Source organism: Apium graveolens, chromosome 11 (genome assembly GCF_009905375.1).
Source record: "Apium graveolens cultivar Ventura chromosome 11, ASM990537v1, whole genome shotgun sequence".
Taxonomy (NCBI): domain Eukaryota; kingdom Viridiplantae; phylum Streptophyta; class Magnoliopsida; order Apiales; family Apiaceae; genus Apium; species Apium graveolens.
Window position 1 is genome coordinate 129569817 of NC_133657.1, and position 72089 is coordinate 129641905.

The 72089-nt window shown below is 32.8% G+C and overlaps 2 protein-coding genes across 2 annotated transcripts; both read right to left on the reverse strand.

The window, feature by feature from the left end:
- Positions 1-18634: 18634 nt before the first annotated feature.
- LOC141698383 (uncharacterized) lies at positions 18635-23302 on the reverse strand. Its single transcript, XM_074503069.1, has 3 exons — positions 23152-23302; positions 20459-21018; positions 18635-19602 (listed from the first exon to the last, which is right to left on the reverse strand). Exons 2-3 carry the CDS (start codon positions 21002-21004, stop codon positions 18796-18798), a joined length of 1353 nt encoding a protein of 450 aa, XP_074359170.1. The 5' UTR covers positions 21005-21018; positions 23152-23302; the 3' UTR covers positions 18635-18795.
- Positions 23303-32002: 8700 nt separating this feature from the next.
- On the reverse strand, positions 32003-36669 carry LOC141698380 (uncharacterized). Its single transcript, XM_074503066.1, has 3 exons — positions 36519-36669; positions 33827-34386; positions 32003-32970 (listed from the first exon to the last, which is right to left on the reverse strand). The coding sequence occupies exons 2-3, from the start codon at positions 34370-34372 to the stop codon at positions 32164-32166; spliced, it is 1353 nt and encodes a 450-aa protein (XP_074359167.1). The 5' UTR covers positions 34373-34386; positions 36519-36669; the 3' UTR covers positions 32003-32163.
- Between the last annotated feature and the right edge of the window lie 35420 nt (positions 36670-72089).

The window sequence follows — 72089 nt, forward strand, 5'->3', positions numbered from 1 at the left end:
AGTTGATACTAAGTGTCAGGTTCTTTATGGGAAATAACTGGAAAAAGAAAATGTACGGGTCTCAGTCACTCGTGTACTCCAAGGATCTGAAAAGATTCCCTTCCCAATCCAAGATGCGATCGTGACGGTGGAACAAGCTGTGGGAACATATATTGCATGGCCGAGAAACCTCATAATGGAAGTGAAGACAAGCGCCGCTACAGTGAAAGGAAGTCCAAAGGTTAAATTTTCTCTATATATATGCAAGTATATTTTTGGACTTAGTAATCTAATTTTTACAATATCGGGTCTATATATAGGTAAGTTTTTGCGATATTGTTTCTCATGTTTAGGTTGAATAATTGTTTGGTTCAATTTTATATATAATATTTTTTTTCCTTTATTTCAGTGTTGATTTTGTGGTGGTTGTCATATATTTATTTTTGTTAAAATGTTGGAAATAGGTTTGATAATTAAATTAATAATGATGCAATTTTTAATTTATTACGTATTAATGAATTAAATATGTCTATATTATGATTCTTTTAAAACTTATGTTGTTTTTTAAAAGTAAAGAATAAAAATATAATTTAGATTTTCAATTACTTAACATGTCAACTTTCTTTAACTTTGCATTCTCTATTTTCTTTTTATATTTTCAATTCAGGGAGGCAAGAAAACTACTGGGAAAAAAGGGAAGGTAAAAGATTGTGTCCCGGAACCAGAGTATGTATTGGACATAGGTGTGAATTACCCCCTATTTTGAAACGTCTATGGCTTTGGCAAAAAATGCCCTGACTGATGGACAAGTAAACTCTTTTTATCTATGCCAAGAAGCTTTTGGAGTAACCGCTAAGAAGGCACTGTTTTTATAGGATGTGCATGCTTTGTGCTCTGGGGGTGAGATATCAGGGTCCACCATTTGCATTTTTATCAAGTAAGCGTAGTTCTAAAGTTTTGTTTCCGTTATGAATATTTATTGAGTTTTTTTTTTGAATTTGTCATAATCTGTATCTCCAATTTTTAACAGTTTATTGCAAGAAAATTTGAAAAAGCGCAAGATGGTTGACATGATAACGTTTGTTGATCCTGGGACGATAGGCGCACTTGGTTGTGGTAGTCCAAGAGAGAGGTCAAAATCCTTATCTATCAGATTCAGGAAAATCCTTATCTATCAGATTCAGGAACGCTAAACCAGGACAAATTTTCCTTCTACCATATAATGCTGTGTTAGTACCTGTTATAATAAATAATATATTCCTTACTTAAAGATTATTTTTTGTTTATCATCATCTATGTATTTTATTGTAAATTTTGTTGTTCATAAATTATCAGGAATCATTGGACGCTCACGGCTGTAAATCCAGATTCACAAACTGTTTACCACATGGACCCATTGAAGCGCAGGATTGCAACTGAAGAATGGACAGAAGTGATTGACAAGTGAGTACAATATTAAAATTTAATTTCAACTACAATCACTTTAATAATTAAATATAAATATGACTTACAATTGATCTATATTATATTGTCGTAGTGCCTTCAAACTCTACCAGGAAAAAGCAAAGAAGTTTTTAAAGAAAAAAATATCTTGGGAGAATCTGGGGGTAAATATAGTATATTTTATCGATTTCTCTATTTTACAAGGATAGTGTAGCTAGACATATATGAAGTTTTTAATGTTCTCCAGGGAGTTCCTGTCCAAACTGGGAGCAAAGATTGTGGTGTGTTTATAATGGGTTACATGAAAGAGATTTGTGCCGATATGGAATTAAAATTTCATGATAAGGTAATGTTATAGTTATCTTTCTTTTTTCTATATCCAAGTGTAATGTGATAAATAAATTTGATTTTTACATCCATGTTTCAGTGGTTACGCAGAAGTAACCTAAGTTATGGCATGAAAGAGCTGAACGAGATAAGGACTGAATGGGCAAAGTACTTCATGAAGAAGCATGCCACTTGAACTTGCATACAGTGCTGATGGGTATTTTGAGTTGTGAACATATTTTGTGTTGAAATTTGGGAGCTCTAGTCATGGCAGTTAACTCTATTTAAACGTTGTTTCTAATTACTGGCGTTTTTGTGGATATGTTCACTGAAAATATTTTTCTTTATACTTGAATGGTCTTGTTTTGTTTAGATAAAACATGGTTATAAGTTGGTTCTTGGTTGCAATGGATAAATATTGGTTTAGTGGATTCATGTAATGGAGGGTTGGTTGATTGTTGGTGTAATGGAAGGATTGATGGTTGATTGTTGGTGTAATGGTGACAATTTGCTTGTAATCTGAATGATGGTTTGGGTTTTAATTTTTATGGCATGTTCATTTTATAATGTTGTTGTGTTTAATTTTAATTTTAAAAACCATTGTTTGAGGAGATTTTAGCCAATAAAGTTGTACAATAATCATATTATAGTGTGTCTCACACAACACTTATAAAGATCAAGCTCATCATATTTTATAACATATAACAATGCTATTTAAAACTAAACCTTGTTAAAAGAAGATTCACACAATAAAAAACCATTGTCTGAACAAAACTAACTATTATCCATTATGTCAAGACAATGCTATTAAGAATAAAAAGAATTATGCCTTGAAGACCACAACAACACTTTCTATAGTAAAACATAAGTGCAAAACAAAATCATACAATACCAAGTAATAGAAAAATGTTGTATAAAGCAATTCCAACAACACAAATTTAAAACAAAGGGGTTCTCTGTATGGTTGTAAGTCAATAAAATTTTATCATTTGAAAATTGTGTGTTAAGGTGGAGGACAATAAATATATCAGAATAAGGGTTGTGTGTTATGTTCTACTCCTAAACTTTTAGTAAGAACATACACAACGTTTTTAAGAGAACTTGTCTAAGTATACTTGTTACAACAGAATATATAGAAAATACTTGTTTGTTATGGTTGTAATACAATGGTGGTTATCGTTTGAATTTTGTTTAAGGTGGAGGACAATATATATATATATATATGAATAAGGGTTGTGTGTTATGTTCTATTCTAAAACTCTTAGTGACCACATACACAACCTTTTTAACATTACTTATCTAATTAATCTTGTTACAACAAAATTTATGGAAAGACGTTGTTTGTTCTGGTTGTAATATAACGGGGATTGATAGTTGGTCGTTGTCTGCGATGACTCACACAACTGTTTCTAATCGTTGTTTGATCCATGTAAGATACGGCCGCTCATAGACAACGGGTTTTCAGGGAATCAGATAACGGGTTGAAACACTTGTCTGAGCCAGTTTTCCTTGTAGTGGACACGCTGTCAACATATGTGTTTTTATTATGTTTGGAAGGCTTGCATTGTCTCATTAGGAAATCAGTTGAGGAAGGTAAGGTTAATGGTTGTTGTATTCATGTACAAGCCCCATCGATTACTCACCTCTTATTCGCGGATGATAGCTTTATGTTCTGTGAAGCAAGTAGGAGAGATTAAATTGGTATTGTATAAGTATGAGTTGCATTCAGCCAAGCAATTAATTTCCAAAAATCAGGTATTTTCTTTCGTGCTAATGTGAGTATGGATAAGTTAGTTGAGTTAAAAAAATCTTATGGGGGTACATGGCGATTTAGATGAAGGCAAGTACCTAGGACTGCCCTCACTTATAGCCAGATCAAAGTAAAAGGTATTTAGTTTTTTGAAAGATCGTCTTTGGAATAAAATACAAGGCTGGAGTGTGAAGTGTCTCTTCAGAGCAGCGAAAGCTCTACTCCTCCGTAATGTAGCTCAAGTGGTTTCGTCTTATGCTATGTTGTGTTTCTTATTACTCAAGTCGTTATGTCCAGATATGGAGAGAATGATGAATAGTCTTTGGTGGTTTTGAAAGGCAATAGCATCAAAGGAATAAAATGACTGTCATGGACTAACATGAGTTCATCAAAAAGTACAGGGGGGTTGGGTTTCAGGGAACAATATGAATTTAATTTGGATTATTACGAAAACATGGCTAGAACTTTATAAATAATCCGGATTCCTTAGTTTATGGGATGTGCAAGGAGAGGTATTTTGCTAATACTAGCCTATTTGAAGCATCATGTGGTGGAGGAGTGAGTTTTATATGGTCTGGACTATGGCAAGCTAAAGAGATATTAAAGAAAGGCTACAGATGGGTTCTTGGAGAAGGGAAGACTATCAAAGTTTTTGAAGACGCCTGGTTAAAAGGAAAAGAAGGTCATATATGGTTGATAACATACCTGTTAATATAATAAATGGATTAAAAGTTGCAAGTTGTTGGCTCTTGGTAAAAAACAATGGGATATTCAGAAGGTTAACAATTTGTTTTCATATTGTGACGCTAAATTTTAACAATACATATCCCAAGGTATCAAGTCTTAGATCGTATTTCTTGGACTCCTGCCATTGATGGCGAGTACAGTATGAAGTCTGGATATAGTTTTTGGCATAAATATTTTAGTGAATGTCAACAGAGTTCGTATGATCAAGGTTGGGCGAAAGTTTGGAAGGTGGATGTGCCCCATAAAGTGAGAGTCTTTCTATATATGACGCATGTGTACGAATAATGTGCATGTTCGTACCTTGTGTTTGTTCCTTGTTGAGAGAAAGAGGAGTTCCGATTATGTGTCCTATGTGCGTTAGAGACGTAGAACACCTCACCCCTGTATTCCTTGATTGTGTTTTTGCAAAAACATGCTGGAATTTACTAAGACCGGAGCTTGATACAACGAGTATTGAATATTATCTGGTATAGTTGTTACAAAGAATGGCGTCAGAAACCAATGATAAACTTGTGCAAATTGCTACTGTGCTCTGGGGATTTGGTCAACAATAAATATGAAAGCCCGGGAACAAAAATCAATCACGCCAGAGTTAGCAATGCAATGGGGTGTGTAGCAAATTTTAAATTAGGGAGAAGAACAGGACTTTAAATTCAACAGTGGGTGAGGCGCAGCCAGGCGCAGCGCAGAGATGTCATAGTTTTGTTGATCACTGGATAGCTCCAGCTGCAGGACGGATTAAAATTAATGTTGATTCTTTTTTCTTTGCAGGGACTTCAACTTTCACCGTTGGTATGGTTGTGTGACCACCTGGGAGGGTTCTGTAATGCAAGGAATCTTCGACAAGATGGGGAGGTTACCGTGGTTGAAGAAAAAGCTTGGGGTGTTTTGGTGGTGTTAAGGTGGATCATAAAATTAGGTATATCAAATGTGGATGTCGAGGGAGACTCATTGCTTACAGCAGTGATGACCTACTTGGAAGTGAGAATTCTATTCGAGGAGAGCTGCATAATGGAGTGTACATTTAGATATTGAAGTAAGCCAACAAGATTGTCCACTTGTTAGCTAGGATGGCTTGCAAGATTAATTGCTTCAATAACTTTTTATCTCCTCCAAATATTGTGTTGGAAACTCTTACGTATGATATTTCGGTAATCTAATGCAAAAGTTTTGAGTTCAAAAGAAATCTTTCAAATATTGATGTAGAAAACTTGTAATATTTTCAGGTTTAGAAAAAACTAAGGCATAACTATAAAATTAATTTTTGAAAGTTTTCACTTCTCATATCTTAACTCCACTCTTTCGAAAACTATTAAGCACTACCACTCAAGTTTACCTGAGTTTGTCTACATATCAGTCTTTTTTTATCTAAACGTATCAGTTAATTTAATTTCTCAATTACCAAAACCAAACATTTTCTTTTGTATACGCAGTTATGCCGATTAATCAATGAAGTCAAAGACCCGAAGGCGGATGGATCTATCTCCTATGTCCCCGTGAGATTCCAGTAATTAGAAGAGTAGTATGTTAGGGTCGTTAGAAATTAATTACACTAACTATTAATGCCTTAGGAAGAAAAGCCTTATATTTTTAGTCATGGAAACTGATCAGCTGGTTCCCTCTTCATACTGTTCTTGGGTTTTGATATCTCGATTATATATTATTCAACTATTCAGTTTTATCTTGAACGGTACTAGTCCGTGTTCTTAAGGTTTTATCGAATTATTCGGTTAAAAATTATGCATAATATCATATTTTCAACAATATTTAGCTTCAGTTGCCTATTTCAAATAGTACAAGGGGTTGATCGAATCATTAATTATTGTGTCTGGTGTTAATTGTAATTAAGAGAAAAGGTTGTGGCTCAGCAAGTTTTTGCCCGAAGACATTAAGAATTAAGAAGGAAGATGGTTCTTACTGCATAGATAAGTCCCATGTGAAACAAATCATGGGTCAGGGTATTGTCCCGCCTAATTTTACTACATTTTATGTATCATTATTTATCACTTTATACCTATAACACACATATCGGTGCACACACAAGACGGGTTTTTTTTGAGAAAATAGTCTATTCATTTCTTGGAACGATGGTAAAGCAGGTATACCCTCTCCGGACACTGTCTTAAATGGTTGATTGATTGATTGAAATACTACAAGAAATTCGGCTAAATTCGACCAAATTTTTTGGGTCGAATTTAGCTAAATTCGACCGATTTTGGTCTAAAATAGCTATTTTTGACCAAACAGTTGTTGGTCAAACAAAAACTAGTCAAAAATAAGGGGTGTGGTCGAATTTAGCTAAATTCAACCTTACTAAATTGATCGAAATTGGTTGCAAAAACTCATTCCTAACTTTTTTTTTGGAAAAATTTCAAATTTTTCGGGCAAAATTTCAAATTTTTCGTAAAAATTCAAAATCCCCCCATGAATATTAAATTCGACCAAATCTGGTCGAAAATAACTACGCTAAATTCAACCAAATCTGGACGAAATAATTATGCTAAATTCGACCAAATTTGGTAGATATTATAAGCATCAGATTCAGATTGCATTTTGTTTCTCAACAAAATTTTTAGAACTGTTTACTAGATTTTCCATAATGTAATTTCATAAAATAATACACAATAATATTTTTATTTACTAATATTAAAATTAAATAGATATGTAATATAGATTTTAGAATACAACAATTTTTATCCTTTAGTAACACATTGAAAATCAAATATTATAAAGATTAACTCACCCAAATGATAAACAAATATAAAAAAAATTAAAAATAAATTTAAATTAGTTTATATACATTAACTAATTAATACAAATCTTATTTTACTTCTAAGTTTCCCGAAATGAATTTGCTGAGGTGATGGCATAGACTCTCGTCGGAGGTGATGGAGATGAACTCGTCGGAATTGTTGTGAAATAGTAAACTCGCCGGAATTGGTGTAAATCGGATGAATTCACCGGAATCAGTTTAAATTAATTTTCCATTTGGAGAAATATAATTAGATGAGGTTTAATATATGAGATATGGGTATATATATACGTGTATGTGTGTGTGTATTAGTGTGTATGTATTGAGAAGAGTAAGATTAAGTATGAGTGTAATTTTTTTTATAAGAGAATGAAATTGAATGAGGAATATAAAGAGAAAGAGATGAGGGTGAAAGATTGAATGGTTTAGATGAAATGATTGAGAAATAAATGAATAATTCAAGTTGGCAATCCATCCATGTGCCTCCTTCTCATCCAATAGAAGCGTGACAAATGGCAATTCTGAAATATGTTAAATTCGACCAGTAATAGTCAAATTTACTAGTTTCAACTAGATTTAGTCGAAAATAAAATAAGGGTAAATTATACCATTTTTGATCGAACTTAGCAGTTGAATTTGACTAATTTTGGTCGAATTTAGCATCTAAATTTGACCAATTCTGGTAGAATTTAGTAGCTAAATTGAACAACTACAATTTGTGGTAATATTTAGTGTATATGACACATACATTTGTTAAGATATTTAAGATCTTAATATTTAAATAGATTGACTTTTCACATACACTCTTTATTTAAATATATTTTTTTGTGATATGACAAAATATTAATAAAAAAGAAATTTATTTATTTTGCTAATTTAATTGTCAACGAGTAGTTTGATCAGTATTTGTTACTAGTGTCTATCCCTATATTGATATTTCAATTTTTTAAAAAAATATTTATGAATGATCCAAACATATGGATGTCAAGATCTATATATTTTGGTGATATGACAAAAATTTTAGAAAAAAATAAATTAATTTTATTTGTTATTTTAACAATCAACTAATTGTTTAAATATTACTTCTAACTAGTGTTTAGTCCCTTATTGATGTTTCGATTTTTTAAAAACTATATATGAATAATCCAACAGTACGGATGTTAACATCTATATATTTTAATGATATCACAAAAGTTTTAGAAAAATATAAATTTATTTGGTTTGTCATTTTAACAGTCAACCAGTGGTTTGACTAGTATTTTTTACTAGTGTTTAATCCTATATTGATATTTCAATTTATTTTTTAAATATTTATGAATGATCTAACCGTACGGATGTCAAGATCTATATATTTTTGTGATATGACAAAAATTTTAGAAAAAAAAAATTTTGGTTTGCTATATTAACAGTCAAACAGTCGGTTGACTATTAATTCTAACAAGTGTTTAGTCTCATATTCATGTTTTAAGTTTTTTTAAATATTTATGAATGATCCAACCATACGGATGTTAAGATCTAAATATTCTGGTGATATGACAAAATTTTCAGATAACAAATAAATTTATTTTGTTTGTTAATTTAACAATCAACCAATAGTTTGAATAATAATTCCAAATAGTGTTTACTCCCATATTGATGTTAAGAATTTTTTTTAAAATATTTACGAATAATCCAACCATATGGATATTAAAATCTATATATGTTAATGATATCATAAAATTTTAGAAAAATATAAATTTATTTAGTTTGCTATTTTAATAGTTAACAAGTAGTCTCACCAGTATTCCTTACTAGTGTTTAATCCTATATTGGTATTTCGATTTTTTTAAACATATTTATGAATGACCCAACCATACGGATGTCAAGTTATAAATATTTTGGTGATGTGCAGAAGTTTTGGAAAAAAATAAATTATTTTTTTTTGTTATTTTAACAATCAACTAATAGTTTGAATAGTATTCTAACTAGTGTTTAGTCACATATTGATGTTTCAATTTTTAAAAAATATATATGAAAAATCCAATCATACGGATGTTAAGATTTATATATTTTAGTGATATAACAAAAATTTCAGAAAAATATAAATTTATTTGGTTTGCTACTTTAACAGTCAACAAGTAATTTCACCCGTATTGCTTACTAGTGTTTAATCTTATATTGATGTTTCAAATTTTTTTAAAAAAATATTAATGAGTAATCCAACCGTACGGATTTCAAGATCTATATATTTTGGTGATAAGACAAAAAAATTTGAAAAGATTAAATTGATTTTATTGTTATTTTAACGATCAACCTATAGTTTAAATATTACTTCTAACTAATGTGTAGTCTCATATTAATGTTTCAATTTTTTTTAAAAATACATATGAATAATCCAGCTATACGGGTGTCAAGATCTATATATTTTAGTGATATCACAAGATTCCATAATAATATAAATTTATTTGGTTTTCTATCTTAACAGTCAACTAGTAGTTTGACCAGTATTTCTTACCGGTGTTTAATCCTATATTGATATTTTTTTTTAATATTTATGAATGATTCAACCGTACGGATGTTAAGATCTATATATTTTGGTAATATGACAAAAAAAATTAGAAAAAAATTATTTGGTTTGCTATTTTAACAGCCAAACACTAGTTTGATTAGTACTTATTACTAGTGTTTAGTCCCCTATTCATGTTTTGATTTTTTTTTCAAATATTTATGAATGATCCAACCGTACGGATGTCAAGATATAAATATTCCGGAGATATGGCAAATTTTTCAGAAAAAAATAAATTTATTTTGTTTGTTATTTTAACAATCAACCAATAATTTGAATAATACTTTCAACTAGTGTTTACTCTCATATTGATGTTAAGATTTTTTTAAAATATTTATGAATAATCCAACGGTACGGATTTTATGATCTACATATTTTAGTGGTATGATAAATTTTTAGAAAAAATAAATATTTTTAGTTTCCTATTTTAACAATTAATAGTTTGACCAGTATTTTCACTAATGTTTAATATATAAGTATATTATTTTTTATGTACACTCGTCATTTTTGACAATCTTCTCATTCGTATGGTTAATTTACTTAAAACAAATTTTTAAAAAAAATAAATAATATTACCCTAATTCATACCCTACACATCATGTTTAATTATGAAAACTTGTTCTTCATATATAATTATTTAATTAGAAAATTGTTTTATCACCTTGATTAAGGGCTGACACTTCCGGACTTTTAATTCTAAAACTAATAAAAAAATACAATACTAATCCAAAACGTCTAACACAACGATAACTATTATAAAAGCGCAGTTAACGTGAGTCCAAAAGTCAATCCAATCCTAAGTCCTCGAAACTTCATTGCTATTTGGCTCGAATTTTAGGTCAAACCTGAAATTATAAGTAATGAGTTATACAACTCAGCAACAAAATAATCGATCTAACTAGCCGACCAAGTAACACATACACATATAACAAAATACGATAACTTATACAATAGGATATATGAAACAAACACTTTCAATAATATTCTTATTCTTATTCGATACGCACAATACACATACCACAAAAATAACAATAATTCAAAATCCATAATTCATGCCACGACCATTACAACCCGGTGATAACGATCCTAAATTTTCGAAAAACTATCACTATAATTCGGTGACTACGGTCCTAAATTCTTATTCGATATTTTCACAAACCATGGTATAAATTAGAGATCTAAAATTATCGTCTCGACACCACACATATACAACAATACATATATTATAACACATAATAATTTCAAATATATCATCACGCTCAATTTTTGATAATCAAATATATACGCATAACACATAATTTGAAAACTCTAGTAAGATCGATCAAAAACTTACCTCAAAACCTGACCAGATCTGAATTTATCCTTTTTTCCCTTCTAAACAAGGTTTTCTTGGAAAATACGAAACACGAAAGTTGTAAAGAACGAAAAGATCTTTCCAAAAAGTCCAGAATCAACGAATTCTAACTTACGTTAATCTTTTTACGAATTTTACAAGACTTCTGATTTTTATGAGAAAAAGACCTACGAATTTTATGAATAAAACGAGAAAGACGAATAAGATGTATTTATAACGATACAAAACCTATGTCTTAACCTACAAGTTATCCATATTAGAATATGATCTAAATTCTAGGCCCATATATCTAATTCAATTTTAAATCCTAATTTTAATCAAATTTTAATCCCTTTTTTTCAATATCCTATTATTATTATTATTTTAAAAATTACTGGATATTACATTTTTAAATTTATATTTAAGCATATGTATTCTTGATATAACTATTTTTTGTATTTGTTCGAACTAAATATTTTTTTAACTTTTATCAAATATAACACAAATAAAAATTCAACATACAGTAAATATCTATATATATTCCTAAATAATATATACTAACCATTTAAAAAATAAAATAATTTTTTTAAAAAAATGAAAAAAATTCAACTGGTTTCGGTCGTATTTAGCTAAATTCTACCATTTTTGGTCGAATTTAGTAAAAAACTTTTGGAGCATTTTCTTTAGCGGCAAATTTGTTATTTCCATTCATTTGAAAAAAGGCGGAATATTTTCAAGTCCAAACCATTTACTGAATTTGACCAAAAATGGTCGAATTTATTTTTCAAAATTCAAGTTATTAGCGGGAAGTTTCTCCCCTTTTTTTTGGCGGAGTACTAAATTCGACCAAATAAAAAATCGGTCGAATTTAACTGTTAAATTCGACCGAATAAAAAATCCGTTGAATTTAGCTGTCAAATTCGATAGATTAAAAATGGTTGCTCCTTAATTCGACCGTAAATGGTCGAATTTATCCGTGCCCCTTAAATTCGACGAAATATGATTGAATTTATTTGTGCCCCTTAAATTCGACCAAATACGATAAAATTTAGCTGCAGTCATTTTTAGTTGGTCGAAAATTTCCTTACTTTCTTGTAGTAAAACATTTCAAATAGTTCCCAAGTTAGTAAACAATGGCTAATTTGAATTTTCGACAAATATGTTAATATATGCATATATTATTATTATTGTTAATGTAAAATTTAAATTTATGAAAAAAAAATATTTAGAACCTAAATTATTTATATAAAAAAATTGAATATAGTAATGAGTATAATTATTATTAACTTCTCACAAATATGTCAAAAGTTACAATATTAATTATTTGAGAAACGGGGGAGTATGATATAAAATTTTCTTTTACGCGTATTTATTATTAACATTTTATTTTAGAAACTTAAATTAATTATTCATCTATTATGCACTCTTAAAATTCTTTAAAAAGTTTATCCAAACAGAAAAATTCTTTAATATTAGAATATATATAATTGTATATTCCTGAATTCTAAGAAAGCAGGGAGAGAAGTCACATACTAAAAAATATATGTAGTTGTCCGGTTTATTCATAACTAGGTTATTTGAATTTAAACTTTTAGCCATGTAAAAGAGTTTCGAATATAAGAATTGTTGTGATTTGAATATAGGTGTTTGTTATATAAATAACTTTTTACAAAATTATTATCATTTTTAATTAATATTTACGAAAGTGTGTTTTGCAACTTTGAAATTATTTACAATCACGTTTACAACTATAATTTAAAAAAATTGCATAATGCATATTATACAGAATTGAAACAACCTAAAATAAAATATAGAATGCAAAGCTAAAATAGTTGTACATCACATCTTATAGTATTTTTGCAAATCTTACCTAGTAAAATAGTAAATTATTGAAAAAATGATAAAAATAGCCAGTTTTTAAAAAAAATTAACCAAAATAACCATTGTACAACACATCTTATAGTATTTTTGCAAATCTTACCTAGTAAAATAGTAAATTATTAAAAAAATGACAAAAATAGTCAATTTTTGAAAAAAAATTAACCAAAATAACCCTTCTACAAAAAGTGGGCAATTTTAGCCGATTAAATACTCCACAGTCAACTTTTTAGAAATTAATTATTTTTGTTAATTTTGTATAAAAATGAGCTGAATTTGTCTTCACCCTAAATTATCGGGGGAACTCCCGCATCTTAAGATAATAACTGAAATTCTACAATTGTTAAAGTTATTATGACTCTCCACACAAAATTAACCAAAACCTGAGTCGAGGGGGTAATGAGTCGAGGGGGCAATACAAAAACATGGAACATACGCAGAGATATCCTGCATACCACGAGGCTAAATGCATGTCTAACATATAACTAAGCCCAAGGAAAAACATATTAAGTTCTACTTTCTTTAAGTCTCGAAGACGAAGTTAATGACACTCACTACTGTTGGACCGTCGGTGAGTTCTGAGCTTTTCTCGTTTCCTTTGGACCAAGAAAATCAAGAGCAATAGCTTCCAATGCTTTTGTTGTCATTTGCCGAGTCCTGCTACTTTGCTTTTGACGTGTTTCGGCAGGCTTCACTTCAGTCACAATTAACGAAATGAACTTGTTATATCAAGAATTGTACTGGATCAGACTTTGAATTATAAGAACATCCATTACTCAGCTCAATGATTACAAGAAACTACAGACTATAAACTGTATGTACAAGTTATGAACTAATTCTCTACCATCAAACAGTAAATCAAAGAGATAGAGAATTGAGAGAGATGCTTGTGGTGAGGAGAGAGATTAGAGAGAGATTTGATTCATTCATCTGTCTAACTAACTAATTCTCTAGATGTTTCTTTTCTATATGTAGTAGTGACTCTCTTAGCTGACTTGTAACTAATTATTGAGTTTTTATTCTCTACTTGTGAGTTGTATCATAGCTGCCCTGTATCTTTATTACTTTTATCAGCCTCCCTCAAACTAGGCTCTCCATCTGTCATGCCTAGTTTGGATAATAGTTCCTGGAACTTAGTTGATGGCAGAATTTTTGTAAGCGTGTCAGCAATCTGCAACTCTGTTGGCAAGTATGAGATTTTCAAAAGACCTTCCATCACTTTGTCTCTAGTAAAATGCACATCAATTTCAATGTGCTTAGTTCTCTCATGTTGAACCGGATTTTTAGCTATGTGTATAGCACTTTGATTGTCACAATGCAGTGTGACTGGTTTCAAATTTCTGACTCCTAACTCCTCCAATAGTCTCACTGTCCATGTGACTTCTGCTACTGCATTGGACATTGCTCTATACTCAGCTTCAGATGAGCTTTTAGATACCGTGCTCTGCTTTTTAGACTTCCAGCTGATAGGTGAATTGCCAAGCAACAACACATATCCAGTAATTGATCTCCTAGTATTCAAGCATGCCCCCCAGTCAGAATCTGAATATGCTTGTAACGTGAGCTGATCATTTGCTCTAAGCAAAATTCCTTGTCCTACGATTGATGCTACATATCTCAGCATATGTATTAAAGCTTTATAATGAGGTTCTCTAGGCTTTTGAAGAAATTGACTGAGGTGCTGGACTGTGAAAGCTAAATCTGGTCTTGTATGAGTCAAGAAGTTCAACTTTCCTACTAAGCACCTATAGAAGGTTGGATCTTCAAATACTTCTCCCTCATCAGCATCCAACTTGAGATTAATAGGAAGAGAAGTTGCTACAGATTTGCAAATTTCAATCCCAGCTTCAGACAATAAGTCTTTTGTGAACTTTCGTTGAGCTAATGTGATTCCATCATTCACATACCCCACTTCAATGCCAAGAAAATAGCTTAGAGATCCTAGATCCTTCTGCTAAATATATCGTTTAGATGCATCTTGATATCCTGAATTCCTTTATCATCATCTCCTGTCAGAATAATATCGTCCACGTACATCGTAAGTATTATCATTTTTCCATTTTTGGTGTGCTTTATGAACAATGAATAATCATTTTTTGATTGTACAAATCCCTTATGTCTCAGCGCCCCCATCAACTTGGCAAACCATTCTCGAGAAGCTTGTTTCAAGCCATAAAGGGATTTGACGAGTTGACAGACTAATTTATCGGGATTTGGAACACCTTCAGGGATTGTCATATAGACTTCCTCACACAAATCTCCATGTAAGAAAGCATTGTTGACATCTAGTTGTGATAAGGACCATTTCCTATGAGCAGCCACAGCAATTAGGCATCTAATGGTATTTATTTTTACAACTGGTGAGAATGTTTCTAAGAAATTAATACCCCATTTCTGATTGAATCCTTTTGCCACTAATCTGGCCTTGAATCTTTCTATAGTACCATCTGCCTTCATTTTTATTTTATAAACCCATTTGCAGCCTATGGCCTTCTTGCCAGGAGGTAATTAAACCAAATTCCAAGTATGATTAGCATGCAAAGCTTCGAGTTCTTTATCCATTGCTGCAACCCATCTTGGATCTTGAGATGCTTCGGTATAGGTTCTGGGCTCAACTAGTACATCTGCCTTTGAAATAAAACAGTGGACTGTAGCAGGTAGTTGACTAAATTCTACTATATTACACCAATGACTTGTGGTTGGAGTTGTTATTTGAGTTGTACCACATACAAAGTCATTGTATATAGTAGGTGGTTTAGTGAATCTAGTACTTTTTCTGGTTGGTGGAGGGGGTGATATAGAATGACCAGAAGAATTAGATGATGTGTGGTTGTGAGGTTCTATATTTGAGCTATGCATATCAAATATATAAGGTAAAGATTCATGATAGAAGGGTACATAGTCAGTAGAAATAGGTAAGAAAATCGCAGGTGGTGATTGAGATGTTGTAGCAGATAAATGATATGGAAAATGTTGTTCATGGAAAGTAACATCTCTAGAGATATGTATAGAAAGAGTAGTGGGATTGAGTACTTTGTAACCCTTTTGTCCTATAGAATATCCAACAAAGACATGAGGCTGGGCTCTTTTATCAAATTTACTTTTATGTTGATTAGAATTTGATACATAGCACAAACACCCAAAAACTCTGAGATAATTCACATCTGGTGCTAATTGATGAAGCATTTCGAAAGGACTGATGTTATGAAGGACTTGCAATGGCATTCTGTTGATCAAATGAGTTGCGCAAAGGACACATTCCCCCCAAAATTGAGGTGGGAGTCTTGACTGAAAGAATAGAGCCCTGGCAGTTTCCAGGAGGTGCCTGTGTTTTCTCTCCATAACATCATTTTGTTGTGGAGTATAGACACAGGTTTTCTGATGCAAAATCCCTTGTTTCTGATAAAAAAATCTTTAACTCTCCTTCACACAGTTCCATTGCATTGTCGGTTCTAACAGATTGAACTTCTGCATGAAATTGTTTTGTAACATATGCAATGAAATTTTTGAATATCTGCACTACATCATATTTAGATACCATCAAAAAAATCCAAGTCATACGGGTAAAATCATCCACTATAGTCATAAAGTATTTACAATCATTATGAGCAATGACTCGATTAGGACCCCAAGTATCTATATGAATAAGCTGAAAAGCTTTTGAGGTCTTACTAGTACTAGAATGAAATAGACTTCATGTCTGTCTTGAGATAGGACATATCTGACATATGCTATCTAAATTGCACTTTTCTTGACCAAAAACAGATGTAACATGGCTAAGCATGGAAACTGGCAAGTGGCCAAATCTTAAGTGCCAAAGTTTGGTCTTATTTACAATGGCGACATATGTGTTGCAAACCATGTTTGTTGATGCTGTATACTCTTCTGTAACTGCTGTTGAAGTATTATCACCCCTCCTGTGATGTTGATCATCTTCAAGATAGTACAATCCATTCTTAAAGCTACCAAGATGCTGTGGCCTCATTGAAGGGCCCTGTAAAAAACAACCATTATCAATAAACGTCACACTACATGCCATATCCTTGCATACTTTAGGAATACACACCAGATTAAACTTAAAATCCGGAACATACAGAACATTCTTCAAAACGATATCGTTACTAAGATTGACTGTTCCTGTGTGAGCAATTTGAACTTGTTTTCCATTGGGTATCGTTATGTAACTACTTGGTGTATGGACCATATCATGTGATGTGAAGAGAAATATGTCACAACACATGTGGTCAGTTGCACCATTATCCATAATCCAATTAGTACCTGAAGATGATTTGAAGCAAAACTGTCCTGCCATATTACAGAATTTACCTGCCATATCTGTAGATCCAGTGTTGTTAGAATCATTAGTAATACTTTCCTTTCCAATCAGCTGGAAATTTGCTGGTACTGCGCAGCAGTGAAAGAGACAACGTCATCATTAGTAGTGTTTGTTGTTTCTTCTCCACCCAACTGTGCAGTATGACCTTGCTTCCTCTCTGTCCTTGAATTTGCAGGATAACCATGAATTTTATAGCATCTCTGTATAGTATGACCAGACATCTTACAGTGATCATAAAAATAGTTGTTTTGTCTTTTTGGGTCACCAAAGATTTGTTTATTCTGTGAATTCTGAGGCCTAAATCTGTCCTGGAAATTTCTTCTGGCACCAAAAGCCATCATTTCTTCATTAGATGCTTGTGGAGTTGAAACATTCTGAAAAATCTTTTTATGGTTCTCCTCTTGCAACAACAACCTATATGCCTGAGAAATAGGTGGGAGAGGACTCATGACCAGAATATTTCCTCTTATCATTTCAAAGCCTTCACTCAACTTCATCAAGAATTCAACCAATCTTCTATCTTCTTGAGATTTCATCAACTTCTGAGAGATTTCACAAGTACAATTTGTACATCCACAAACTGGTAAGGGATCCACAGAGTCCAATTGATCCCAAAGCATCTTTATCTTAGTGTAGTAATTTGCAATAGTATCTGCACCTTCCCTGAGATCGACAAGTGATTGTTGCAAAGCAAATAACATTGTTCCTAAAGCTTGCCCATACCTTTCTTCAAGATTTAGCCAAATTTCTCTAGCCGACTTAAAATACAACACACTCCTAGCAATATTCTGATCTAGGACACCTAGTAACCAAGAAATCATCATAGAATTGCATCTATCCCAAGCCTTTGCTGTAGCATCAGTTGTGTTTGGTTTTGTGATAGATCCATCAACAAAACCAGTTTTATTTTTCGCAGAGAGACTAATTAACATCAAGCGTTTCCAATCAGTATAACTATTTCCATCAAATTTCATTGATACAAGCTTCATACCAGGATTATCAGATGGATGTAAATAGTAGGGAGAAGTAGGATCTTGAGAAGGATCAATCGGATTATCATTCATATTTACCGATTCCGATTTCAAGAAGAAAAAAAATGATGATGATCTTTGATAAGAATTTGATTTTGAGAAATAATATGTGATGAAATTTCGAATCAATTCGAGAATCAACGCTAGTGAAACTTCAAGGTCTTAACAATCAACAAGAATACCAGAAAATTTCAAACAAATAAAACCTCAAGAAATTCACGATTGAAATAAAGCTAACAAGCTCATTCATGGCGGAATGGATCACAAGAAAACTTACAAACGAAATCCAGAACCGCAACGAGGTGCTCTGATACCATGTCACAATTAACGAAATGAACTTGTTATATCAAGAACTGTACTGGATCAGACTTTGAATTATAAGAACATCCATTACTCAGCTCAATGATTATAAGAAACTACAGACTATAAACTGTATGTACAAGTTATGAACTAATTCTCTACCATCAAACAGTAAATCAAAGAGATAGAGAATTGAGAGAGATGCTTGTGGTGAGGAGAGAGATTAGAGAGAGATTTGATTCATTCATCTGTCTAACTAACTAATTCTCTAGATGTTTCTTTTCTATATGTAGTAGTGGCTCTCTTAGCTGAGCTGGCATAGTCTGTTACTTGTAACTAATTATTGGGCTTTTATTCTCTACTTGTGAGTTGCATCATAGCTGCCCTGTATCTTTATTACTCTTATCAACTTCTCCACTAGCGTCATTAGAATTCAGCTCAAGATGATGGCTTGTTTCACTCAAATGGGAGGAACAATTGACTGCTGAATGGACATTATCAGTCGTTGGTGATAAAGAGTTCATACTCTTTCTCCTTTTCTTGGGACCAAGTAAATTAAGAGCAATAGCTTCCAATGCTTTTGTTGTCAGTTCCCTAGTTCTGCTACTTTGTCTTGGACCTTTTACGACAGCCTGCTCTTCTACAGTTGCATCAATAGATGAATTTAACAACTCAAATTGATTGTTTGTTTCAGTCAAGAAAGAGGAACCAAGACTGGATGAATTTACATCATCAGTCGGTGGTTCAAGGGTACCACATCCTGGAGATGGGTAAGGTTGGATAAGGTCTGTTAGAGGCTTCTCAGTTGATGGCTCTTTATCTTTACACAATGTACTCAGCACCGCCTTTTCAGTACCATCGTCAGCCTGTCCTTCTGATTTAGAAAAGGTTAGGCCTACTTCAGTAGTACCTTGTTGAGTTTCCCCACTAAGAGCAGATGAAATTGGTTGAATAGTTGTGTCAACTTCTGGATCTTTCACGTCTTCTGTCTGTGAGTTCCATGCTTCGGCAGTAGGTTTCTTACGAGCTTTTTTAGCACGATAAATGGTAGGTCTGGTGAGGTCTTCTTTTTCATTGCCTATGGCTACTGCTCCCACAAGCAAACTAACACCAGCAATCTCTTTTAGATTGAACAAATAATCCTCCAGTGAAACTTGTCCTTTCGCAAATCTCCTAGAAACCTGTAACAGATCGTTAGGATCACCATAAGATGATATCCTTGATGATAAAAATCGGTGAAAAACATTCTTTTTCCCAATGCTGTAGGATATGAGGATAGAGTTTACAGAAAGTACAAATTCCAAGAACTTAAATGTTTTACAAGTTCTTTTGTAGAACATCTTAATGTTTATTATCATATGAACTAATCAAGGATATCCTATCAATAGATTTTACTAAGAACAAAATTACGAAAGCAAAGAAAGCTTCTTAGGACAGCCAGTCTTTCGTCTGCTACATCCGCTGATCAGGATAGAAGGTCACGTGAATTCCAACTCAATCACTGAGTGAGTCGACTCAATTCTTTGAATAAGGTTGAAATACTTACACCTTTTTGGAAATTATATGAATAATACTTATTTTTAAAGATCTATATATATATCCTGCAATTTTGCAACTTTATAGTGCTGATCACCTAATATTAAATATGTAAACCAATTTCCATATAATAATATATGTCTTGCATGAGAACTGAAGAAAACTGTGCCTGCTTCCGTGGTTAAAATCATACTTTACAATAATCCTAATGTCGTTGCTTTTCGGGTTCTAGAAATTTTAGTGTGATGCAAATTGGTATATAAATAAGCATTAGTTGATGCAAACAGCAAAATTATACTGTTGCAGAAGAAGCACCAGAAGGGATTAGGAACCAATTTAACACAAATTCTACAGTAGGAATATTATGCTTCAAATTTGTAGTAGAAGACAAGTAGGTATCTTCTCTAGGCATGATGACATATCTATAATTCTTTTGCGCCAAATCAAACTAGTGTCCTGGTTTTTAAAGCTTTGGAATCAAATAAAATTTCGATGCATTACCTTCTCCAATGATTTTTTACGGTCAGAAGGCACGTGGGGAGAGATTCGTGACAATAGCTCATGCTGCCTCCATCCTATGTAAATCTTTTCTTCCTTTGCTGTCTTCCTACTGTTATTTTTCCTGCACTGTGACCATCTGATGTATTCCTCAGTTCCATAGAACTTTCCGTGGTAGTAGTTGAGCACATCTGTCATGTTTTTAGTCTCAACAAACTCCTTCACACGATGAAATTTTTTGCCAAAGCTATATAGGCCAAGTAGAAAACTCCTACATTCAATGTCCTTCCACTTGTTAGCTCTTGGAAAACAAGAGGAAATGCAACTGTTATTTTTACAGTCCATTTCAGCATCATTTTTCAGTGATGAAAATGAGTCTTCATCGATTTTAAGTCCGATCCTTTGGTTGAAAGAGACATAATTATCGCTTCTCATCAGCTCGGGAACTTCCACCTGGTACTCATCTCCAATTCGAGGACAATGTTCATCTTTAACATCATTATTGGAGGTGCTTTCACAATCAACCAAGTCATCCTGATTAGTATCCATTTAACTAAATCCGCCTGCAGCCAAATGTGAAAAGATGTAGCCATGTAGTATATATTAATGACTATAAGTTCTCTTAAAGACTATAAAATCATGTTTGGGCATTCCTCTATATCACCTTAAGGTTTTAGAGCGACTCTTTACTTAACATGTTATCAGAGCTCCACCTCAAAGTTTTAGGGCGAACGATTATTTAAGAGGTTGTCACCAAGAAATTATAGCATCATATAAATTAAGAAAAAAATTGGAATTTAAATGACAAGTCATGGACTAAGCCAAGTCTTCTCTATTATCAAGTAAGGTATAGGTTAAGATAATATGGCATTCTTCCACACACAGAGGGATTCAAAATTGTGTAGTTTAAACTCATATATCATCCCAATTCTCCCAGAAGTCTGTCTAGAAAGGATACCGTCACTCCTACCTCTGCATTCACAAAGATAAAGGGACGTTTAAAAAGGATATCGTTCCCTGCATGCCATTATCATTCCAACTAGGATTCCAAATGGGCGGTGAGAGGTGTCAATTTCAAATTCATTTATTTATATATCCCACATAAATAAAAGGTTGCCCCAAATAGCACTGTTCTGAGCTGAGATTTATTTTCAATGCTTACAAAAAATTTAACAAAAACTTATAATCTATTATAATAATTATGTTTTCTATTTGAAATTTGGACAATAAAAGTATCCACTAAAATATGTGTTTAGTTAAAATAACATCTAGATATTTGAACAAAATGAATATTGAGTAAATAGTATTGTTATAGCCATATTTTATATTAATTTTCAAAACATTGCTAAAAAATTCGAATTGTCAAACAAAAAGTCAGTTCTTATTCTCTCCTTTTGAAAGAGTTGTTTCTCAGATTTATGGTGCCTTATTAACTATTAATTGTATAAAAGTAAATAGCATAATTGTGGCCCTACTTTACATTAATTTTAAAAAATATATGTAAAGTACCGACAACGATATAAAAAGTAATGGAAAGATTTAATATCTGAGTGGTAAAGATGAATAATTTACCCATGTGAAATGGGAATGAAATTCATGTTCTCAACTATCAAATGGCTAATTCAAGCTTTAGCTCATGGGAGTGAAGTTTTTATTACCGTAAATCGAGATCATCAAAAAACAACCAATTGCATGTTAGTATAATAAATAGTCTAAAGATGTTCTCACAAAATCTTAAGAATTAATCTTCATCGATGAAAGGTTGTATTACATTGATTACACACATACGCTAAGTAATTGAGGCGGAAAATTGATAAAAATCACAAGTTACCGATCATAGTGATACACACAATCTATGTCTATAAGTGACTAAACGGCAGAATAATACAAATATTTAACAAAACAAGTTACCACATTTCACATGTCAAACTTCAAGAAAAATTATTTCTTAAAAATTTAAATAACATGAAAAACATTGAAGAAAAGAAAATTTGACTATTTTTATACTTGTGAATGAAAAAGGATATAATAACATTCACGAAGAAAAAGAACATGCGGAACGAAGAGATCTCAAAATTACCAATTCATATGCACAAACCAAAATAAAATGAAAACGCAACATAAAAAGTGGGAACATATTAGTCACGAAATGATTTTTTTCATTAAAACACTATTTAGGTTTCAATGGATAGTAGACGATGGTTTAATTCCAAATTTATCTAAAATAATGATCAATAATATTTAAGATATAAAGTTACACGCTTGGGCGGAGAAATCTAAGAGGTACACTAAATCATCTATTTGATAGAAATCAATAAAACCTACATATAATGGTAATAAAAAAATATTGACACTTAAATCTATTTCGGTTGCAATTTAGGTAGTCACTGCGTGCTAGAATATCATCGAAGCATCCATAACCAAATATTTTAAGCGCTCAACTCATAGTCGATTAAATTGTAACTTCAATTTATATTGAATACAAGACAATGGTACCCGACAATAAGTCTGGTGAAACTTGCCCCGTTCAATAAAATCTCATCATCCATATATGACGAATTGTTTTGAAATTTTCAGATCACACTTTACTAAAAAGAAGAAATAGCACTCTTACTCAAACTAGAACTTAAAAGGAAAAAAGGGGAACATTATATATATGTAATGATAAAAAATTTCTTAGAAAAGAAGGAAAATACCTTATATATAGGCAAAATCAAGATATCACGGTGACAAATAAATTTCAGCACTTCCGATTTGATAGACTATCGAACATGTATCTCAATGAACACGATTCGTTGACACCCTCTCTAATGTACTGCTGCAAAAGAGAATACATGACCTCGTACGTAAAACAGTCAAGCCGTGGGGATAGAGTGACAAGCGTTCTGAAAACGTCAATTAAAATATTGGGGTAAATTTGTCTTTTCACACAAAATAGAATAGGACAAATTTTTTGGCCTATTATATATGTCATAGATAGATTATGATAATTCTTATCTTGTTGAGTATTATACAATGAACATCTTCAAACTTTAGCATTCCCAACCTTGAATAAAAAATATATATAATGTAGACAAAAGTTATATGAAAATAACATGTTTATCGGAAACCACCTATATTCTGCAATCAAAACACTATGAAATATATTATTTTGAGAAGTGTGTTTTACGAATATCACTAATTCATTAAAATTGTTGAAGATCATTTAAGTTTAATAAATATAATGTGTATGTTCTTTAATTTGAACAAATGTTGTGCAAACTAAACAAGTTTTGTAGAATAAAATATTTTGTAATGTTTTACATGCACTAATGTATGATATTCAAGATTTTGAAAAAAATAATGACCTTTGTAGAACATAATTCACAAAATAATATATTTTGTAATGTTTTATGCAAGATTTTAATTGCAGAACATAAGTGGTTTCCGTGGTATTCAAAAAAAACGTGGTGTCCATAGAACTTGACTCTTGTATATGTTTATATATATATATATATATTGAAAATCTCGCTCAAATCTTTTATGTTGGAAACTTCCGTATACAATTGGATGAACTAATTGATAACATTTTGGTGCTAAAAATTAATTACTATTAAAATTACAATAATAACTACCAGCCTACATTTACTACGGATACGCTTTAAAAGTGTGGACTGACATAATGAATTCTCAAGAAAATAGTCTTGCTACTACCAATATCTCAACTTAACACCTAACAACAATATTGTGTCAAGCATTTATCATCTTTACATAAACATCACCCGGTACGAAAAAGCTTATGAACTTTAGTCAATAAAATGATTAAAACGGTATTTCGTATTTATTATTTAAATAGTTATTCAACAAACATACTAAACTAGCATTGGAATAGAGTAAGATTTTAACATGGCTTTTGACATTGCTGGAATGTACTAAAAGTTAATAAGTGCCTCTTGCATTTGATACTTTTTCATGCCTCATTGGTATTCGGTTTGAGTTTTTGTATTATACTTGCATTTGATATCTTAAACCAGAATAAATTATGATTTATTTATTTGATTCTTTTTAAATTTTAACTTGTTAGATTACACTATATTCTTTATGCATTCATCCAAATACTATACTTCGAGTCCTAAAAGAGTGAACCATTAACTAATATTTAACTAATATGTTTTTTGTAATGTGGTTGAGTAACATTTACTATTTTAACATTTATAACATAATAAATATAATTTAATAAATTTAAGTTTAATAATCCATGAAACACAATCCATAATTAAAATATTTTCCTAAATCATCAAAATATTGTTTTTGGGAACCAATACTAACAATCTCCTACTTGTATTAAAGTTAATCTCCAAAGGATCCAATACTCATGGAACTAATTCGGCATTCACACTTTTGTTATGAAAAAATTTTAGTTGTCCGGGCTACAATTTTATCATTTTTATGCACTTTATATATATATATATGATCATTAACCTCATTAATAAGGTGATATTACCTAAGTACATGCCCAAATAGTCTCCTTGGTTGTTTTAAAAATATCAATATATTCTGCTTCTATTAAAGGTAGAAAGTGGTATCACTATTTTAAAATTTACATTATCAACATCATGCACCACTAACATATACCTAAACAGACGTGGAGAAGGTTAGTTGGTGGGATGTGGACTTGTGGTTGTGGTTGACGAGTAGGGAGTAGACCCGACTTGGGTGAGGACCATCGTTGTTGCTTTCCCTTGGTAGTTATTGTTAGGGTCCTATTATGCAGTAGCTAAGAAGGTAGGAGAATTTGGGACATATTTGATAAAAATTAATGTTGATCTCATGTATTTCTCATAAGAAAATAGATCTGCTCAATCATTAGTTGCATAAATGGTCGTTTTTAGTATTCATAATCAAGTTTATACTGAACCTTGTCAAGGACATCCTGGCGATCAATTGATTTTTCCCTGTAATTAAGACTTTGGTAGATTTCTTAGTAGCCTCTGTATATTTCAAAATTGTTTGATCAGTATGGGTAATTATGAAAATGTGGTTTTTAAATTTGCTTCAAATGTTTCTGATAACGGTTGACATAAGTAGAAATGATAGTAACTCAAGCCTCCATGACAGTAGTATTTGGGAACAAAAGGCACGATTTCAATTTTCCAAAAACAAGACTAACACATATTTAAAATCTAAAATTAATTTCTTGCAGGAAAGTAAAAGAAATAAGAGTTACCAATTTATATTATTTTATTCGACCATTTCTTCAAACAAAAATTTGATGAACACAATAATAAGCACTTGTCTAATGTGACTCATTATAAACCATTTTTATGTCGTATGTAATATAGAGTAAATAGAGTATCGTTCTAGCCAAGGATCAAGGGTTCACATTTATTCTACTTTGCTAATAATATTAAAGAAAGTTTTAGTTTGTGTTATAAGAATTACTATCTCGTTATCTTCGTGTCGGCTGTTGATTCACCCAAATTCGATATACGGTACTCAAAATACATCCCAAATAATGAGCATTGCGTATGTAGCCTAATAAATCCGAATTTTCTTTTAATTTAGCTCCAAGCCTTTCCAATTCGGAATTCTTTCTTCCTGCAATAAATTGTAAAATCTAATTAATAAATATCCATTAAATGAACAATATATTTAACATTTAAAATATACATAAGTATATATATCATCAAATATCCCACACTAAGCATTTTGCATGTCATCAGCCAAATAATAGAAAAAAAATCTAACTAACTCCATTTTCATAGATGATACGTTTGTGTTGAGCATATGCAACAAGCCATTAAATCCCTAGGAAGCTCTAGTAGGACGGGTTGTGTTTCGTGAGGGTTTATAATAGATATACCCACAAAATCTATCTAACTCATACAATAATTATACTGTTAGGTCCTTGATACAACTGTAGAGGGGTTCAATACAGTTTATGCAGACAAATCGAATTAAGTACTCAACAGTATAAACAGTTTTTTATTGATTGATAAAAACTGATTACAAAACTAATCTCTCAAAGGATGAACAGATATCCTTGAGAGCTGCTAGGTTACATAAAAAAATATTTCAATTCGCGACGATATAAAATGTAAACCTAATATGTGTTTATACACTCCACAGCTACACAATCAATAAGGAATCATATTCTATTTCAATAAGGAATCCTAAAACATATCCATATATTGATTTCTACAAGAAGTAAAGTCCTATATTGATATGTATTCTACAAATTCTTTCATTTTTCGATATCTCCTGACTTTCAGCTGAAGTGCCCAAATACTGATGTTAAATATTGATCAGCAAATGTTGATGACAAATATTGATGACGTCACCTTCTGCTAAACTCTGATATCAAATACTGATAATAAACTATGATAGTGTATAAGCTGATATCATCAATTTTTTCTAACAATCTTCCCCAACTTGTGCATTATGAGTATATTGACAAGTTCTAAATTGATAATGTCAAAACTATCTAAATTCAGAAAATACAAATGAATATACTTTTACAATCAATGTTTCTCAGACTTTATCTTTAATCTTAAACTTCATTACAGTCAGTAGATTCATCAAGGAATTTCTTGAGTAGTTGACCTTCAAGAACACTCACATACATTTTTATTCTCTGTTTGATATCCTTGAGCTCCTTTGTTGATTCATCATTCTGATAAATAGCAGCTCTGAGATCATGCAGATTTGATTCTCCAAGTGATATATTATCTGGTTCCAGAAATCCAACTATCTTACCATCAGGACTGAAAGTTAGAACTTCTCTTCCTAAATACTTAACCACTTTGGCTCCTCCAATAGGCATATCAACAGAATGTCCAGATTCATGAATATACTTTGGAATGTAATTAGACTTGTATGTCATTCCTCTCTGCTTCATGTGTACTATGTTCTTCAAAAATTCAGACCATCTAGCAGTAGTAGATTTGGTTACCTTGTGTAAAGTGGTGACAAATTCCAACTCCTGTCATGGTTTATTCTTCAACTGCTCTTGAGTAAGCCTCAACCTTCTTCCAAACTCCAGAAAATAAATCAGTTGTTCTCCAACTAGATCATTCACAATCTATACTGATAAGATTTTCTGCAAATCTTCAAGCTTTGTATTATCCCCAATTCATGTCAGATTTCCAGGTTCTCTAAGAATTAAAGCATCAACAACATAAGTATCAGTATTTGATCTCCTAGTATTCAAGCATGCCCCCCAGTCAGAATCTGAATATGCTTGTAACGTGAGCTGATCATTTGCTCTAAGCAAAATTCCTTGTCCTACGATTGATGCTACATATCTCAGCATATGTATTAAAGCTTTATAATGAGGTTCTCTAGGCTTTTGAAGAAATTGACTGAGGTGCTGGACTGTGAAAGCTAAATCTGGTCTTGTATGAGTCAAGAAGTTCAACTTTCCTACTAAGCACCTATAGAAGGTTGGATCTTCAAATACTTCTCCCTCATCAGCATCCAACTTGAGATTAATAGGAAGAGAAGTTGCTACAGATTTGCAAATTTCAATCCCAGCTTCAGACAATAAGTCTTTTGTGAACTTTCGTTGAGCTAATGTGATTCCATCATTCACATACCCCACTTCAATGCCAAGAAAATAGCTTAGAGATCCTAGATCCTTCTGCTAAATATATCGTTTAGATGCATCTTGATATCCTGAATTCCTTTATCATCATCTCCTGTCAGAATAATATCGTCCACGTACATCGTAAGTATTATCATTTTTCCATTTTTGGTGTGCTTTATGAACAATGAATAATCATTTTTTGATTGTACAAATCCCTTATGTCTCAGCGCCCCCATCAACTTGGCAAACCATTCTCGAGAAGCTTGTTTCAAGCCATAAAGGGATTTGACGAGTTGACAGACTAATTTATCGGGATTTGGAACACCTTCAGGGATTGTCATATAGACTTCCTCACACAAATCTCCATGTAAGAAAGCATTGTTGACATCTAGTTGTGATAAGGACCATTTCCTATGAGCAGCCACAGCAATTAGGCATCTAATGGTATTCATTTTTACAACTGGTGAGAATGTTTCTAAGAAATTAATACCCCATTTCTGATTGAATCCTTTTACCACTAATCTGGCCTTGAATCTTTCTATAGTACCATCTGCCTTCATTTTTATTTTATAAACCCATTTGCAGCCTATGGCCTTCTTGCCAGGAGGTAATTAAACCAAATTCCAAGTATGATTAGCATGCAAAGCTTCGAGTTCTTTATCCATTGCTGCAACCCATCTTGGATCTTGAGATGCTTCGGTATAGGTTCTGGGCTCAACTAGTACATCTGCCTTTGAAATAAAACAGTGGACTGTAGCAGGTAGTTGACTAAATTCTACTATATTACACCAATGACTTGTGGTTGGAGTTGTTATTTGAGTTGTACCACATACAAAGTCATTGTATATAGTAGGTGGTTTAGTGAATCTAGTACTTTTTCTGGTTGGTGGAGGGGGTGATATAGAATGACCAGAAGAATTAGATGATGTGTGGTTGTGAGGTTCTATATTTGAGCTATGCATATCAAATATATAAGGTAAAGATTCATGATAGAAGGGTACATAGTCAGTAGAAATAGGTAAGAAAATCGCAGGTGGTGATTGAGATGTTGTAGCAGATAAATGATATGGAAAATGTTGTTCATGGAAAGTAACATCTCTAGAGATATGTATAGAAAGAGTAGTGGGATTGAGTACTTTGTAACCCTTTTGTCCTATAGAATATCCAACAAAGACATGAGGCTGGGCTCTTTTATCAAATTTACTTCTATGTTGATTAGAATTTGATACATAGCACAAACACCCAAAAACTCTGAGATAATTCACATCTGGTGCTAATTGATGAAGCATTTCGAAAGGACTGATGTTATGAAGGACTTGCAATGGCATTCTGTTGATCAAATGAGTTGCGCAAAGGACACATTCCCCCCAAAATTGAGGTGGGAGTCTTGACTGAAAGAATAGAGCCCTGGCAGTTTCCAGGAGGTGCCTGTGTTTTCTCTCCATAACATCATTTTGTTGTGGAGTATAGACACAGGTTTTCTGATGCAAAATCCCTTGTTTCTGATAAAAAAATCTTTAACTCTCCTTCACACAGTTCCATTGCATTGTCGGTTCTAACAGATTGAACTTCTGCATGAAATTGTTTTGTAACATATGCAATGAAATTTTTGAATATCTGCACTACATCATATTTAGATACCATCAAAAAAATCCAAGTCATACGGGTAAAATCATCCACTATAGTCATAAAGTATTTACAATCATTATGAGCAATGACTCGATTAGGACCCCAAGTATCTATATGAATAAGCTGAAAAGCTTTTGAGGTCTTACTAGTACTAGAATGAAATAGACTTCATGTCTGTCTTGAGATAGGACATATCTGACATATGCTATCTAAATTGCACTTTTCTTGACCAAAAACAGATGTAACATGGCTAAGCATGGAAACTGGCAAGTGGCCAAATCTTAAGTGCCAAAGTTTGGTCTTATTTACAATGGCGACATATGTGTTGCAAACCATGTTTGTTGATGCTGTATACTCTTCTGTAACTGCTGTTGAAGTATTATCACCCCTCCTGTGATGTTGATCATCTTCAAGATAGTACAATCCATTCTTAAAGCTACCAAGATGCTGTGGCATCATTGAAGGGCCCTGTAAAAAACAACCATTATCAATAAACGTCACACTACATGCCATATCCTTGCATACTTTAGGAATACACACCAGATTAAACTTAAAATCCGGAACATACAGAACATTCTTCAAAACGATATCGTTACTAAGATTGACTGTTCCTGTGTGAGCAATTTGAACTTGTTTTCCATTGGGTATCGTTATGTAACTACTTGGTGTATGGACCATATCATGTGATGTGAAGAGAAATATGTCACAACACATGTGGTCAGTTGCACCATTATCCACAATCCAATTAGTACATGAAGATGATTTGAAGCAAAACGGTCCTGCCATATTACAGAATTTACCTGCCATATCTGTAGATCCAGTGTTGTTAGAATCATTAGTAATACTTTCCTTTCCAATCAGCTGGAAATTTGCTGGTACTGCGCAGCAGTGAAAGAGACAACGTCATCATTAGTAGTGTTTGTTGTTTCTTCTCCACCCAACTGTGCAGTATGACCTTGCTTCCTCTCTGTCCTTGAATTTGCAGGATAACCATGAATTTTATAGCATCTCTGTATAGTATGACCAGACATCTTACAGTGATCACAAAAATAGTTGTTTTGTCTTTTTGGGTCACCAAAGATTTGTTTATTCTGTGAATTCTGAGGCCTAAATCTGTCCTGGAAATTTCTTCTGGCACCAAAAGCCATCATTTCTTCATTAGATGCTTGTGGAGTTGAAACATTCTGAAAAATCTTTTTATGGTTCTCCTCTTGCAACAACAACCTATATGCCTGAGAAATAGGTGGGAGAGGACTCATGACCAGAATATTTCCTCTTATCATTTCAAAGCCTTCACTCAACTTCATCAAGAATTCAACCAATCTTCTATCTTCTTGAGATTTCATCAACTTCTGAGAGATTTCACAAGTACAATTTGTACATCCACAAACTGGTAAGGGATCCACAGAGTCCAATTGATCCCAAAGCATCTTTATCTTAGTGTAGTAATTTGCAATAGTATCTGCACCTTCCCTGAGATCGACAAGTGATTGTTGCAAAGCAAATAACATTGTTCCTAAAGCTTGCCCATACCTTTCTTCAAGATTTAGCCAAATTTCTCTAGCCGACTTAAAATACAACACACTCCTAGCAATATTCTGATCTAGGACACCTAGTAACCAAGAAATCATCATAGAATTGCATCTATCCCAAGCCTTTGCTGTAGCATCAGTTGTGTTTGGTTTTGTGATAGATCCATCAACAAAACCAGTTTTATTTTTCGCAGAGAGACTAATTAACATCAAGCGTTTCCAATCAGTATAACTATTTCCATCAAATTTCATTGATACAAGCTTCATACCAGGATTATCAGATGGATGTAAATAGTAGGGAGAAGTAGGATCTTGAGAAGGATCAATCGGATTATCATTCATATTTACCGATTCCGATTTCAAGAAGAAAAAAAATGATGATGATCTTTGATAAGAATTTGATTTTGAGAAATAATATGTGATGAAATTTCGAATCAATTCGAGAATCAACGCTAGTGAAACTTCAAGGTCTTAACAATCAACAAGAATACCAGAAAATTTCAAACAAATAAAACCTCAAGAAATTCACGATTGAAATAAAGCTAACAAGCTCATTCATGGCGGAATGGATCACAAGAAAACTTACAAACGAAATCCAGAACCGCAACGAGGTGCTCTGATACCATGTCACAATTAACGAAATGAACTTGTTATATCAAGAACTGTACTGGATCAGACTTTGAATTATAAGAACATCCATTACTCAGCTCAATGATTATAAGAAACTACAGACTATAAACTGTATGTACAAGTTATGAACTAATTCTCTACCATCAAACAGTAAATCAAAGAGATAGAGAATTGAGAGAGATGCTTGTGGTGAGGAGAGAGATTAGAGAGAGATTTGATTCATTCATCTGTCTAACTAACTAATTCTCTAGATGTTTCTTTTCTATATGTAGTAGTGGCTCTCTTAGCTGAGCTGGCATAGTCTGTTACTTGTAACTAATTATTGGGCTTTTATTCTCTACTTGTGAGTTGCATCATAGCTGCCCTGTATCTTTATTACTCTTATCAACTTCTCCACTAGCGTCATTAGAATTCAGCTCAAGATGATGGCTTGTTTCACTCAAATGGGAGGAACAATTGACTGCTGAATGGACATTATCAGTCGTTGGTGATAAAGAGTTCATACTCTTTCTCCTTTTCTTGGGACCAAGTAAATTAAGAGCAATAGCTTCCAATGCTTTTGTTGTCAGTTCCCTAGTTCTGCTACTTTGTCTTGGACCTTTTACGACAGCCTGCTCTTCTACAGTTGCATCAATAGATGAATTTAACAACTCAAATTGATTGTTTGTTTCAGTCAAGAAAGAGGAACCAAGACTGGATGAATTTACATCATCAGTCGGTGGTTCAAGGGTACCACATCCTGGAGATGGGTAAGGTTGGATAAGGTCTGTTAGAGGCTTCTCAGTTGATGGCTCTTTATCTTTACACAATGTACTCAGCACCGCCTTTTCAGTACCATCGTCAGCCTGTCCTTCTGATTTAGAAAAGGTTAGGCCTACTTCAGTAGTACCTTGTTGAGTTTCCCCACTAAGAGCAGATGAAATTGGTTGAATAGTTGTGTCAACTTCTGGATCTTTCACGTCTTCTGTCTGTGAGTTCCATGCTTCGGCAGTAGGTTTCTTACGAGCTTTTTTAGCACGATAAATGGTAGGTCTGGTGAGGTCTTCTTTTTCATTGCCTATGGCTACTGCTCCCACAAGCAAACTAACACCAGCAATCTCTTTTAGATTGAACAAATAATCCTCCAGTGAAACTTGTCCTTTCGCAAATCTCCTAGAAACCTGTAACAGATCGTTAGGATCACCATAAGATGATATCCTTGATGATAAAAATCGGTGAAAAACATTCTTTTTCCCAATGCTGTAGGATATGAGGATAGAGTTTACAGAAAGTACAAATTCCAAGAACTTAAATGTTTTACAAGTTCTTTTGTAGAACATCTTAATGTTTATTATCATATGAACTAATCAAGGATATCCTATCAATAGATTTTACTAAGAACAAAATTACGAAAGCAAAGAAAGCTTCTTAGGACAGCCAGTCTTTCGTCTGCTACATCCGCTGATCAGGATAGAAGGTCACGTGAATTCCAACTCAATCACTGAGTGAGTCGACTCAATTCTTTGAATAAGGTTGAAATACTTACACCTTTTTGGAAATTATATGAATAATACTTATTTTTAAAGATCTATATATATATCCTGCAATTTTGCAACTTTATAGTGCTGATCACCTAATATTAAATATGTAAACCAATTTCCATATAATAATATATGTCTTGCATGAGAACTGAAGAAAACTGTGCCTGCTTCCGTGGTTAAAATCATACTTTACAATAATCCTAATGTCGTTGCTTTTCGGGTTCTAGAAATTTTAGTGTGATGCAAATTGGTATATAAATAAGCATTAGTTGATGCAAACAGCAAAATTATACTGTTGCAGAAGAAGCACCAGAAGGGATTAGGAACCAATTTAACACAAATTCTACAGTAGGAATATTATGCTTCAAATTTGTAGTAGAAGACAAGTAGGTATCTTCTCTAGGCATGATGACATATCTATAATTCTTTTGCGCCAAATCAAACTAGTGTCCTGGTTTTTAAAGCTTTGGAATCAAATAAAATTTCGATGCATTACCTTCTCCAATGATTTTTTACGGTCAGAAGGCACGTGGGGAGAGATTCGTGACAATAGCTCATGCTGCCTCCATCCTATGTAAATCTTTTCTTCCTTTGCTGTCTTCCTACTGTTATTTTTCCTGCACTGTGACCATCTGATGTATTCCTCAGTTCCATAGAACTTTCCGTGGTAGTAGTTGAGCACATCTGTCATGTTTTTAGTCTCAACAAACTCCTTCACACGATGAAATTTTTTGCCAAAGCTATATAGGCCAAGTAGAAAACTCCTACATTCAATGTCCTTCCACTTGTTAGCTCTTGGAAAACAAGAGGAAATGCAACTGTTATTTTTACAGTCCATTTCAGCATCATTTTTCAGTGATGAAAATGAGTCTTCATCGATTTTAAGTCCGATCCTTTGGTTGAAAGAGACATAATTATCGCTTCTCATCAGCTCGGGAACTTCCACCTGGTACTCATCTCCAATTCGAGGACAATGTTCATCTTTAACATCATTATTGGAGGTGCTTTCACAATCAACCAAGTCATCCTGATTAGTATCCATTTAACTAAATCCGCCTGCAGCCAAATGTGAAAAGATGTAGCCATGTAGTATATATTAATGACTATAAGTTCTCTTAAAGACTATAAAATCATGTTTGGGCATTCCTCTATATCACCTTAAGGTTTTAGAGCGACTCTTTACTTAACATGTTATCAGAGCTCCACCTCAAAGTTTTAGGGCGAACGATTATTTAAGAGGTTGTCACCAAGAAATTATAGCATCATATAAATTAAGAAAAAAATTGGAATTTAAATGACAAGTCATGGACTAAGCCAAGTCTTCTCTATTATCAAGTAAGGTATAGGTTAAGATAATATGGCATTCTTCCACACACAGAGGGATTCAAAATTGTGTAGTTTAAACTCATATATCATCCCAATTCTCCCAGAAGTCTGTCTAGAAAGGATACCGTCACTCCTACCTCTGCATTCACAAAGATAAAGGGACGTTTAAAAAGGATATCGTTCCCTGCATGCCATTATCATTCCAACTAGGATTCCAAATGGGCGGTGAGAGGTGTCAATTTCAAATTCATTTATTTATATATCCCACATAAATAAAAGGTTGCCCCAAATAGCACTGTTCTGAGCTGAGATTTATTTTCAATGCTTACAAAAAATTTAACAAAAACTTATAATCTATTATAATAATTATGTTTTCTATTTGAAATTTGGACAATAAAAGTATCCACTAAAATATGTGTTTAGTTAAAATAACATCTAGATATTTGAACAAAATGAATATTGAGTAAATAGTATTGTTATAGCCATATTTTATATTAATTTTCAAAACATTGCTAAAAAATTCGAATTGTCAAACAAAAAGTCAGTTCTTATTCTCTCCTTTTGAAAGAGTTGTTTCTCAGATTTATGGTGCCTTATTAACTATTAATTGTATAAAAGTAAATAGCATAATTGTGGCCCTACTTTACATTAATTTTAAAAAATATATGTAAAGTACCGACAACGATATAAAAAGTAATGGAAAGATTTAATATCTGAGTGGTAAAGATGAATAATTTACCCATGTGAAATGGGAATGAAATTCATGTTCTCAACTATCAAATGGCTAATTCAAGCTTTAGCTCATGGGAGTGAAGTTTTTATTACCGTAAATCGAGATCATCAAAAAACAACCAATTGCATGTTAGTATAATAAATAGTCTAAAGATGTTCTCACAAAATCTTAAGAATTAATCTTCATCGATGAAAGGTTGTATTACATTGATTACACACATACGCTAAGTAATTGAGGCGGAAAATTGATAAAAATCACAAGTTACCGATCATAGTGATACACACAATCTATGTCTATAAGTGACTAAACGGCAGAATAATACAAATATTTAACAAAACAAGTTACCACATTTCACATGTCAAACTTCAAGAAAAATTATTTCTTAAAAATTTAAATAACATGAAAAACATTGAAGAAAAGAAAATTTGACTATTTTTATACTTGTGAATGAAAAAGGATATAATAACATTCACGAAGAAAAAGAACATGCGGAACGAAGAGATCTCAAAATTACCAATTCATATGCACAAACCAAAATAAAATGAAAACGCAACATAAAAAGTGGGAACATATTAGTCACGAAATGATTTTTTCATTAAAACACTATTTAGGTTTCAATGGATAGTAGACGATGGTTTAATTCCAAATTTATCTAAAATAATGATCAATAATATTTAAGATATAAAGTTACACGCTTGGGCGGAGAAATCTAAGAGGTACACTAAATCATCTATTTGATAGAAATCAATAAAACCTACATATAATGGTAATAAAAAAATATTGACACTTAAATCTATTTCGGTTGCAATTTAGGTAGTCACTGCGTGCTAGAATATCATCGAAGCATCCATAACCAAATATTTTAAGCGCTCAACTCATAGTCGATTAAATTGTAACTTCAATTTATATTGGATACAAGACAATGGTACCCGACAATAAGTCTGGTGAAACTTGCCCCGTTCAATAAAATCTCATCATCCATATATGACGAATTGTTTTGAAATTTTCAGATCACACTTTACTAAAAAGAAGAAATAGCACTCTTACTCAAACTAGAACTTAAAAGGAAAAAAGGGGAACATTATATATATGTAATGATAAAAAATTTCTTAGAAAAGAAGGAAAATACCTTATATATAGGCAAAATCAAGATATCACGGTGACAAATAAATTTCAGCACTTCCGATTTGATAGACTATCGAACATGTATCTCAATGAACACGATTCGTTGACACCCTCTCTAATGTACTGCTGCAAAAGAGAATACATGACCTCGTACGTAAAACAGTCAAGCCGTGGGGATAGAGTGACAAGCGTTCTGAAAACGTCAATTAAAATATTGGGGTAAATTTGTCTTTTCACACAAAATAGAATAGGACAAATTTTTTGGCCTATTATATATGTCATAGATAGATTATGATAATTCTTATCTTGTTGAGTATTATACAATGAACATCTTCAAACTTTAGCATTCCCAACCTTGAATAAAAAATATATATAATGTAGACAAAAGTTATATGAAAATAACATGTTTATCGGAAACCACCTATATTCTGCAATCAAAACACTATGAAATATATTATTTTGAGAAGTGTGTTTTACGAATATCACTAATTCATTAAAATTGTTGAAGATCATTTAAGTTTAATAAATATAATGTGTATGTTCTTTAATTTGAACAAATGTTGTGCAAACTAAACAAGTTTTGTAGAATAAAATATTTTGTAATGTTTTACATGCACTAATGTATGATATTCAAGATTTTGAAAAAAATAATGACCTTTGTAGAACATAATTCACAAAATAATATATTTTGTAATGTTTTATGCAAGATTTTAATTGCAGAACATAAGTGGTTTCCGTGGTATTCAAAAAAAACGTGGTGTCCATAGAACTTGACTCTTGTATATGTTTATATATATATATATATTGAAAATCTCGCTCAAATCTTTTATGTTGGAAACTTCCGTATACAATTGGATGAACTAATTGATAACATTTTGGTGCTAAAAATTAATTACTATTAAAATTACAATAATAACTACCAGCCTACATTTACTACGGATACGCTTTAAAAGTGTGGACTGACATAATGAATTCTCAAGAAAATAGTCTTGCTACTACCAATATCTCAACTTAACACCTAACAACAATATTGTGTCAAGCATTTATCATCTTTACATAAACATCACCCGGTACAAAAAAGCTTATGAACTTTAGTCAATAAAATGATTAAAACGGTATTTCGTATTTATTATTTAAATAGTTATTCAACAAACATACTAAACTAGCATTGGAATAGAGTAAGATTTTAACATGGCTTTTGACATTGCTGGAATGTACTAAAAGTTAATAAGTGCCTCTTGCATTTGATACTTTTTCATGCCTCATTGGTATTCGGTTTGAGTTTTTGTATTATACTTGCATTTGATATCTTAAACCAGAATAAATTATGATTTATTTATTTGATTCTTTTTAAATTTTAACTTGTTAGATTACACTATATTCTTTATGCATTCATCCAAATACTATACTTCGAGTCCTAAAAGAGTGAACCATTAACTAATATTTAACTAATATGTTTTTTGTAATGTGGTTGAGTAACATTTACTATTTTAACATTTATAACATAATAAATATAATTTAATAAATTTAAGTTTAATAATCCATGAAACATAATCCATAATTAAAATATTTTCCTAAATCATCAAAATATTGTTTTTGGGAACCAATACTAACAATCTCCTACTTGTATTAAAGTTAATCTCCAAAGGATCCAATACTCATGGAACTAATTCGGCATTCACACTTTTGTTATGAAAAAATTTTAGTTGTCCGGGCTACAATTTTATCATTTTTATGCACTTTATATATATATATATGATCATTAACCTCATTAATAAGGTGATATTACCTAAGTACATGCCCAAATAGTCTCCTTGGTTGTTTTAAAAATATCAATATATTCTGCTTCTATTAAAGGTAGAAAGTGGTATCACTATTTTAAAATTTACATTATCAACATCATGCACCACTAACATATACCTAAACAGACGTGGAGAAGGTTAGTTGGTGGGATGTGGACTTGTGGTTGTGGTTGACGAGTAGGGAGTAGACCCGACTTGGGTGAGGACCATCGTTGTTGCTTTCCCTTGGTAGTTATTGTTAGGGTCCTATTATGCAGTAGCTAAGAAGGTAGGAGAATTTGGGACATATTTGATAAAAATTAATGTTGATCTCATGTATTTCTCATAAGAAAATAGATCTGCTCAATCATTAGTTGCATAAATGGTCGTTTTTAGTATTCATAATCAAGTTTATACTGAACCTTGTCAATGACATCCTGGCGATCAATTGATTTTTCCCTGTAATTAAGACTTTGGTAGATTTCTTAGTAGCCTCTGTATATTTCAAAATTGTTTGATCAGTATGGGTAATTATGAAAATGTGGTCTTTAAATTTGCTTCAAATGTTTCTGATAACGGTTGACATAAGTAGAAATGATAGTAACTCAAGCCTCCATGACAGTAGTATTTGGGAACAAAAGGCACGATTTCAATTTTCCAAAAACAAGACTAACACATATTTAAAATCTAAAATTAATTTCTTGCAGGAAAGTAAAAGAAATAAGAGTTACCAATTTATATTATTTTATTCGACCATTTCTTCAAACAAAAATTTGATGAACACAATAATAAGCACTTGTCTAATGTGACTCATTATAAACCATTTTTATGTCGTATGTAATATAGAGTAAATAGAGTATCGTTCTAGCCAAGGATCAAGGGTTCACATTTATTCTACTTTGCTAATAATATTAAAGAAAGTTTTAGTTTGTGTTATAAGAATTACTATCTCGTTATCTTCGTGTCGGCTGTTGATTCACCCAAATTCGATATACGGTACTCAAAATACATCCCAAATAATGAGCATTGCGTATGTAGCCTAATAAATCCGAATTTTCTTTTAATTTAGCTCCAAGCCTTTCCAATTCGGAATTCTTTCTTCCTGCAATAAATTGTAAAATCTAATTAATAAATATCCATTAAATGAACAATATATTTAACATTTAAAATATACATAAGTATATATATCATCAAATATCCCACACTAAGCATTTTGCATGTCATCAGCCAAATAATAGAAAAAAAATCTAACTAACTCCATTTTCATAGATGATACGTTTGTGTTGAGCATATGCAACAAGCCATTAAATCCCTAGGAAGCTCTAGTAGGACGGGTTGTGTTTCGTGAGGGTTTATAATAGATATACCCACAAAATCTATCTAACTCATACAATAATTATACTGTTAGGTCCTTGATACAACTGTAGAGGGGTTCAATACAGTTTATGCAGACAAATCGAATTAAGTACTCAACAGTATAAACAGTTTTTTATTGATTGATAAAAACTGATTACAAAACTAATCTCTCAAAGGATGAACAGATATCCTTGAGAGCTGCTAGGTTACATAAAAAATATTTCAATTCGCGACGATATAAAATTTAAACCTAATATGTGTTTATACACTCCACAGCTACACAATCAATAAGGAATCATATTCTATTTCAATAAGGAATCCTAAAACATATCCATATATTGATTTCTACAAGAAGTAAAGTCCTATATTGATATGTATTCTACAAATTCTTTCATTTTTCGATATCTCCTGACTTTCAGCTGAAGTGCCCAAATACTGATGTTAAATATTGATCAGCAAATGTTGATGACAAATGTTGATGACGTCACCTTCTGCTAAACTCTGATATCAAATACTGATAATAAACTATGATAGTGTATAAGCTGATATCATCAATTTTTTCTAACAATCTTCCCCAACTTGTGCATTATGAGTATATTGACAAGTTCTAAATTGATAATGTCAAAACTATCTAAATTCAGAAAATACAAATGAATATACTTTTACAATCAATGTTTCTCAGACTTTATCTTTAATCTTAAACTTCATTACAGTCAGTAGATTCATCAAGGAATTTCTTGAGTAGTTGACCTTCAAGAACACTCACATACATTTTTATTCTCTGTTTGATATCCTTGAGCTCCTTTGTTGATTCATCATTCTGATAAATAGCAGCTCTGAGATCATGCAGATTTGATTCTCCAAGTGATATATTATCTGGTTCCAGAAATCCAACTATCTTACCATCAGGACTGAAAGTTAGAACTTCTCTTCCTAAATACTTAACCACTTTGGCTCCTCCAATAGGCATATCAACAGAATGTCCAGATTCATGAATATACTTTGGAATGTAATTAGACTTGTATGTCATTCCTCTCTGCTTCATGTGTACTATGTTCTTCAAAAATTCAGACCATCTAGCAGTAGTAGATTTGGTTACCTTGTGTAAAGTGGTGACAAATTCCAACTCCTGTCATGGTTTATTCTTCAACTGCTCTTGAGTAAGCCTCAACCTTCTTCCAAACTCCAGAAAATAAATCAGTTGTTCTCCAACTAGATCATTCACAATCTATACTGATAAGATTTTCTGCAAATCTTCAAGCTTTGTATTATCCCCAATTCATGTCAGATTTCCAGGTTCTCTAAGAATTAAAGCATCAGCAACATAAGTATCAGTATTTGGAAGTCCCAAGCCACTTCTTCTACCAGCTCTTCTAGACTGAGAATTTCCATTATAGATCTTGTTTATAATCTCAGAATAATCTCTTACTGGTGCAGGTGTCTGGCTTCCCCTAGCTTCTTCTTTTCTTCTAAAGTCAATTTTGGCATATCAGAATTTAAGTTCTCTGAATCAGGATTTGTGAAATCAACTTGTATTTGTATTGCACTATCAATAACTTGAATAGTATCAGTGGTTGTGACGGGTTGAGCTTCAGCAATTATTTCTTCTTAACTTAAGCATTGTCAGAGGTTGTTACCAGCTTTAATTTCTCAGCCCAATCAGCTCCATGACTCATCTTTCTTTTCTTTTGGAACTGGTTAGCTTCTTCTTCTTGAATCTTCTCTTCATCAACATCATCATAAGCTACAATTACTGAATAGATTGGATCTATCAATGTTTGTGATTTTGAAACTTTAGATGTTGATTTATTCTTAGATTTTGCTCTAGGCTTTGGATTAGATTTATCACCAATCTTCTCTTTCCCCTTATAACTTATGTCAGCATTTAAAATTCTTGAGACCTTAATGGCCTTTCAGCATCAGTTTGACTGATTTCCTTGATCACTACACCTTTTATAGGTCTCCACCTTTCCTTCCAGAAATCTCCTTTCTACCTCCTTTACTTCCTCCATCATGAACATTATCTTTGTCATCAACAGCTTTTAATTGGAGTTATTTGCATTTATATTTCAAAACTTTTTCCCCCTTTTTGACATCATCACCAAGTAGGAGTGAAACAATGAGCTCCATTGACTGTTGTACCTCATCCAATTGACTAGACATCTTGGCTTGAGTAGCTTCCAAATTAGCTGGGTTAGCTTCTAATTTGTCTTGTCTAGCAAGGATATGGCTCAATTGTTTGGTCATCTCATGGGAAGCAGTAAGCTTAGTTTCCTGAAAAGGTTCCTTGAGCTTGTCAATCTGAGAATTAGCCTGAGACTGGGTATTTTGAACTGTTTTGATCAACAATGTAGAAGCTTTGAGATGGGTCAGAGTATCAGGATTTGCAATATTCTTCTATGTTGTTTTCAAATTCCTGAAAGCATTAGCAACAGAGACATGATGTGAAGCATCCTTCCATTTAGAAGTCCATTCTTCATCAAAAAAACTCTTTACTATATTTAGAATCTTGCTCAATTAATCTCAAATGCTTTTCCCTTTCTAACATGCCTTTAGGAAAGATAATTTCATCAAGATCTTCTTCAGGATCTAATACTACATTGATATCTTTTTCATAATTAGACTCACTTTCATGAATAGATTTTTATTAGCAACTGGTTCCTAAACAAACTATGCTACTTCATCTTCAGCATCAATATTTGACAAATTATCAGGAATTGGTGCAGTATGTGCTCCAGCTGCTTCAGAAACTGCCATACCATCATCATTTAACTATATATCTTCCATAATTGTAGCCATATGAAGTGGAGCTTCAGTATTTATCTCCAATAATTCAGTGCTTGTAGAGTGCTATGGTGATTCAGGAATTGTGGAGTGAATATGATTGGACTATTCTGCATTTTCATCAACAGAATTAACATGGAGGATAACAGAAGGTGGAATGATAGATTGAGTGGATTGTCCTTCAATAAGAACATGGATTATTACAGTGGATGACATAGAGATGTGAGTGGACTGCTAGAAAGTATCAATACTTACACCTGCAGGTAGAATATCAACACTTGGTACATCAGTGTTTATCCGAGGGTCTATAGACTGTTGTTCAGCAGGTGTATCTTTAATACTCTGTGCACCTGCAAAAATTTTCAGAAACACACTTAAATCTCTATATTCTTTTAAAGTAGTCTCACTACTCCTCACACCACTCATCTTATGACTTTTGGTAGTCAGAGTTTCCTCACAAGGATTAACTAAATCCTGACACTCATCTACCTCTTCTTTTTCCAGGTAAGGATCTTGCCTCTCTTTTATTCTTTTTTTCTCTATATCTTTTCTCTTAGTCTCACAAGAAAGGCTTAGAGTTTGTTTTCCTACAGAAATAAGAGGTGGCTGAGAAGAGTTGTCTGTGATTATATGACTAGGGGTATTCCTTTGTAAAGGTCTAATCACATTCATTTCATCAGGATTTATAGAACTAAATATAAATGTTGATAATACAGAATCAGTATTAAAGTAAATGTTGATAAAGATAGATCAGTATTTATACCTTGTGCAACTGAAGGATCGGCTTTTGGTTAGACATCCAAAGGTTGAACTGAGAAAAGTTCAGCTGATGTGGGTGTTGGATGAACCCTTCCTTCAGGATCAACAGCTAAGATAACTGGATCAGGAGATAAGCCTGCACTACCACTTTGATGTAGTGGTTCTTATGGGGCTGGAGATTCAGGAGTTGCTGGATGACTTTGACAGTCAGGTTCTTGTGTACTCCTCTCCTCAGATGCAGTGTCTGACTCCTGAGCAGCTCCAAGTTTGAAACTACTCTTTGCTTAGAGGTAGCCCTCTCAATTGACTTGTAAAAATTTCTAACTTTGGCAGCTTCAGCTGTTATCTTAGCAGTTGCTTCATCATTCCATTCTTGAATGTACTTTTTAGCAAAAGGCTCCATTTCTTCAATGTCTGTTGCACTACTTTGAAGTGCAGGTTCTTGTGGAACAGGATCAGTATTTGCAGCAGCTTCTGTATCTCTTTGTGATACAGATTCTTGTGTGCTTGATTCAGGAAATAATCATTGCTTATGTAGCCTCTTGACAGATTGCTCTACTTGCTCATGAGTGATCTCCCTCACCCTTTTCTTGTTAGGCTTCATTGGAGAATCAAAAATTGATACAGATGTATCAGCATTTGACTATTGTTGAACATCAGTATTTTTCTCCTCAACTAGCTCATGTTTAATCTTCATCTTTTATTGAGCATAGTAGGTCTTGACCAACTTTTTCTTGATCCTTGGTCCCGGGCTTGTATCAGTTTAAACAAAATCACTAATTTGAACAGCATCATTAGTGGATGTGCCATCATCAGTTGATAATACAACTTGACTTGAAGTATAATCAGCTTTTAAATTCTTGAACTTTGATGATAAAGAAGCGTTATCTTCATTACTTGATTCTAAATCAGCCACTCCAAGTTTTCTCTTCGTAAATTCTGAAGGTTTAGAAGATTTAGAAGCTTGTACAGAACCCTTTTATGTGCTACATTAGCATTTGCAACACTTGCTCTTTGACCAGGAGGCCTAGTAGATTGAACAATAATCTCATGTGGATTCTCAATCGAAATAATAACTCTAGCAGCCAACTCTGCTAGTTTCTTACTTTTTACAAAAGGTGTCTTTTGGGAGGCACCTGAGGTGGATTGTGTATGTCGAAGTGTTTGGGTTGCACTTTTGGGGTGAGCTACAGGTGGGTTACCAACTGTTATTTCCTGCAGCTTAGCACTTTGTTGGTTTTGCAAACTATAAGTCACATGAAGCCTTGCAATTAGCAAGTTTCTGGAAATCACCGGCAAACTCAAAGGAGCAAGAACAACCTTCTCTAAATCTTTGGAAATTAGATCAGAGAAAGCTCTCTTGGTGAGCTTAAACAGTGACTCTATTTGATTAGTAGGGATTGGGGTATCAGAGAAATAGACATTAAAGATTAACTGACAAAATCTAGCATAATATTCTATATTTTTATCAGCTTTTAATCTATCCCCTATAAAATTTAAAACAACTCTACCAAAATCATAATTTGCATCATGAATTAGAGAGAACCCAATTTTCCGTGTCATAATTGGAAGGGCGTCAAAGTTTGTGCATTTGTTATTAAAAGCCCTTATTATACAATCAAAGAAGAAATTTCACTCCTTCCTTAGCCCATTCCTCTTCAGTTGTCCAAGATTCTTCATGTCTTTGTCATAGCCAATTTCAGTGAAGAATCTCCTCATTTCAATATCTCCCACAAATGTTGCATACGACCTGTGAGTAGGAAGATGAAGAGCATCTCGAATAGTTTGAGGAGTGACAACCCTCCTCTAATTTTCAAATTCAAAAATAATGATTGGAGTGCATGTTTCACCTCCATCATCATATAACCCAGTTCTCTAGAAAGTGAGAACTTGGTCTCCAGAAAAAGTAGTTGGAGCTGTGAGAGCATACCCAACTTCACTCGACCTTAAGAAATCTTGAAAAATGTAAAAATCAAGATTTATTCCATTATTTTTCAGAATGGCAGCATAATTGTTTGTAACAAATTTGGCACCTCCATGATTGTATGATTAGAAGCAGCGGGTGAAGACATGATGTTTCTGTAAGTAAGAGACTTAAAGACTGATTAGGGTTTCAGAATTTAAGTTGTAGGGACGATAGAGAGTAAGAGAGTAAGAAGATAATCAGAAATTGATAAAGTGGTAATTAGAAATCAAAAATTGATTTTGTTTAACAATCTACTCCAATACTCAGAAATGATTCACCTTAGTGGGACATGTGGCATAAGATAATTAACTGAAGAGTAATCATGAAAGCATATAAATATTGCAGTTAAAATATGCACAGTTACCAAAATTAATGTTTGGTATATTACTCAATCATTTTACCTATCCTCATGCCATCTAAAATAACTGTAAGCACTTAAATTTACCCACTAAATTACTACTTAAATACTCTAACTAAAATACTGACAAAAAGCATATTTTTAATAAATTTAAAATATTAATCAGAATATAATAGTCAATCAGGATTTGACCACTATCAGTATGTAGTTAGCTACTGTCAGGATTTAATAGTCAACACAAGTTTGACCTATTAGATTTTATGTAGATAATCAAAGTTTATCATGCAACTTGTGTCATAGTTTAACTATCGAGATTTAAACTCACTTAACAACTTTTACATAACATGATTTCATAGCATCAGAGTTTAATGCTATTATAAGATTTTAACAAATACTGATACATAAGATAAATATACCACACTCTAATTATCAACTAAAGATCATAATTTTTCATCAGAGTTTAAGAATTTTCATGAGATCATTCCCAATTCATTCACCAATCTGGTAAAGGTGGCTTCACAGAGTGGTTTGGTGAAGATGTCTGCTAACTACTGGTTTGTAGGCACAAAGTGCAATTCTACTGTACCTTTCATTACATGTTCCCTTATGAAATGATACCTTATGCTAATGTGTTTAGTCATAGAAGGTTGTACTGGATTTCATGTCATTGCAATAGCAATTTGATTATCACAATATACAGGAATCTGAGAATATTCTAAACCATAGTACGATAATTAATTCTTCATCCAAAGTATTTGAGCACAACAGCTTCTTGCAGCAATGTACTCAGCTTCACCAGTTATGTGGAAATTGACTTTTGTTTCCTGCTAAACCAAGAAACCAATCTGCCACCAAGAAATTGGCAGCTTCCTGAGTTGCTTTTCCTTTCTATTTTGTATCCTGCAAAATCAGCATCTGAATATCCAGTTAGCTTAAAAATATGAATCTCTAGGATACCAGAATCCAAGATTCATGGTGCCTTTGAGATATCTATATTTTTTTCACAGCTAATAGATGTGGTTCCCTTTGATCAGCTTGGAAACTTGCACACAGACATATAGCATAAATATATTAGGTCTACTAGTACTCAAATATAGTAGTGAGCCAATCATACCTCTGTAGTTAGTTATATCTACTAATGAACCAGTATTTAAATCTAACTTGGTTGCAGTGGTCATGGGAGTTGTTGCAGTTGTACTGTCTTGCATTCCAAATATTTTGAGCAATTTTCTGGTATATTTTGCTTGATTTATGAAGATTCCTTCATTTATCTGCTTTACTTGTAATCCCAGAAAATAACTCAATTCTCCCATCATACTCATTTGATATCTAGATTGCATTAGATTTGCAAACCTCTCACAGAGTTTATCATTAGTAGAACCAAAAATGATATCATTAACATATATATGCACTAGCAATAAGTCATTACCATGGTACATATAAAATAGAGTTTTATCATTTGTACCTCTTTTGAAACCACTTTCCAATAGAAATTGAGCAAGTGTTTCATACCAGGCTTTTGGAGCTTGCTTTAGTCCATAGAGTGCTTTATCCAGCTTGTAGACATGATCTAGATATTTTGGATCAATGAACCCTGGAGGCTATTCAACATAAACTTCATCTTCAAGTTCACCATTTAGAAATGTACTTTTTAACATCCATTTGGAACACTTTAAACTTCATGTGAGCGGCATAGGAGAAAAATTCTGATTGCCTCAAATCTTGCAACCGGAGTAAAAGTCACATCATAATCAATGCCTTCTTATTATGAGTAGCCCTTTGCAACCAGCCTTTCTTTATTCCTTGTGATAATGCCCTCACTATCAGTCTTGTTTCTGAACACCCACTTTGTACCAACAACTGATCTATTCTTTGGTATTGGCACAAGAGTCCAGACTTTGTTCCTTTCAAATTCATACAATTCCTCTTGCATTGATGTGATCCAATCAGTATCTTGCATAGCTTCTTCAACTTTGTTGGGTTGAAGATAGGGAATTTTTACTTCTCAGGATCATTTGGATTGTTACAACCTCTAGCAGATGGTTTGAAATTGACTATTTGAGATAGAAAAGAATGATAGAGACATTCATTCTCAATGGCTCTTCAATTCTTCACGCCACTGTCTGGATTTCTAATGATTAAGGCAGGTGTCTGTGACTTAGTCCATTTTCTTGCAAAAGGAAGTTGATTTCTTGAAGTAGAACCTCCCCTTGATTCATGAACTCTCTTGTTTCATTTTGCCTTATACCACTGTTATTTCCTGATGTTCCCCCCAAATCAGTATTTCTAGTATCATCAATATTTGCTTCATTAGTATTTGTGGAATCAGAGTCTGATGGAGTATCTATTGATATTTCTTGATTTGAGTCGCTTGACCCTTGATTTTAATCATGTTGCTCCCCCTCAACATGTGCTTCAGTGTTTGCAGAGTTTCCACTGACATGAGGTTCATCATAGTTTGGAGTGATGTCGGGATTTTCTCTATCAGGATTTGTCGGATTATCATGATCTGACTGGGTGTCAAGATTTAACTAATCAGCATATCGTACTTCATTTTCAAATCTCAATTCTTCAAAGTCATCTGCATCCTCTAGACCTGTAATCTTCTTATCATCAAAGGACACATGAATAGATTCCATGACCACCCTTATTCTCAGATTATAAACTCTGAAAGCTTTTGTTGACATAGGATATCCAACAAAAATGCATTCATCCGCTTTTAGATCAAATTTTGTAAGTTGTTCAGGATGATTTTTGAGAACAAAACATTTGCAGCCAAAAATGTGAAAGTACTTCAAATTTGGCTTTTTTCCTTTTACCATCTCAAATGATGTATTTCCATGCTTGTTGATTAATATTGCATTTTATGTTAAGCAAGCAGTTTGCACAGCCTCAACCCAGAAGTAGGTAGGAAATTTTACTTCCTCAAGCATGGTTTTTGCAGCTTCTATGAGAGTTCTATTCTTTCTTTCAACAACTCCATTTTTTTGTGGAGTTCCAGGGGCAGAAAAATCATGTTTGATCCCCTTGTACTTGCACAATTATTCCATAGTGTTGTTCTTAAATTCAGTTCCATTATCACTTCTTTTGATCTTAACTTTGTGAATTGATCCTTTTTCCAGTTCTCTTACATGATCAAGAAGAATGGATGGTGTCTCATCCTTGGTGTACAGAAAATAAACCCATATATATCTTGTATACTCATCAACAATAACAAGTGTATACCTCTTCTTTGTAATTGACATTACATTGACTGGTCAAAAAGATCAATATGAAGCAAGTGACATGGTTCAAGAATTGAGGATTCTGTTTTTCTCTTGAAAAATGATTTTCTTAACTTGGCTTTTTGGCATGAATCATATAAGCCATCAGGAGTAAATACCGCATTGGGCAATCCTCTTACGAATTTTTTTTCACAAGTTCATTGATGTTGTTGAAATTGAGATGAGAAAGTCTTTTATGCCAGTTCTAGTTGTCTTCCACAAATACTCTACTAAGTGGATAAATTTCAGAATTATCAGCATTTGTGGAGACCCTGGCTTCATATAAGTTACCATGTCTGATACCAATCATTGCAACCTTGCCATCAGATTTACTGACAATTTCACAATGTTCCTCATAAGAATTCATATGGTAATCTCTATCACATATTTGAGTCACAATGATCAAATTATGCTTGATTCCTGCAACTAGAGCTACATTCACAATGATGACATTTCCAAGCTTGATCTTGCCATATCCCAAAGTCTTTCCTAAGTTGCCATCTCCATAAGAAACATTTGGGTCAGCCTCTTTCTTAAACTTTGATAGCAGGGATTTATTTCCATTCATATGTCCTAAACATCCACTGTCCATGACTAGAAAATTCTTCATGTTACCCTATAATCAGATTTAACAGTTAATTAGTGTTTTTAAGGACCCATACTTGCTTGGATCATTTGGCCTTTTTAAGTTTGTTAACATTTGTAACAGAAGACTTTGAATCGGAGTTTATGTTAACGTTCTTAATATCGGAGTTTACCCATGCAGAAACAACTTTTGACTTATTTAAAGAGAGTTTCAGTTCATAATAATTATAATACAAAATGTTTTCCTCTTTACATGCATAAATTGAGTGCCAAACACTATCATAATGAAAACATGAATTCTGTAGTTTATATCTAACTGTTCTATTCCTAAACTCTGATTTAGGAGGAACGGTATTTTCTTCATTTATTCTTCCTGCAAGATGATTAGCACTACCACGGTTAAAACAGACCTTTCTAGGTGCAATTGAGGTGGGTTTATATTTTTTCTCTTTATTAACACTTTCTTTTCCATTTCTATTCTTTCTAGGATGTTTTTCCTTGTTTTTTATTTTAACATCCTTCAACTTTTTTTAAGCTGCTTCTGAGTCATTAAACCAACATTTACTGATTTGTTGTGAACTTGTTCACACTTATCAATTTTTAAGTTTGACTTAGATGCTGATGTTGACCATTTTTCATTCACTGACTTAACAGTATCAGCACTTAAATTAAACTTAATAGGTTTTAACTGAGACTTGTTCAGTTTTAACTTGATATCAGTATCTATTGGTTTAACTTTCTCAGTTTCTTTTCCATTTTTCTTATCAGAATTAGACTTATCAGCATATCATAATCCCGATCTCCAACAACCATTTTCTATTAAACCTTGAGTTTTTTTCCTGAACTAGTCCAAATCTTAATTACTTCCCTTTATTTAGCTAGTTCTTTTTCTAGATAAGAATTCTTTTTTAACAGATTCTCTTTAACATACAAAGCATCATCTCTTTCTTTTTGAGTTTTTAGCATGAAAATCAACTCAGATTCTAGGTAATCATTCCTTTTCTTGAGATCAAGATTTTCACTCTTAATCCTAGAATTTTCAATAGTTTGATCCCTATAACTAACATGAAGAGATTTAAGAAGCAATCTTAATTCATAAATATCATCAGTATCAAAAGCAAGTATAGTTTGAGGTACCTTTAACTCAGCAGCGTCAACCTCTATATTAGCATTTTCCATAAGAGCATAGTTAACACCATCATCTGAATGTGATGTGTCATCCCAGTTCTTTTTCTTGGTGATTAAGGCTTGTTTCTTCTCATCCCTTGACTTTCTGTAGTCAGCTGTAAAGTGTCCTACTTCATCACAGTTGTAGCATTTTTCCTTTGACTTGTCAAATTTTCCAGTTTTTTACTCCTTCACATCATAATTTCTTCTGTAATTCCTCTTATCAGTGTTTGCGGAACTGGAGCCCTTCCTGGAAAACCTTTTCCCTTTCTTGAAGTTCTTGTAGACCATCTTCCTGAAGCATTTTACGAAAAAAGCATCCATTTGCTCAATATCTTCATTGCTATCATGATCACTTTTAGTGTCTAATTCACTATCAGAGTTTGAGTCATCATCGGGGTTTGATGAGTTAGTATCAGACTTTGCTATCATAGCCTTGCCTATGGAGAGACTTTTCCTCCTAGCTTTCTCTCTTGGTTTCTCTTTAACCTTCAGTGCAACATGTCTTGCTTTTGGTCCTTTCCTCTTGCTTCTTTGTTCCATCTCCAGTTCATGAGTCTTCAGCATGCCATAGATATCATCTAGAGATTTATAATCAAGATCATAGTTGTCCCTTATAGATGTGACTTTTAAGTTGCACTTTTCAGGGAGTGCAAGAAAAAACTTCAAGTTAAAATCTTCTAGATCATATTATTTGTCTATTAGTGACAAGTCATTCATCATTTTTTGAAACCTGTCATAGATTTCAGTCAAGGACTCATCAGCTTTTGAGTCAAAGTGTTCATACTCCTGGGTAAGTATTATTCTTCTATTCTTCTTGATGGCAAAGGTGCCTTGACATTTTACCTCCAAAGTGTCCCAAATTTCTTTGGCAGTTTTGCATCCAATAACTCTATTAGACATGACATTGTCAAGACTGTTATGCAAAATATATCTTACTTTTGCATCTTTCATAATAGAAGAATAATTTTTAGGAGAATAGTCCTTCTTGTCCTTATCAATCATCTTTTCTTCTTGACCATCAACAACAATAGCTAGCTTCATTGGCTTGTGAGGACCACCATAGATCCTGTTTAGATACTCAAGATCTGTTGCTTCCAGACACATGGCCATCTTCATCTTCCATATTGGATATTCATGAATCTTCAAGAATGGAACCTTGAAAGCCTCATATCTGCTCATATTATGATTGATAGGTTGATTAGCTGGTGGTGGAGGTGGGGGATTTTGTTGAGGTTCTTTGTCTACCATTATAGATTGATTTTAGATCTTCAACTATTTGTGTATCAACGGGAAGCTCTGATACCAATTTTTAGGTCCTTGATACAACTGTAGAGGGGGTGAATACAGTTTATGCAGACAAATCGAATTAGGTACTCAACAGTATAAACAGTTTTGTATTGATTGATAAAAACTGATTATAAAACTAATCTCTCAAAGGATGAACAGATATCCTTGAGAGCTGCTAGGTTACATAAAAAGATAAATCAATTCGCGATGACAAAAAGTGTAAACCTAATATGTGCTTATATACTGCACAGCTACACAATCAATAAGGAATACTATTCTATTTCAATAAGAAATCTTAAAATATATCCACGTATTAATTGCTACAAGAAGTAAAGTCCTATACTGATATATATTCAGCAAATCCTTTCCTTCTTCAATATCTCCTAACTTTTAGCTAAAGTGCCCAAATGTTGATGTTAAATACTGATCAGCAAATGCTGATGACAAATGCTGATGATGTCACCTTATGCTAAACCATGATATCAAATACTGATAATAAACTATGATAGTTAATAAGCTGATATTATCAATTTTTCTAACATATATATATATAATACAATAGTCCTCAATTAATGAAGGACTATAATTACATACATGAATGCAACTAAATGATTACAAATACAAAGGATCTCAAACATAATAGTGTACGCCAAGTCAGCAATAACCTCTAAAATATGCAACAAGTTAAACACATCATGCTCACACTAAAATATCACCACAGAGTAAACACAAGTGGATAGTATTATGTGTGTGATTAGATTCACAATATATTCTTTATTAAACCAAGGACAAAAACATAGAAATTTAAACATGATAAGTCACGTGAGTTAATAGCTCCCAAATTGATCATTAGAATATATCTTAAACCCTTCATTACTTAGGACCTGCCATCATTCGAGTTTAGCAAGGGATTTATATGCGTTCTTTAATTTCTACAATACTACTGAATATATACACATGTGATTTTTTATGTGCTCGATCTAAGGCCAGGATGCTCCTCAGGGTAAGTGAGTTACGACTACCATAAGACTTCACAAGTTAGGTCTAAGGTCGAGACGCTTCTCAGGGTAAGTGACTTATGACTACTCTCACACTTTTCCAGTCCTATTATACATGCATATACATAAGGTGGTTTATTTTAACTGTGCAATAGTCGAAATGCCTAAAGATTTATGCATTAATACCCACATAGCGAGTGTTGGGTCAGAAATCCAAAATCATAAAAGGCTCTATATTACTAGGCACAAAGTCCCCTCAGACTTAATTACTCGAGTATTAATGAGCCCAACCTATTCAATTATACCACTTTCTTTTTACGTGTACCTTATTCATACATTTTTTTTCTCTTTTTTATATTATTTATTTTTTCGAAAGACATTTACATCCCACAACGTCCCCAAACTTAAGCATTTATGTACTTAAGCATATATATATACATGTATGAAAGATGAATCATCTTTCATATATGTTGATATATATATACATATATATATATATATTAGTTATATTTTATTATTCATTAAGGCCAATGAATCATTCAAGTGTGAGGTTGTGTTTCCCAATAATATTCTATATTATTATTTAAAATATCTATTCATATAATTAACATTTTTTTAAAAAAAATAACAACTAAAGTGTAATTTTGTAAAATAGATAGAATATCATGTCATGTAAGAATAAATTGGTGTGCATTACTCATTCATTATATCATATAGATTGCATTATATCATATAGTTGTATTATATGTTAATTGTGACACCCTCCAAATCTGGGTCAGAAGTTTGGGGTTCACAACACACACACACACACATAATATATAAACCTGTATATGAAATATTATATGCAATGACCCTACACTACATAACCATGGATCACAACGATTGAAGTATGAACACAAGTCACAATCTTAATTTACATTATATCGTACCAAATCTCAACTAGTTTAACTTACAACTGATAATACAATGTTCTTACAAACTTGCCAAAACTTAAAACTAAAACATAAAGCTTTTTCTAGATCATCCCATCTCAACCTGGAATTCTAGCTCGCACACTGGTCTGGGGATCCTCGCTACCAACAATTTCTTTCTTAACTGGAAAAGAACTTAAACATATTCGCAAGAGTAATCTAACTAGCTCAGCAAGTCACAATGACATTAATGAGATTAAATGATGATAAAATGAAATGATTTAAAGAAATCAAGTTTCTTGTTAAGCAATGATTAAAATTGGATATTCATTTTTAATTTTTAAAAAAACAGGGTTAGGTTGCTGATCAGTCACGCACTAACCCCGAGCAAGGCACACATCTCTGCTCTATATACTGGATCCAAGGCACATATTCTGGTCTGACCACGAATCTGGTCCATATTTTAGAAAACCATCCAATTCTATAATAACAATATGATAAACAATGTAATTCAATACAACAAAATCATTAAAAACATGGATAAGACATTCGTCTCAAAGCATATGTAATTCATAAGTACCATCAGGGTATAACATGGTGTGTTTGAAGAATGGCTTCAAGCCTGCAAAAGAATCAGGTAATAGAAGAACAATGGTTTAATGGTTATACAAGGATTGGTTTTCTGATGGTACAAGGTATTGTAGAAATTATGAGTGTTTGTACGTTAAGAAAATATATTTCAGTGACTGTATATGGTGTATATGTATTTGTGGAGTAGTATCGTATGTATGTAGTTTAGTATCTGAGAATCCAAAAATTAATGGTTTACAAAAAATAAGGTTTACGGTTCAAATAACAAATGATGTGATTAGGGTTTAGGGTTGCGCAATTCAAAGCACTTGCAATATGAAACAAGAACTACTCAAAATACTTACAACATATCACAAGAAATGTCAGAAATACTTGCAATATATCTCAAGAAGGTTCAAGAATACTTGGCTTATCTCAACTGACTTCCAACTTCACTTGCCTTCGTTTATCGATTCTATTCACTAATCACTTGCTTTCCATTTCTACGCCTTGCTTCCTCTGCTAGACATTACAAGTATCTATGAATACTCATTCGCATCTTATTCTAATCGTCACATAGACATTACAAGCTTCTATCTCTCCTTCGTTTCACCCAAATTCGACTTATGGATTACAAATTATAACTAAAATCGTCAGACAATGAACACAAAGGCATATCACACATTAATCAGATAGCACATAGCACATAACATGTAACGCCCTCCAGACCCGGGGTATAAGTTTGGGGGTTACTAGCTAATCTCCAAACCTGTAAAACCTGAATAACAATAATAATGAAATATATATGAACCCCTTTAACACTAACCAGGATCATTTTAGCTTGAAGTATGAATACAAGAACCACTAACTACTTTATTACGAAACAAAATTTAAAATCTTACAAACTCTCTTTATTACAAACCATTGTCTAACCAATTTTTAAACTAAGTTCATTTTTATTCAACACACACACTAACTATCTACACTCCACCTGTTCGGACAACTTAAAGCTTTCTTCCTGGATTGGAATCAACACCTTGGGTATGAGAGGGTCCTGCGGCTTGACCCGCTTCTTTACTACTCGAGTCCTGATAGGTTTCATATTCCTTCTTAATTAAAAACAATAAGGTGAATAACAACAAAAAGAGGTGAGCCAACAATTGTTCAACAAGTCCGCAAGATATAAACAGTGTTAAAACAATTTAAATGAATCGGTAATCTGGGTACATCTGCAAAGATATAACCCCGCGAGAATAGAAATAAGGCCATTACTGGTGAGTATAAATGAACTAAACTGGACACAAGTTCGCACCTATACCCTACTGATCAGCCAAGATACAGTGCAGATCTATAGCTCACTATATAGATCCAGTCGGGTACCCAGGCTCTATGGCCCATATCAAGGATCCGGTTATGTCCCGGTCCTTAGGATCAAGTAAAATTTAACCCCAAACGTCATTATCCAGTCCATGGAGTAGCAACCGGAACAATCGATATGCTTTGATATATTCTAATTACCAGAATATACCAATGTGTATGTGTAGCTATTGGAATATGAATAGAGAATTCAAAGGAAAAGGAGAAATCAAGAATCGAAATGAAATATGAACAAGAGAATAGCAATTGTGTATCAGTGTATATGAGCAAGAATCAAAAGAGTGAAACCGTGATAAAAATCTTTAGAAACGTCACTATTCTGAAATTAGAATAGGAAAAAAACTTGTCTTCCACACGATTTACTCCAAATATTTCACCTTCGTCTATCACCGGCTCAATCCGCCTTGCTGGCCTGGCTTCTATCAAAGAAATAGACTGATTTAGTCATCTCGTATCTCAATCGCGTCTCAAGCCGACTTCACGCTCCTATTGTCTACCCATACGCGTATTATTGACTCGTATATTATTTATTAACAAGCAAGACTCGATTAACCACATAATACACATAAGCACATAAGACACATAATCATTTTTAGGTTTAAAATAATTTTTAGAATCAAAATTGACTCGTTGTTCGCTTAACTGATCATTATCTGACTCGTTTCCTATTTTTCGGGCTTTATCGGACTCGTCTCTACACGCGATTCGGCTTATAATCAAATAAATATCAAAGGTCAGCTAGTTTCTAGAAGAAATTAGGTTTTAATATTATTTTAATGAAAATAATTCATTTCTCTGAGTCAAAGGGCTTTCGTTTCGCCCGAATCGGATAAACGGTCTAATTAATATCAATTAAACACAGATAAATCAATTTATTATTCAATATAAATAAAATATTACTAATTATTAAACCCTAAAAATATTTTTAAATAATTATTTGAGAAAAATCAGAATTAAAAATAATTTTTCCATAATTTTTGGAATTAAAATAAATTTATTATGATTTATTTGAAAATTAGTTGATTAATTATCAAAATAATTAATCATTTTTAAATAATTAATAAATAATTAATAATTAAGAAAATAATTAAATCTGATTTTTAGAAAATATTTCAGAATTATTTATAATATAAATCAATTAATTAAATAAATAAATAATCAATTTATAAAATAAATAAACTGATTTTATAATTAATAAAAATAAAATAAAAATAATTTTCTCAGAAACATCTGTCAGAAAATGAATTCTGACAAAAACAGATCAAAACCGGGTTTTAATCCGGGTTTGAATTCGGGTAAACGGGTCACCAAGAACCCAGAATCCGGTGACATTCCGGTCATCGGAAAAAATTTCCGACCACCCTATTCAGGCTAATATAGGCATGGTTTGGTCTGTTTTTCAACTGGAACCAGTTCCAAATCAGTTTAACAACTCCAATCAATCGTTTAATCACCGGAATCATCCCGTAATCCTGACCTCCGATCTAACCGACATTAAATCCGACCAACTTCGAATTTCTTCATTTGTACATGAAATTCAACGTTCTATAGTGTAAATCGAAGCTAAGAACACATACAATCAAACCCCTAACATTTCAAGAACCAAATATTCACCAAAATCACGAAGGTATAATTTTAAAAGTTGAACATAGACCCTAATAATCGTAAATCACTATACAGGAATCGTTTGTTCAATTAAACACCATGAATCGACTGTAAATTACATTAGGAAGCTATATCAATCATCAAAATATCATAATAACCCTAGAATCAAAAAGCCCTAATTCGAACATAAAACCTAGAAATCAAAAATCAAAAATGATGCATTAAAACATGAAATTGATATCAAAAACAGAAAGAACAGATCAAAACCTTCGATTTGGATACTCGAATCACTTGATTTGATGCAGTAATCAGTTAGAAATCACGGCTTGGATTCTTGACCCGAAATTGTTCTTCCCGACCCGATCTGCAGAGAATTTTGTGATTTTTCTGATTTTTAATTAATTAATTAATAATAATTAGGCTATTTATAGCAGTAAAATTAATACTCCTAATTAAAATTAAGGCCCTAATTCTACATCTTTTAAAATTAATTGGCCCATAATTTTATAATTTTTGAGTATTAAAATTTAATTTATAAGTATTCTATATATACATTATATATGCCAAAATTTCCCAAAATTTGTGAATAATACAAAAATACAAAAAAAATGGTATAAATGAAAGTCCTATAATTTTATAAAAATAAAAATGTGATTTTTGTGGGGTTTTTAACACCCAATGGGGCCCGAAAAAGTCATTTTTCTCGAAACGAGAAAATTTATAAAATACCTAGATGTTCGGAATAACACGATGGTACAAGCCAAAAATAAAGTTCATTATTTTATTTGAAATATCAGCTATAAAATCATGATTTGGGTCATATAACTTTTGATATGAAAGTTATAAATGCAAAAAAAAATCTGAAAAATACCCTGAAAATACCCGGATAATACAGAATGCACGTAACACGTAGCAATTAGGGTTTTACTACTAATTACACATAAATGACACATTAATACACATAATTTATTGTAAATATGATATAATACAAGCGTAATTTTCCCAGACATTACATAACATATAAGGTATTCGATAAAAATAATTTTTCAAAGAAGGTCCGGGGTTAAAATGATTTTTCTATTATTTAATACGAATTTTTAAACATTTTTCAGACTTAAAAAGGGTAACAAAATCATTTTATAAATAATAACAAGGTTCGAATACCCAAATATGGCTTTAAAATCATTTGATAATAATTATCGAGCCTTGAACATAATTTAAAATATATTTTAAAACTTGAAACTATTTTTCTGAATTTTTAAATCACAAGAAATAATTAAATCTAATTAAATAATCGATTAAAATAATTTTAACTAATTAAATTAATTAATCAATTAATATTTAAATTAATTGACCAATAAATATTTAATTATTAACTAAATAATTCAGATTAATTTTGAATTAAAAATGAATTTAGGAATTAAAATAAAGATTATTGGAATTTTTAAATACAAAAAACAATTTTTTGAAATTAAAATAAATAGATAATATGATTTTTGAAATTTTTCAAAACGAGAATCCCATTTTTACAACTCTGGAAACTTCAGGGACCTAACTGTTTTTTCCGAATGTTTAGGGGCCAAATTGTAATTTTACAGCCCGTCGCCGGATCACGCCCTGTCTTGTCGGAGAAGACGATTCTGGTACCGTTTGGTGACCACAAACTCTAGAAACACTCTATTAGTTACCAGGAATCTAGCCATGCAATTAGAATTCACAGATAACCCCTGAGTTGGCCGGAAAAACTCGAAGAAAACTCATCGAACGGCGAGTTCTTCGTTGCTCCGGTCAGCTCGATTCCGATATCATTTATTCATCAAACCAACATCAATCGATTCCTTTTCACAAGATCTTTCTAATGGTATCAATTAACTTCACTAATAACCCCTAGATCAAAAACGTCCAATTTCAATTGAAAACATTCAAATGGAATATAAACTATAATTTCAATTTCAGAGAATCAAACTCAATTTTGAACATGTTGTTGAACTCTAAATCACTCTTACGATATACGAAAATGATCAGGATTCAATTATCTACAACATGCAATCATCAAATCACATAAACAATATCAAAATCAAAAAGTCATAGTTTACTCCAATTTAATTCGAAAATAAAAAAATACAGAAAAATATCGGATGAGTCTGCAGTGATATGGATTATAAAACTTGATTCTACACTTCAAGGGCTTCGTTTTGGTTACTTACACGCCAAAATCTGAGTTTGCTAACGCCTTCGATTATTGGTTTGATTACAAAGAACACTATGAATTTTACTGATTTCTCTGGATAATTATATAACTTTACTGATGATTTGTGTTTATATGTACAAAGTAATATACTATATTGGCTATTTATATTTACGGAATATTGATAGCCCGTTGGATCATATCGGATATAAAAATAGAATACTTAATCGCTAAGTATTAATAAAACTAATCCAATTCGGTACCGGTTTTAGGATAAATATCAAAACCGGGATTTTTAAAATACAGTCTTGGGCTCAGCGCTTTTGGTTACATGAATTACGAGAAGATAATATAATAATTTAATCAAATATCTCGTATCTCAAAAATACAGGTTTTATCGGTTTACCGAAATAAAAATAGTATCGTAAAATTTTTACTGGGAATCGTACAGGTAAAACTGTACTCCGGATTGAAAAAGTCAAAACACGGAAAGTGCTCGAAATAATCAAATTAGGTTATAAATGAGTTTTCCCAAAACTTCCGGGTAGTAAAAACATAAAAACCGTTGAAGTAGGACGATTCGTGAATAATCAAAATAATTTATATTTAATTTGAAAAATAATGAATTAAATTTATAAATCATTTATAAAATTATATAATGACATATAAATTGCTAGAAAAATATCAAAATAATCTATACTTTATTTTAGATATATAAAAATTAAAATTCAATAATTCTATCACATATAAACACCAAACACAGATAACACTTAACTGATTATTTACCAAAAAATCATATAATATTCACATAATATTCATTTATTGATAAAATAATTACACGTTATATCCCGCATATTACATCCTTCCCCTCTTAAAAGGATTCTGTCCTCAGAATCACCTAAATAAACAGATGAGGGTATTTCTCACGCATATCACTTTCTAACTCCCAGGTTGACACTTCAACCGTTGGGTTCCTCCACAATACTGTTACTAGATTTATAACTTTATTCCTTAATACTTTCTCTCTTTTCTCTAAAATCTCTATTGGATTCTCAACATATTATAAATCTTCCTGAAGTTCTATCGGCTCATATTCTAACACATTCCTAGAATCTGGATTATACTTCTAAAGCACTAACTTCTGGTGAGGTTTATGATGCAATCAATGAAGTTTCCAAGGCTCAACTCAAAGCTTTTCATCTCTTTGGAAAAGCACTAGAACTCAGATTGATTGGTCATGAAGACAAGGTAAGGAAAATGGTAAATGAGAAGATGGATGAGATTATACCTTCCCAGGTCAAGATCACCTCAAAGTTTCAACACTTTGCTGACCAAATGAAAAGACTTGATTTGACCACTATGGAAAAATATGTCAAAAATCTCAGACATTCTTTCATTGCTCTTCATGAAGTGGTCCAACAACAAGTCACCAATTTAAATGACACAAGGATCAAGTTGGATCAACTTCACCAGACCAGATATAAGCCTCCTGCATTGCTTATGGAGGGTAACAAACAGGCTGTGGAAGCAACCTTTGGCTCCTCAACATCTACAAATTCTCATCAGCCTATCTCAACCTCTACAAATCTTCAAATCCAATCTCTTTGACAACAAGTCTCAGACTTGCAGTCCTCAAATGCCTCTCAATGCTCAAGTTCAGGCCTTGACTTCTCTTGTCAAGAGTCAACAATCAGATATCCAGACCCTGGTGGACTCTCACAAGCATCTTCAAATGCAGAATTCTGTTGCTTTGGGGGCCATCATGGGGAAGCTCAACATACCATTACCCTCTCTACCTGAACAGATAAGGCCTAAAATTCCTACTCCCCTTCTCATGCCTACCAACAAGACTAAGGGGGAGATCGAGACTAGGATATCAAGATCATCTACTCAAAATGTCCAAGCTGCTGAAAAGAGCAAAACTCAAGAAGTTGATATTGGAATGGAGAGGCTTATTAAAGTAGCTGAGGGACCTAGTCTAAGCAGGGAATTTGATGAATTTCTTAAGGCTCTCAGGGCTTCTCTCAATAACAATTTCTTCACCTACAAGAAAGCCTTGGACAAGACAATAAACTCAATAAGGGTGATCTTGGTAACAAAAGACAATTTTCAGGAAAGAATCATAGTGGTCAACATAAATGACTCAGGGGTAGACAGGTGTATGCAGGTGTCCCTCAACTATCTTATCTCTAGGAGGGCATCTGAGTTAGACATTCTAGTAAGCAAAGTCAGGATGGTGATTTATGAAAACACTCTCTTGCTAACGAAACTAAAGAATGTGTAAGTGGCTTTTTTTCCTGAAGCACACCTACAACCAAGCAAGGGAGTGGCATATATATGTCCTACCACTGAACACTTCAAACACTTCCAGATTCCCAAGCAGTGTGTCATGGCCAACAAGAAGCTTATCATGACTCTGGAAACAGAGTTGAAAGTAAAGAAAAATAAGACTGTTGAGGATGAAGAGATAATTAAGCTATTGGGGACAGATCTAAGGAATGTTGAAGCCAACTTGCCTAAAACTCAAATCAACAAGGATAATTTGGATGATGATGAGCAGAAGAAATATGATCAAAAACCTTCTGGCTCAAATCCAAGTCAATCCTCTAAGGCAGCTGGAAGCAAGGATGAAAAGAAGAAGGATGATGAGAAGAAGAAAGGGGATGAGAGAATAAAAAAGAAGAAACAAGATGGTTCAGGATCACACAACCACAACAAACCCTAAATATCCAAATTAAACAAGCTCAACCTTTTGTGCCAACAAACTCCAACATCAAACCACCTCATACCTCTAAGCCTAAATTCCTTTACAAGCAAACTGCCAACACCCTTCTAAAAATACCAATCACCTCAAGCCAAACAACTCTCAAGAAAGTCACAAACCTACCTTCTGCAAAGCCATCATTCAAGTTTAACTACAAGTATGTTGGGAGAAAACCAAAAAAAGCTAAGCCTACAGAAAAAGTGGAAGTCACTAAAAGTGTCATTTGGAATTGTTTCAAGCAAAATGATTTTCTACCTCTAAAATGGTGCATCTCAGATGAAGATTATTTTCAACAACTAGCTGAGGAAATACTTAGAGTCTGGGTTGTAACACTAAGGGAAGTAAGAATCTACTATGAAGATGGGTCTTTCATATTTTTTGGCTACAGCTTAATGGACTCTCTCTCCCACAGAAATCAAGAGAGTGATAAGTTTACTGAAGGATAAGGATACTGCTACAAGAGCATAGAGATCTGTTTTGGCTGAATGGTTGATTGAAAGGAAGGAAAGAAGAGCAAGGAATAAAGCTGAATCTGAGGAGAGGATAAGGAAATATAATGAGGAGATTGAAATGTACATGAAAAGATCAGAAGAACTCAAGGCCAAAGGAATGAGCAGAATTTCTAAGGATGGAAAATTTCTAAATATTAAAGCTGGCAAATTTACAAGATTTAGGATTGATTTGCTAAATGGTTATCCAAAGCCAGACGCCTATCTTAGCCAGACACCTATCATAGAAGCTCTAAGTGAGACACCTATCATAGAAGAATTTGAAATTCTTGTTTACTTGAAGGATCTCATTAGAGAAGAAGCAGAAGCAAAAACAGTCTTTACCTGATGCTTGTAACTATTTAAACTCTGTAAATCTCCTAATGTATAAAAGCTATAATTGTGTCAATTTTTATGTATTAATCTTATTTTACATTATAACTTGGGGTTAGTCTTGTTAACAGGCATGAATTTGTGTTACGCAGTCTTCACACAAATTGGGGGAGATTGTTGTGCAATACATGAATGTACAATAACAAGACTAAGTCAAATTGACAACCCTAAATAAGTTGTATTATTATCTTAGTTTGTATTTTGTATTGTAACATTTAAAGTCTGTAAAAATGTTAAAGAGCATACTGGAGTCTTTTCCTTTAAACAATATCAACCTAAGAATTCTATCCAGAAAAAGATTAAGAAGATCATGCCTCAGAAGAATAATGAAGAAGCTTGGAGTTGAATAAATTTGTTTTAACAAAAATGTACTAAGTCAAGATCTCTACAAGTCACATATTTAGTCTTATAGAGAAGTCATTCGAGAACTCAAGAATGACTTATAGAGAAGTCAGGAAGGCTACTAGAGAACTCAGAGATATCGACAAGCCAAATTGAAGACATGAAGATTGGAGATATCGACAAGTCATTTCTTCACTAGAGAACTCAGAGTTATCGACAAGTCATATATCACTAGAGAACTCTGACATATCGACAAGTCAAATATCACTAGAGAACTCTGAGTTATCGACAAGTCAATTAGTCACTAGAGAACTCAAAGATATCTATTAGCCAAAGTTAAGACATGAAGTGGAGAGATCTCGACAAGCTAAATTCTCTTATAAAGAACTCAGAGATCTTTAACCAATGTAGTATAATCCCTTCAACCAAATATTATAGATTAAACTAGAGACATGTAATGTGTCATCCTCATCATAGTTTAATCCCTTTAACCAAATATTATAGATTAAACTAGAGGCATGTAATGTGTCATCCTCATCATAGTTTAATCCAAGTTTTCTTGATCAATGAGTAGACTATCATATCAAATCAACATTTGAGCTTGGCCACGCATTTCATAGTCTAGCTCACACAAGAGGCTAATAATATCACTCCTAAAAAGAAGTGTTAAATCCCATCTAGATCATTCATATTTCTCATATGATTCATAATATACCCAATGTCCACTTTTATCATTACTCGGTCAAGGATAACTTTTAATGGAATCAATGTATATTAATTATCGTATAGAAATATAATGACTTCAGGTCTAAGGACCATTACATCATTATCACTGTGAGAATTACTTATGACACAACAGACATGTAGAATCTCACATTGGGTCTGTCCAGGATCATGTACATATACATATGCCTGTGTTTTTTACTTTAGTATCACTATACCTATGATCAATGAGATGTGATCATCGGGCAATAAACACACCAGTCTTAATGCATTATTATTATCCCTTAATAATAATACTCGACTAGGGACCTTTAGGAATATTGATACTGTTCTCATAATCTCATTTCTAAGTCACGTACTTAGAGATATATAATTGCATATCATATTACAAGGACATTTATTAATCTAACATTTATATCGCTGGTAAATTAAGAATTAATAAATTATGAAGGGAATAATCTCTAGAACATAAACATTAATAATCCTAATATCTTAAACTAAACATCATAGTGTTGTCTCTAGGGCATAAATACTAACAGACATACCAAAATGATTAGAATTCAATTATCTACAACATGCAAGCATCAAATCATAAAATAATATCAAAATCAAAAAGTCATAATTTAATCCAATTTAGTTCAAAAATAAAAAAAAAATATATAGAAAAATACCCGATGATTCTGTAGTGATATGGAATATGAAACTTGATTCTACACTTCAAGGGCTTCGTTTTGGTTACTCAAACGCCAAAATTTGAGTTCGCTAACGCCTTCGATTCTTGGGTTGATTACGAAGAACACTATGAATTTTACTGATTTCTCTGGATAATTATATAATTTTACTGATTATTTGTGTTTATCTGTACAAAATAAAATACTGTATTAACTATTATATTTACGAAATATTGGTACCCCGTTGGATCATATCGGATATAAAAAATATAATACTTAATCGCTAAGCATTAATAAACTGATCCAATTCGGTATCGGTTTTAGGATAAATATCAAAACCGGGCTTTTTGAAATACAGTCTTGGGCTCAGTGCCTTTGGTTACATGATTTACGAGAAGGTAATATAATAGTTTAATCAAATTATCCCGTATCTCAAAAATACGGGTTTTATCGGTTTACCGAAACGAAAATAGTATCGTAAAATTTGTATCGAGAATCGTACAGGTAAAACTGTACTCCGGATTGAAAAGGTCAAAATACGAAAAATGCTCGAAATAATCAAATTAGGCTAGAAATGAGTTTTACATAAACTTCCGGGTAGTAAAAATGTAAAAACCGTTGAAGTTGGACGGATCCTGAATAATCAAAATAATTTATATTTAATATGAAAACTAATTAATTAAATCTATAAATTATATATAAAATCATATAATGACATATAAATTGCTAGAAAAATATCAAAATAATCTATACTTTATTTTAGATATAGAAAAATTAATATTCACAAATTTTATCACATATGAACACCAAATACAGATATCACTTAACAGATAATTTACCAAAAATTCATATAATATTCACATAATATTCATTTATTGACAAAATAATTACACGTTATTTCCCGGATATTACATTAATGGCATATCATTGCATGACATTGCATGATCTCGAACTTGTACTATTCCAAGCCAGTGACCTATGATGATGTCACATGTAACTTGTTTATAGCAAAGTCTTGTTATGATCGCTTAATGTTACAATGCGTAGTGTCGCTCATGCAAAAACTTATTTCACAATTTTATGATGCTTTTGAACTGAGAATTAGATATCCTAGTTTTTTGAGGGGTAGCCTCTTGTTGATAATTTATATTTTGACTAATCATTTTTTTAGCTTAGTACGTAAATGCTTAAGTTTTGGGAAGGAAGTTATGGGATGTAAATATCTTTCCAAAAAAAGAATAGAATAGAGAGAAAAAATGAATGAATAAGGTACACGTAAAAAAAGAATGGTATAATTGACTAGGTTGGGCTCATTAATATCTGAGTAATTAAGTCTCAGGTGACTTTGTGCCAAGTAATCTAGAGCCTTTTATGGTTTGGTATTTCTAGCCCAACACTCGCTATGTGGGTATTAATGCATAAATCTTTAAGAATCTCGATTATTCCATAGTTAAAATAAGCCACTTAAGACATATGTGTGTATAATATGATTTGCAAAGTATGAGAGTGGTCGTAACTCACTTACCCCGAGAAGCATCCGGACCTTAAACCTAGCTTGTGAAGTCATATGGTGTTTGTAACTCACTTACCACGAGGAGCATCCTGACCTTAGACCGAGCACATAAAAAAATCATGTGTGTATATATTTAGTACTATTATAAAAATGAAAGAAGGCATATAAATCTCTTGCTAAACTCGAATGATGGCAGGTTCTAAGTAACGAAGTGTTTAAGATCTATTCAAGTGATCAACTTGGGAGCTATTAACTCGTGTGACTTGTCATGTTGAAATTTGTGTGTCTTTGTCCTTGGTTTAATAGAAAATAGTTTATGAATCTAAGCACACACGTAAAATATGCACCTGTGTTTACTCTGTGGTGATATTTTAGTGTGAGCTTAATGTGTTTAAATTGTTGAATATTTTGAAGGTTATTGGTAACTTGGAGTACACTATTATGATTGAGATCCTTTATATTTGTAGTTATTTAGATGCATTCATGTATGTAGTTATAGTACTCCATTGCTTGAGGACTATTGTAGCATATGTATAATTATCATATAAGTTAGATTTTATGGGTATATCTTTTATAAACCCCCACGAGACATAACTCATCCTACTAGGGCTTCCTAGGGGTTTAGTGGTTTGTTGCATATGCTCAACACAATCGTGTCATCTATTAAAGTGGGGTTAGTTAGAATATTTTTTCTATTATTTGCCCAATGACATGGAAAATGCTAAGTGTAGGGATATTTAATAAAATATAAACTTGTGTATATTTAAAATGATTTTGTTCCCATTTTAATTATACTATTCATTTAAATTGGATATTTATTAATTAGATTTTACAATTTATTGCAAAAAAATAAAAAATTCCGAATTGGAAAGGATTGGAGCTAAATGAGAAGAAAAATCTGATTTATTGGGCTACATATGCAATACTCATTGTTTGGGATTGTATTTTGAGTTCCGTATATCGAATTTGGGTGAATCAACAACCCACACGAAGATAACGAGATACCATTTCATTAGAGAATGATCCAGATTTCAAAATCCAACTAGATCAGCCCAAAAATAGCATAACAAAGTCAACTACGAATTTTAACTTTAGAATTCCATCCAATTTTGGAAACTCTTGTACTTTACTAGAATTAATAAAATATATTATATATTAGGTGTATATTATTAGAGATACGTATATTTAGAATCATAGGCACCAAGAAGAGGAGAAGCCAAGAAGAGGAGGATAATGACTTTGTGCTTGGAGATTCAATATCAACAACATATATATAATTCTTTTATCTCTACATTTTGTATCGTATTATAATCTTCTCATGAACCTTGTAAATTTATTATGATTATGGTTGGCCAGATTTTTATCGTTATATGATTGTTTTGAAGCCCTGGACTTTATAACAATTATACAGTTTTGATTTACTGAGATGTGTTCTTGATTGTGCTTATATATATGTTGATTCTTATAGAGATGAATGAATGAACTATGGTATGTGGTCATCCAATTATATTTTATGATTGCTATCTAAAGTCAATTAATCTTTCTATGTCATCGTGTGATTAATTTTATAATTGTGTAATTCGTTTTAATCTTTCTATGTGGTCATGAGATTATACAAATAGCATAGTTTGTTTCCATGTGGTCATGACAAGTTCTCTATAGGTAGCTTTCAGAACATATCAAAAGACTTTTATAATTGTGTCATTAGTTTAGGGTGGATCTATATGCTTTCCAATATATTTATTTATTTCTTTAAAAATAAACTTTTTCATGTTTAATAGTTAATTTAGTATTTAGAATACAAATTAAAACTTTCTTTTATATTATTAGCAAAATAGAAGAAAATTGAACCCTTGATCCTTGGCGTAGAATGATACCCCATTTACTCTACATTACATACAACACAAAAAGGGTTTAAATTGAGTCACATCAATTTTTGGTGTCGTACACCCGGGGATTGAATTTTGCTTTTCTTTTGTTTTGTATTTTTTGTACATATTATTTTCTGTTTATTTTCCATCTTTTTCTCCGCATATTGCTTGTTGTGTTTTAGATATAAGTGGAATTTGACTAACTGACATGGCAAAAATTACAAAACTATGTGATGATGTTATGATGTTGGTTCCTAGTATTGGGCATTTTTGTATGGTTCATCCTTGCCCAACTGAAGGAAAAAGGAGTAATTTTGAGCTTAAGAAAAATCTTCTTTCAAGATTATCGGTCTTCCATGATCTTCCAAATGAAGAGCCAAATTAATATCTCTCTAGGTTCGTGACTATTGTTGAATGTATGAGACTTAATAAGGCGTATCCTAATATTTTGAAGACGAAGGCTTTTTCATTTTCTCTTAATGAAATAGCTTTAGATTGGTTCAAAGATTTTCCTATATGATTCATTACTTCTTGGGAGAAGCTAAAACAATAATTTTTACAACAATTTAATCCAGCAGCTAGAGTGATAAGCACGACACACACCTCTAGTGTCTCTCAAAAGACACCAGTTATAAAAACCACCACAGCACCTAAGGGGAGTGTTCAGGATGGTAAGAAAGGTGAGGGAAGGGGTGAAAATTAAAGAAACCCCAAGGATAAGGAGGGTGAGGTCAGTGTAAACCAAGCTAGGCACACTGCAGTCTCCCAAAATAAGGAAATTAGCACATCCTTAGTTGCATCATCCCAAAAGGACGTGACTATTGAAATAAGATCTCAACCAGGAGCACAGAATAAACAGGGTAGGGATACTAAAGACCTAGCTCAAACCTATATCAGAAAGAAGAAATATAAAACCATGGGGGAGTCATAGGGTGCACACACAGTGCAAACCCCAAGTCCCAGACTTGGTACCTGCATCATCTCAAAGTTAGGTCGATGTGGCTCCAGCAAATGTGGAGTCACAACCCCAATATTTACCAATCGAAACACATCAAACACACAACTCTCCAACTACATATCTGGATGTGGACATGATTTCCAGATCAATTCATGATTCTTCATCTCTTAAACTTATGGAGGAGCCCCATACTCAAACAAGTGATCATCATCTAATTGATGATTGATTGGATCACTTTCCAATTCTTTCTCAAACTGTTGAGGAGTCTTTGCACCAAAATTTAAAATCAATCTTCACAGACTCCATAATAGTTTCAACTTATATTCCTCTTATTTCTTCTTCATCAACGGATATCCATCATCCGTTGATAAATGATTGTCCTTCAACAGATATACTTCACATCAGTTATTCGTTGATAGTCATAACTACACCTTCAACTGCTATTTTACAGCAGTTGACAGCCACTGTACAAACACTTGATATTTCTAAATCTATTACAAGTGCAGATGACTTGGTGATTGTCCAATCACTTCAAGTATTTAGGGAAGGGAGTGAACTGAGTGAGATGTTGGGTTGCTCCCGGGAAAAGGGAGAACCTGAGAGTTCAATAATACATACTATTTCTTTAAGTGTGGAGAAGGTAAGTAAGAGGAGTTCCACCCTAGTAGGTGAAGGTGAGGGTGTGAGAACAGTGAGCGACGGGGAGCCCCTGATACAAGAATATAGAGAAAATGAGAGAAATACAGGTACATGAGGAATAAGGGCAGAAGCCATTGCTAGTGAGTCAATGGATGTCAGTGATGCTGAAAAGGAAAGACTATATCTGCAACATTACAGAGCTGTTATAGAGTCTATTTCCTTGGATGATGAGACACTTACTCATCTTGTAACAGCCTATAAAATATTGGTTGCTCGAGGAAATAAGGAGGCGGAGAGGATATTGAATTTAGTACACACAACTAAATTAATGCAAAGGGCCAAAGATGAAATTTCAACTGGCATGAACATAGGGGGATGCAGGCCCTAGTTCTATAACAGATACTCCTGATTGGATGTCGAGCAAGGAGTGCAGCTCTCATCATTTCAACTCCACTCTATTCAAGCTCATCTCACAGACTTGGATAGCTTTAGCAGCTACTTCTAGTGCCAATACAAGGTCACTTCTACAATCCCATCTAGAGTCTCTTCAACTACACAGAATTTAACACCTCAAACAGGCTCTAGATGTGGATGATATAAAACTCTCTATTGATGAAGTCAAGAAGGATTGTACACAAAGATGAATGAGAAGCTTCCTGCAGCAATAATGAGAGAAATTCAGCAAAAGCTCAGGATAAAAAGTGATTTTTGAAGAAAAGCTGAGGCCTTGGACAAAAGAATGATTATTGTTGAAGATTTCTTGGCCAAGATACTTCAAGGTCAAGAAACTCAAACTTAGTTGCTCCAACAACTGGTGGCTACACAAACTTCAACCTCTACACTTTAACTTGATGATAACAAAAATGGGGAGAAGGATGTGCATATTTAAGTCACAAAGGTAATAGTTCCTTTTATTACTTTTCCAAAGCCACCAGTGAAGGGGGAGTTGGACAACATAAACCTCATCAACCTAGCTGCAGCTGAGTTAAAGCTTAAAGAAAAGAAACAGAAAATAGATGAAAGAATAACTCAAGTATTTGGCTCAAATGCACAAAAATCAGAATCTGTGAAACACATCACACAGTTGAGGCCACTTACATTAGGAAAATTAAAGCTGGAGAAAGGTGTAAAGGGAGAAACATCAATCTCAAATGAACTCAAGCCCATTGTGGTGCTCAATCCTAAACCTTCAACTTTTAGGTTTACAAACAAACACCAAATGCAGCTAGATTATTCACCTCTCAGGCCTGATGAGCAGAAACTCATGGGCAAAAAATTGCTAGCTACAAGACAACTAAGGATGTAACTTTTAGAAAATGAATAGCAAGAATCTACAGACATGGATAAATGATCTGTGTAATGAGTGGGCATCCTCAGTTTGTAGAAGCAAAGAAAGAGGAAGACATGAGAATTAAGCCACTACCAAAGCTAAAAAAAAGCAGGCTACTAAGGGAGCTCAAAATAAGATTGAGAAGCCTGCTACTAAAACTGAAAAGAAAATAGATGATGAGAAGGAAGAGAAGCCTGAGTGGTAAACAGGAAAAAGAGTAAATGTGAGAGCTAAGAGGCCAAGTAAAATTAAAGAGAAGAGTGATCCATCTCAATCTATTCCTACAACTCAACCAACTATGCCCATGATGGAAACAACTAAAATCAAGGTAAATCTTAAGATAAACTTTTATGGTGGACTAATAGTGCCCAAGGATGAACCTATAGATTGGGATAGTTTACCAAATCCTGACTTAAATATCCATTTACCTACCAAAAAGAGAACTCCAAGAAGGAAGAGCAAGCCAACCCTACCTCCAACCAAAACCATCTTAAGACCATAGAATTCTACTGTCAACAAAGATGATCAACTCTACATCTGTGAAATCAAAGAATTTTTTGATATTGAGCTTTATCTGGATGAACTGGAAGAAGTGAGAGGTATTGATGCTACTTTCAGACTTCTAGAGAGATTGGTGTTCAGATTTAAGGGTGGCCATGAGATAATATGGCCATTCTACAGGATTCTTGAGGAATGCTACAATTCTTAGTCAAGGTATTTTCTGCATTGAAGAAAGATTTTCGATTCACAAAGGTTGTTAAGTCAAAAATACTCAAGAAGATAAGTCAAAACAGACAAAGCTGGAGAGATCCTAGTGCACTACCAAGGGTTCTAACTATTCCAAATATTGGAGATAGAGTGTACATGAAATCTTACTAGATCATGGAGTTCATAGATGAGAAGTATGTTAAGAAAATTTCAGAAT

Bases quoted from the DNA above. Each gene is read 5' to 3' on its own strand.
- LOC141698380 (XM_074503066.1), bottom strand. From the start codon at position 34,372: ATGGATACTAATCAGGATGACTTGGTTGATTGTGAAAGCACCTCCAAT. The intron at 32,971-33,826 runs GTAATGCATCGA...GATCTGTTACAG, and splicing joins GTAAAAAATCATTGGAGAAG to GTTTCTAGGAGATTTGCGAA.
- LOC141698383 (XM_074503069.1), bottom strand. From the start codon at position 21,004: ATGGATACTAATCAGGATGACTTGGTTGATTGTGAAAGCACCTCCAAT. The intron at 19,603-20,458 runs GTAATGCATCGA...GATCTGTTACAG, and splicing joins GTAAAAAATCATTGGAGAAG to GTTTCTAGGAGATTTGCGAA.